The sequence below is a fragment of the Lampetra fluviatilis genome, chromosome 1 (assembly GCF_964198595.1).
Source record: "Lampetra fluviatilis chromosome 1, kcLamFluv1.1, whole genome shotgun sequence".
NCBI lineage: Eukaryota > Metazoa > Chordata > Hyperoartia > Petromyzontiformes > Petromyzontidae > Lampetra > Lampetra fluviatilis.
In genome coordinates, this window is record NC_136275.1 from 27,946,323 (window position 1) to 28,018,411 (window position 72,089).

Consider the following 72,089-nt stretch of genomic DNA (forward strand, 5'->3'; position numbering starts at 1 on the left):
ACTCACCCTCACTACTCACCACTCATCCTCACCAATCACACCCTCAACAATCACCACTCACCCTCACCACTCACGCTCAACACTCACCCTCACCACTCATGCTCACCACTAACCCTCACCACTCACCCTCACCACTCACTAATCACCTCTCACAACCGTCACTCACCCTCACCACTCACTCTTACCACTCACCCTCATCACTCACCCTCACCACTCACCCTCACAACAACCACTCACCCTCACTACTCACCCTCACCACTCATCCTCACCAATCACACCCTCACCAATCACCACTCACCCTCACTGCTCACCCTCACCGCTCATCACTCAACCTCACCCTCACCACTCACGCTCACCCTCACCACTTACCCCTCACTAATCACCACTCACAACTGCCACTCACCCTCCCCACTCACCCTCACCACTCACCCTCACCAATCACCACTCACCCTCACCACTCACCCTCACCACTCACTACTCACCCTCACCACTCTCCCTCACCACTCTCCCTCACCACTCACCCTCACCACTCACCAGTCATGCTCACCACTCACCCTCACTACTCACCACTCACCCTCAACACTCACCCTCACCACTCAACCTCACCACTCACCCTGACCACTCACCACTCATCCTCACCAATCACACCCTCACCAATCACCAATCAGCACTCACCCTCACTGCTCACCCTCACTGCTCACCCTCACCACTCACCCTCACCACTCACGCTCACCCTCACCACTCACCCCTCACTAATCACCACTCACAACCGCCACTCACCCTCACCACTCACCCTCACCACTCACCCTCACCACTCACCCTCACTACTCACCACTCATCCTCACCAATCACACCCTCAACAATCACCACTCACCCTCACCACTCACGCTCAACACTCACCCTCACCACTCATGCTCACCACTAACCCTCACCACTCACCCTCACTACTCACTAATCACCTCTCACAACCGTCACTCACCCTCACCACTCACTCTTACCACTCACCCTCACCACTCACCCTCACAACAACCACTCACCCTCACAACAACCACTCACCCTCACTACTCACCCTCACCACTCATCCTCACCACTCATCCTCACCAATCACACCCTCACCAATCACCACTCACCCTCACTGCTCACCCTCACTGCTCACCACTGAACCTCACCCTCTCCACTCACGCTCACCCTCACCCCTCACTAATCACCACTAACAACCGCCACTCACCCTCCCCACTCACCCTCACCACTCACCCTCACCAATCACCACTCACCCTCACCACTTACCAATCACCCTCACCACTCACTACTCACCCTCCCCACTCACCCTCACCACTCTTCCTCACCACTCTCCCTCACCACTCTCCCTCACCACTCTCCCCCACCACTCTCCCTCACCACTCTCCCTCACCACTCTCCCTCACCACTCTCCCTCACCACTCACCCACACCAGTCACGCTCACCACTCACCACTCACGCTCACCACTCACCCTCACTTCTCACCTTAACCACTCACCACTCACCCTCAACACTCACCCTCACCACCACCACTCACCCTATTCCCGTTTTAAAAACTTACTTACGTGTCGCCAAGTATGCTTGAGGGTGATTGGTGATTGGTGAGGGAGAGTGGTGAGGGTAAGTAGTGAGGAATAGTGGTGAGGGTGAGTTGTGAGGGTAAGTGGTTTGGGTGAGTGTGAGTGGTGAGTGGTCAGTGATAGTGAGTGGTGAGTGATAGTGAGTGGTGAGGGTGAGTGGTGATGATGAGTGAGGGAGAGTGGTGAGGGAGAGTGTTGAGGGTGTAAACATTTTTTGCTTATGATGACAGCAGTACATGCTGACGTTTTGTATGTTAAATGTAAATGCTAAATGTGTGAATGTGTGTGTCGGAAATGTTAAGCAAACGTGGCGACACGTAAGTATATTAAATGGGAATAGGGCGATCCTAAAGGAATCTACAACCTTCGATGATTCCTTTGCGCGATTCAAAGAATCGATTCCTGGCGCGTAGGAGGTTTCCATTTATAATTACAGAGTTGTATTTTCATTGGTATGTTATGTTTTAAAGTTTTCAGGAGTTTTTAATTATATTTTTGCCCCTGTCAACGCCGGATATTTCCCATTCATAGCAGTTTATATCAACTCTATAACCAACTTATATTAAACGGGAACAGGGCGATTCTAAATGAATCTACAACCTTCGATTCCTTTGCACGATTCAGAGAATCGATTCTTGGCGCGGTCGGTTTTACATTTTAAATTACACAGTTGTATTTTCATTGGTATGTTATGATTTTCCCCCGGGCAACGCTGGGTATATCGAGTTTATACCACAAAGTCGTCGCCTGAGACGTGTGGGGTGTCGAGGCCTAGTACCGTGCAGAGCCTCCGGCCTCGCCTAGATTGCCCACCCGGCCGAGGCTGGGTGCTGTGGCCGTTACCCCCCCCCCCCCCCGCGCTACAATAATACTGTCTAATCGCTATAATTGTATTATCTACCGACCCTATGATAGTAATTGCACACATTGGGGTGGGGGGGGGGGGGAGTGAAGAGGACATGAAACTTTGATGAATTTACCTCAGCGTCGCGTGTTAATGCGTGCGCATATTTTTAACGGGAATTAAAAATGGCGTCCACCGCGCAGCGACGGCGTTGCTGCCCGTTGCCAGGGGCCAACCGCCCGTTGCTAGGGGCCAACCGCCCATTGCCAGGGGCAACCGCCTTCGCGCATGCGCAACGGCGTGCTTCGTTACGTGCCGGTCGGCAATAGTAAATAAATAAATAAAGAGAAATCGCACTAAATCGATAATCGGTCCGATTTAAAGTTTAGAGACGAAAAATCAGAAATGCCTAAGTTTACCGCGGGGCCGGGGCGTGCCCACCTGCAAAATTTAATCTCGGCGAACTGTTGTATGTGTCGGGTTATGAAATTTTGATGAAAATAATACAAATTAATAATTTTCCGAAAAATGCGCAAATCGCATTAATTATGTTAATGTGTGAGTTAATATGCATAAATTATGATAATGTGAGTAATTATATGCATGAATTATTATAATCACGGAGATAATCGTAGTAAATTATGCGGATGCTTGCGATTATGTTAATGTGTGCAGTTATGATAATTAGGCTCAGCTTCGTTTATCCAGAGTTATCAATCAGGATAACACGATTATCATCGATTAAACGTTTACCGATTATCCTAGTGTGTGTTATGATATTTTAGGCCTCCATTTTCATATCTCATCACAGGATACAGTTATCAAGAATATGATAGTTTTGCATGGACTTGGAAGGAACACTCGATATGCTTCTGTGATAACAATTTTATTCTAACAAGCATGTGACATTCTATCATGCAGGTTAAACATGCGTCCATAATTCATGAGCAAGATTATGCAATTAACGAACATGGATAACTAAAAATACTTCTTCATTTGCGAGACTATGCATTTAACTAAAATGAATGAATAAACACTTATGCATTTGCGAGACTATGCATTTACTAAATTGAATAACTCAAAACTCTTATGCATTTGCGATATTGTGCATTTAACGAACTGAATGGCTAAAACCCTCCTAACAATCGTAACCTCTACCTTTCCACCAGGCATCTCATTAGTTCGTTTTTGTATCGATCACAATCGGCGACTGGCCGAGTTTGAAAACAAGCATGAAACACTTCATTTTGCGGTAATAAAAAGCACTTATTGTATCCCAGAGGCGAAAGTGTATGTCAATAGATTCATCGGCAAGTATAAAATCCTTTTAACGGAATGTTTGATATAATGGTGGGTGAGGGCGTGTGTGTGGGAGAGCGAATCTGGCTCTGTTTTAATTAATGCTTTGGCGAGACTCTATGACAAAGGAAACTGGTTTGACAAGATTTTCTCTGTGCTTCCTTGAGTCTGGATGTGGGGAGCGATACGACCTCTGTCCGTGCGGGTTGCAGCCGAGACTTTCTCCGCGGTGAGGTGAGCGGCGGCGCTTGGTTGTACTTGGTAGCTGACGGCGCGATGGAAGACTTTGACTCTCTTTCTCCATGGCGGGATGACGAGTCGGTTTTGGTTGATGCTGGTCGATCTGGGTGTCGCTCGGTGTCGCTCGGTGTCGCTCGGTGGCGCTCGGTGGCGCTCGGTGGCGCTCGGTGGCGCTCGGTGGCGCTCGGTGGCGCTCGGTGGCGCTCGGTGGCGATCTCCGCCTTTCCTGCGGGTTGTTCGCTGGTCGTCACTCTGACGAGGAGCGATGCTTCGTTCGTGGCAGGGTGGACGTTGGCGTCTTTGTTGGCTTCACTCGCAGCTCGGCGACTCAGGGTAGCGATTCTTCTCAGGTGGTGCAGACCTCGGCTTGTAGCTGCACGTCGCTACTCCGCGAACCTCGTCATTCTGGATGACGAAAACTTCTTGATGATCTCTGGTGGGGCCCGTGGCCCGGACGATCTGCTTTGGATGGATTTTCCTTTGGCTTATATCTGGAAATTCCACTCAGTTTCCCGAGTTGTTCAAAGTCTGTCATAAAACATTCCTGTGGGTGTGAACCATCTGCATCCGTGTGTGTGTCGTGTGCGTGTCTGTCCGTGTGTTTCGCGTGCGTGTTTGTCCGTGTGTTTATTAGCTTTGAAGACACAGCTGTGTGTCGTTCTGGAAGAAGGGGTGGAGGGGGGGCCTCGTGACGGCGCCACCTAAGTTATCCATTAATCAGCCCGATGATTCGCGTCGAGTTATATATATAAAAAAATATTCGAATCCATGTTTTTGTTACTGAATAATATTTGTCGCGAAAACCTACGCGTTAAGCGAGCTTAATTATTCCCCCCCTTGCTCGGGGATCATATCTTTTGTCTCACACAGCTTAAGTTGTTTTTGGTTTGGAAGTTGAAATGCGACTTATTTCCATTATGCCCAAGTTATGCCGAAACCGTGTTCACGATGTTTCATCGTGACCTGATCTCCCATGGAAATGTTATTTGCTCGCGTGTGCAATTTTTGCTGTCCGTGTTGCGAGGAGACAAAGACGGTTGTTTCCACGGTGGAAGCACCCGGCGCATGCGCTTATTTATTATCTTCGGAGGCATGTGTTCCAACCTTTATTGGGGCAATTTCCTGGCTTTGTGCCTGCGTGTGGAGATCCTCTCGGAAAGACAAAGACCGCCGTGTTGCTCGCTTCCCATGGGGTGTTGTGTTTGGTTAATTTTGAGAGGCTTCTCCGCCCTTAGCTCCTCTAGGATATCCACTTTAATTCCGTACTCATCATTTGACTTCTTGTGATTATTTAATCTGATATCCCGGCTAGGAATTTTGTTTTGGAGCGAAATATATGCCATAATTATTCTTTGATGCTTCGGCCCGGCCGCGTACAAATTATTTAAGGTAAATCATGTCCGTATTTAATTAACAATTGATGAATCGCGACTCTGGTGCAGACTGTAGTCTGGTTTTCAATTGGAGTGAGGATGGATACTGTTTGCTTACTTCATGGCTAAGTTGGTAACTTTGTGTATCTAACATGGTTCAAAGACCCGTCTGTGCTTTTTGTCGTCAATGCTGTTTCTTTGTTAAGAATATAATTATCTCTTCCTCCGTGGTGCCTGGTTTTGTAAGGCTTTTTAACGAAAGGGTGTCATTCTAACCCCCCCCCGCCTGCAATTCTCCCCTCTCTTGTTCCTCTTGTGTGAAATTCGGGGAGTTTTTATGACCTTGATTGCCCTCTTTCATGCCCTCTTTCCTTTGAAATGAGGTATGCGCGCATCTGTGGAAGTGTGGGGGCGTGTTCGTTCCACGTTGCCCCGTGTCTATTAAAAAACGATATTATATATGTTGGCAGAATAATTCTTTAAAAAAATAATATAAAAAAAATAAAAAGGGGGCATATACACAACAGAACCCCACGATCCGAGAGCTAAATCCCCCGGAAGCGAGCGTACGCAGACGGACGGACAGACAGACAGACAAAAAATGAATTATATAGGTTAGATTTAATACTAAATGCTCGTCAGCCACTGTGATAATACAGTATACATTTTTTTTATATTGCAAGATATTCTAATCAAATAATGGTAATATACCATCAATTAGGCAAATAACAAAAATGACCATGAAGATATTAAGCAACCATTCTTTCTTATATGTGAATGCAATGCAAACAATGTCTACAAAAAAAATTCAAAAAACTAACTTATAGTCCCTGGTGAAGGCAAAATATAGTTATTTTAAAAGAGAAGTAGTTACATATCACACTGGATAATCTTGATGTGAAGCTTTCGTGACTGCAGGAATCCATACTCCTTGATTCTTTCTGTAAAGTCACGTATTTAGAACTAAAATAATTAGTTAAAAAAAAGAGTATAAATACTGTATAAAAAAACAAATGTTTAGTCCCTGGTGGCGATGTTTACTACACATCGACGCCACCGCGGCGACGCTCACCTCGCCCACGCCCGCTTGGAGGATTTTCACCCGGCACCCGGCGCGCGTCCTCCAGGCAGCTCCTCTGCAAGAGCGGCAGCACACAGAGCACGCGCCCATCACGTCGGGATGTCATTATCACTATCACGCACGCACACCGCGCTGCATGCGTGGTGTGTATATAGAGCGGGTAGTGTAGCGGTAGCACGCTGCGCAACGAACCCGGCTACCCGGGTTCGATTCCCACTCACGGCAGACAATGGTGACGAATATTTGAACCGGTCCTGGGCCTCCCCTAGGTCGATTCAGCCTCAAATGGGTAGCTGGTGCGGTGTGTTGGCCGTGAGCGGGAATGGAACTGGGGTCAAGAGCCGCATGGCTCACGGGGTTATCTGTACATATAAAAGGGGAAGTTTGTGAATGTGTCTGTTCTAAATGTTTAGCATACTTCCCGACATGCACCAAACTTGAAATTTGGCATGTGGGTAACTTCCAGACTGTACACCATGCAACAAATATAAAAATAGACTTTTGTATTTGGGGGGGGGGGGCGCAATAATGGATATATTTTGCACGGCAAGTGAGCGGTGACGTCACAACTTTGTCATGTCACGCAGTGTGCCTGACGTCACGCATCCCCCCCCCCACCCTCCGCGTAGGCCGCGTGTTAATCCAAGACGAGAGTCCGAGTCTCGGCCAAGCCGGCGAGTGAAGCTCGTGGGGTAACAAATGAAACTGAACCGAGCGACGTCGCCGCCAAATCCACGGTGCCGGCTCCGAGCGGCACAGCCACTGGGAAACCGCCGCCGCAAGGCGACCAATCAGAGCGCGCGAGCGATCGGAGCGCGGCCAATCGGAGCGGGGCAGGCCTCGTCCCGCGCCCCGATTGGTCGCCTGCTGCTCAAGGGGGTTTCCAGCGCGATGTCGTTCACGGCGCAGAGGGGAGAGGGCGGGGGAGGTGTACGGGGCGGAGCGCGCGGGGGTTGTGGGGGGGGCTGGGTGGTTGTGGCGGTGGGGTGCACGGGGGTTGGGGGAGGGGGCGTTGTGGGGGGAGGGGCGTTGTGGGGGGAGGGGGCGTTGTGGGGGGAGGGGGTCGGGTGGGGGGAGAGGGGCGGGGGGGTTGTGGGGGGGGGCTGTGGGGTTATTGGTTGTGGGGGGCGGGGTGAAGTGAAGGGGGCGGGGGGGTGTAGGAGGAGCAGGGGGCGGGGCGTGCTAGTTGAGTGACAGATGCGGCTTCTGTTTCTTGTCAGAAGCTGCGCAGCGAGAGGAGGCAAGAGGCGAAGACCCCGAGAGCACAGAGACACCACCAGGTGAGGGGGGGACAGGGGGACAGGGGGACACGGGGACAGGGGGGAACACAGGGACAGGGGGGGCACGGGGACAGGGGGGGGGGGCACGGGGACAGAGGGGGGGACAGGGGGGGGAGGACACGGGTTCTGGTCTCGGGCTCTCTGAGCCCCGAGCAGAGCGGTAGTTGAATAGTGAGTGAGTTTAATAGTGAGTTAAATAGTGAGTGAGTTAAATAGTGAGTGAGTTAACTAGTCAGTGAGTTCACTAGTGAGTTAAATAGTGAGTGAGTTAAATAGTGAATGAGTTAAATAGTGAGTTAGTTAAACAGTTAGTTAAATAGTGACATAGTGATTGAGTTAAATAGTGAGTGAGTTAAATAGTGACGTGTTGCGTAGTAGAATTATGAGTAGTTGGCTGCTGCTGCCCGTCTCAGCAGACGAGCTGCTCCAGTGGCGTGGTGCACCCTGGGAAATGTCGTCGTGAGTTCTCAGTCGTCTTGTTCAGTAGTCAACATCGATGGCGAATGTCATCAGCACCACCGCGGGTGTTGCCATCGAAACGTCGTGGGTTTTTTGCTTTTATTGTTTTCAATCTATATATGTTTTAATTCTATTGTATTATTTGTATTTTCTATCTACGTGACTTTACCGAAAGAACCAAGAATATTAATTGCTGCAGTCACGAAGTCAAAATAGTTGAGAGTTTAGTTTGAGTCCCATCCCGACTTGGAATCCACCACCGCGAGGCGACCAATGGGAGGGGAGGAGCGAGACGACGGCGACCAATGAGAAGAGCGGGGCAGCAGCAGGGCTCGTCCCGCGTTGGGATGGCCCCGGGGGCGGCGCCGCCCAGGGGCGGTGACGTCACGGCACAGACACGCCCACAGGGGCTGGAGGCAGCCAATGGGAGACTGGCGTGGTGAGACACTGAGACACAGAGACACAGAGACAGAGAGAGACGTAGAGACACACAGAGACACAGAGACCCAGCAAGAAACAGACCCAGTGAGTGCCAAGTTAATTAGTAAATCGTGCTCAGTAATGAAAAAGTAATGAGTGTGCAGTTAACTCGTGAGTAGTTAAGTAGTGAGTAGTTAACTCGTGAGAAGCTAGTGAGTAGTTAAGTAAAGTCACGTAGAAGGGAAGTAATAAAATAATAAAAATAAAACATAATAAAATTATTCTCACGACGTTTCGGCCACAACGCAAGCAGCCGTCCTCAGGTGAAAACCAGGTCTGTCGAGGCGACAGAGTCTGAAGCTTCAGACTCTCACGACGTTTCGGCCACAACGCAAGCAGCCGTCCTCAGGTGAAAACCAGGTCCGTCGAGGCGACAGAGTCTGAAGTTTCAGACTCTGTCGCCTCGACGGAAGCTTCAGACTCTGTCGCCTCGACGGACCTGGTTTTCACCTGAGGACGGCTGCTTGCGTTGTGGCCGAAACGTCGTGAGAATAATTTAATTATGTTTTATTTTTATTATTTTATTACTTCCCTTCTACGTGACTTTACCGAAAGAACCAAGAAGATGAATCCCTGCAGTCACGAAAGCTTTAAATCAAAAGTAGTTAAGTAGTGAGTAGTTACATTTTGATTTAAAGCTTTCGTGACTGCAGGGATTCATATTCTTGGTTCTTTTGATAAAGTTACGTAGAAGGGAAATAATAAAATAATGATTAGTTTTTTTTGTTTTCTGTTTTTTTATTTCCCTTCTACGTGACTTTACCGAAAGAACCAAGAATATTAGTCAGTAGTTAACTCACGAGTAGTTAAGTAGTGAGTAGTTAAGTGAGTAGTAAATTAGTGAGTGCTTGAGTGGAGTAGTCTCGCGTCTCACGCGGTCACGTGACGCTCGGAATTCCCCCACCACAAGGCGACCAATCGGAGCGAAGGAGAAATGATGACAGCCAATCGCCGCGAGGCACGGGGCTCGTCCCACGCTCTGATTGGTGGCCTGGTGAAGGGGATTTCCAATGCGTTTGGCGCAGAAGCTGCACGGAGCTAGCCGGCAAAACGTGTCTCCTCCTGAGCCCCGTCTTTTTTTACGGTCAGTGGAAACAAGAAGATGCTCGGTGTAGTCGGCACTTTGCTTCATTCATCATTTCGTATTTTTTTTTTAAACTTTGATTTATGTAAACCCCCACCGCTCGCTCGCTCTCTCGTCTCTCTCCTTCCTGCTGCCTGTGCTGGACACACAAAGTGTCTCCGTGTCTCGCCTCGTCTCCGTCTGTTTCTCACTTCCTCCGTCCCCTCTCCTCCCTCCCTGCATCTCACCCACGCCACTCTCCCACCTCCCTGTGGGTCTCTCACCCTCGCTCTCATCACCCCCAGCTCCCACTTTGCCGTCTCAATCTCCCTCTCTGTCACTACCCTTCTCACCTTCCCTCTCCTCTCTCTGTTTTACTCTCTTCTCTGTTTCATGCCCCCCTCTCACTCTCTCACCTCCCCCCTCTCACCACCCCCCTCTCCCCGCCCCCCCTCTCACCCCCCCTCACCGCCCCCCTCTCACCGCCCGCCTCTCTCACCGCCCCCCTCTCACCGCCCTGTCCCCTCTCTCTCACGCACTGGACCCAGGTCATCGAGACAGGGAACGTCTTTTCCCACATAGTGACGATGGTGACGATGGTGATACATGCACAGCGCTAGCGGTGTCACGCTGTGTGCATCGTGCATCAGGGTGATGCGCTGTTTGGCGTGACCAGGGCCGCGTTTAGGTGAAGGCGGCCTACGGCTGATAAGAGGGAAGGGCGCAGGGACAGATGAAGTCATTAAACTTTATTTATTTATTTAGCCAAGTAGACTGTGCACATTCCACTCGTGGTGAATTCATTAAACACAGATCACTGCACTCATCTCTTCTAACATTTCCCCTCCTCACTTGAGCTGCTGTGGCAAAGTCACCAACGGAGTCCGATGGCCGCGCTACCCACGAGAGGTGTTCTGGGTGAGATCGCGTGAATTGACGCTCACCCAGAACACCTCTATGACGGGTCATGTTGGTCACGACAGGCTGTGTGGTAAACTGGCCACGCTCTCGTCACTCCGCTGTTACTTCGACGTGGAACGGAGGGCCTAGAGGAGGGTCTAGAGGGGGGTCTAGAGGGGGGTCTAGAGGGGGGTCTAGAGGAGGGTCGAGAGGGGGGTGCGAGCTGTCCGCGGTGTCGCTTGTGCCTCAGGAGACGATGGCAGCGGAAGTGGAGGCCCACAAGCTGCTGCTGCGACGATGCCTCGACGATATCAAGAAGCTCGACGGCGGCAGCAGGTGAGAGACGCAGCGAGGATTGCGCAATCATTCCTCTCCTGAGCACGAGGACGTGATCCCACACACAAGGGGGGGCTCAGTGACTCAGTGGGCGTCAGCGACGGGGTTCTCTCCGTGCGTCTGAGCTGTGCGAGGTGACGCGTGGAGAGCGGCAGTGCCCAACTCCACGTGTCACTGTGCACCACCACGCAGTGTGTCACGGTGCACCGCCACGCAGTGTGTCACTGTGCACCGCCACGCAGTGCGTCACTGCACCGCCACGCAGTGCGTCACTGTGCACCGCCACGCAGTGCGTCACTGCACCGCCACGCAGTGCGTCACTGTGCACGCCGCTGGGCTAGTGAAGCGGCGGCGTAGTGGTCGACGCCGCGCTGTGAACCCAGAGACCCGAGTTCGATTCCTGACCACGGCCAACGCTGCTGACGATTATCTGAACTGGTCATGGGCCTTCCTTAGGTCGATTTTATCTCAAAATGAGTATCTGGTGCGGTGTGTAAACCACCACCCCCACCACGACCCCTTCCACCCCCCCTCCACGACCCCCTCCACGACCCCTTCCACTACCCCTCTACCCCCACCATGGTGTGAGAGTTAACATCAGTTACCTTGGTGTAAAAGTTAACATCAGTTACCATGGTGTGAGAGTTGACAACAGTTACCATGGTGTGAGAGTTAACAACAGTTACCATGGTGTGAGACTTAACAACAGTTACCATGGTGTGAAAGTTACAACAGTTACCATGGTGTGAGAGTTAACAGTTACCATGGTGTGAGACTTAACAGTTACCATGGTGTGAGAGTTAACAACGGTTACCATGGTGTGAGAGTGAACAGCAGTCACCATGCGAGTGCCACGCTGCGTCCCTGCGCTGTGCAGGTACCAGGTGGCCACCTTCATCCCTCCCATGCAGAAGATCAATGATCTGAATGAGAAGCTCAGGAGGCTGCCCAAGAGCCTCAGTGAGGATGTGGCGGACGTGATGGTACAGCAGGGAGCAGCTGGTCAGTGATACAGCTCACTCACAGCTCACTCTCACAGCTCACTCACAGCTCACTCTCACAGCTCACTCTCACTCACAGCTCACTCTCACACACAACTCACTCTCACAGCTCACTCACAGCTCACTCTCACAGCTCACTCTCACTCACAGCTCACTCTCACACACAACTCACTCTCACTCACAGCTCACTCTCACTCACAGCTCACTCTCACAGCTCACTCTCACTCACAGTTCACTCTCACTCACAGCTCACTCTCACTCACAGCTCACTCACACACAGCTCACTCACAGCTTGTAAACGGCACACGCAGCTCACACAAACAGCACACACAGCTCACACGTAGAGCACGTTCACATCGACATCAGTCTCAGCTGAAAAGCAAGCAGACGGGTGGTCAGCTTACACAGACGCCACACTCACGCGCACAAACAGCACACGCATGTGCAGGCACACACAGTCACCTACAGGCACGTACACAGCGACGTGCCTCCACACGTGGTGCTCTCATGTCAGTGTGTCTGTGAGTGGGTGTGTCTGTGTGTCTACGAGTGGTGACTCTGTGTGTCCGTGTGTCTGTGAGTGGGTGTGTCTGTGTGTCCGTGTGTCTGTGAGTGGGTGTGTCTGTGTGTCCGTGTGTCTGTGAGTGGTGGCTCTGTGTGTCCGTGTGTCTGTGAGTGGGTGTGTCTGTGTGTCCGTGTGTCTGTGAGTGGGTGTGTCTGTGTGTCCGTGTGTCTGTGAGTGGGTGTGTCTGTGTGGATGTGTGTCTGTGAGTGGGTGTGTCTGTGTGTCCGTGTGTCTGTGAGTGGGTGTGTCTGTGTGTCCGTGTGTCTGTGAGTGGGTGTATCTGTGTGTCCGTGTGTCTGTGAGTGGGTGTTTCTGTGTGTCCGTGTGTCTGTGAGTGGGTGTGTCTGTGTGTCCGTGTGTCTGTGAGTGGGTGTGTCTGTGTGTCCGTGTGTCTGTGAGTGGGTGTGTCTGTGTGTCCGTGTGTCTGTGAGTGGGTGTGTCTGTGTGTCCGTGTGTCTGTGAGTGGGTGTGTCTGTGTGTCCGTGTGTCTGTGAGTGGGTGGCTCTGTGTGTCTGTGTGTCTGTGAGTGGTGCCTTTGTGTGTCCATGTGTCTACGAGTGGGTGTGTTTGTGTCCGTGTGTCTACGAGTGGGTGTGTCTGTGTCCCCACGTCTCCGTGTGTCTCTGTCTCCACACAGAGCTGCTGGCCCAGGCTCTCACATCTCTGTCTGACAAGGACTCCCCGGTGCCCGACGCAAACTTCAGACCCATCAACGCCACTATGTGGGTTCTCTGCGCATACACGGACTTCAGCCCAGCACTGGGTGAGTAGCACGGAGCGAGTAGAGAGTGGTGGTAGTGGTGGTAGAGTAGAGAGTGGTGATAGTGGTGGTAGAGTAGAGTAGAGAGTGGTGTTAGAGTAGAGAGAATGGTGGTTGTCATGGTGGTGCTGTGAGAGTTGAGTGGTGCTAGTGGTTGTGTTAGTGGTGGTGGTTACCACAGCGCTAGTGGTGCTGGTGCGAGTGGTGCTGGTGCTTGTCGTCGTGCTAGTGGTGGTGGTTTCTAGGGTGATTGTCGTGGTGGTGGTGCTGTGAGTGGTGGTAGCGGTGCTGGTGGTTGGTGTTGGTGGTGTTCGTGGTTGCGTGGTTGTTGATTTGGTTGTTGTTGTGGTTGTTGATGTGGTTGTGTCAGGCCGTGCGGTGAGTCAGTGCGGCACCATCAAACATCTCCTGGACATCCTAAAGCACCAGCCACTGTGGGAGCGCAGCAACACTGAGCCGGTACGGGGACACACGGGGAGACGCGGGGAGACACGGGGAGACACTGGGACACACAGGGAGACACGGGAAGACACGGGGAGACGTGGGGAGACATGGGGACACACGGGGAGACACGGGGAGACGTGGGGAGACACGGGGACACATGGGGAGATGCGGGGAGACACGGAGAGACGCGGGGAGACGCGGGTACACACACAGGGAGACACGGGGAGACATGGGGATCCACGGAAAGACACGGAAAGACACGGGGAGACGCGGGGAGACACACGGGGAGACACGGGGAGACGCAGGGAGATGCGGGGAAACACGGGGAGATACATGGGGTGAGTAGATGATGGCGAGTAGTAGATGATGGCGAGTAGTAGATGATGGTGGGTAGTAGATGATGGCGGGTAGTAGATGATGGCAGGTAGTAGATGATGGCGAGTAGTAGATGATGGTGAGTAGTAGATGATGGTGAGTAGTAGATGATGGCGAGTAGTAGATGATGGTGAGTAGTAGATGATGGTGAGTAGTAGATGATGGCGAGTAGTAGATGATGGCGAGTAGTAGATGATGGCGAGTAGTAGATGATGGTGAGTAGTAGATGATGGTGAGTAGTAGATGATGGTGGGTAGTAGATGAAGGTGAGTAGTAGATGATGGCGGGTAGTAGATGATGGTGAGTAGTAGATGATGGTGAGTAGTAGATGATGGTGGGTAGTAGATGATGGCAAGTAGTAGATGATGGTGAGTAGTAGATGATGGCGAGTAGTAGATGATGGCGGGTAGTAGATGATGGTGGGTAGTAGATGATGGCAAGTAGTAGATGATGGCGAGTAGTAGATGATGGCGGGTAGTAGATGATGGCGGGTAGTAGATGATGGTGGGTAGTAGATGATGGCGGGTAGTAGATGATGGTGAGTAGTAGATGATGGTGAGTAGTAGATGATGGCGGGTAGTAGATGATGGTGAGTAGTAGATGATGACGAGTAGTAGATGATGGCGGGTAGTAGATGATGGCGAGTAATAGATGATGGTGAGTAGTAGATGATGGCGAGTAGTAGATGATGACGGGTAGTAGATGATGGCGAGTAGTAGATGATGGCGAGTAGTAGATGATGGCGGGTAGTAGATGATGGCGGGTAGTAGATGATGGCGAGTAGTAGATGATGGTGAGTAGTAGATGATGGTGAGTAGTAGATGATGGTGAGTAGTAGATGATGGTGAGTAGTAGATGATGGCGAGTAGTAGATGATGGCGAGTAGTAGATTGTTGTATATATACGCCTTTTTCCAAAATTGATATTAAGAATAATTCTTCCAATATATTTGTAATAATAATCAATCTGGGTGTAGCAAGCGGCCCAAGAAAAATGTAACAACCACCCTCACCCCTCACAGCAGCTGCCTTCCACATACCACACCAGGCAAAGAAGTAGCCATTAAAGGTAATTTTTAAAAACCCCGGTGTAAAAAGGCGAGAGAGGGGTTTGCTAATGAGATTCTGGGGAAATCTCTACACACCTTCAAAGACCGCCTCAAAGCATGTACACACAACAGGCGCCACGAGAACCGAACAGACACGTTTTTCATTGTAGTTGAATTTAGTTAACGGAACTGAGCGACAAGAATAAGTCGACATCATGCCAACACACTCACCCAGATTAAGAACCAGACTGCAGTCTACATGAGTGGCTGTTATTATTACTTACCTTATTTTACTCTTATTCACCATATATATTGTTAGTTATGGCATCTTTCTATCTACGTGACTTCCAGCAGTCAAGAAAGCTTAAGTGAAAACTTAGTCAAATCTCCAACCTCAGGATATCAAAATATAACTCAAGAATAAACAGCACGGATCACTGGATACAGATGAGGAACAAAGGTTAATAAAACCCTAGGAATACATGTGGTAATAACGATGATAAATCACAAATCTTGGATAAACATGAACCATACTCTGGTTCTCTCGGTAAAGTCACGTAGGTATAAAATAAATGAAATCACGACGTTTCGGGCGCAACACAAGCATCCGTCATCAGGTGGGACAACCGCAGCAAGAAACAATTGCTGAAGTGGGCAAAAGAGCAGCTTGTAACAAGGGGTTATATAGATTAGGGAGGGGGAGGAGCCAGGGTTAGAGAGGGTGGGGGGGGTCAAACATGAGCCAAATAATAATTATGAGGGTCATCCAGAAGAATACAATGCGAAAGAGGTCAATCACACACGACCAAGATAATGCGTTCCATAGAGAGAGCCCTCCCAACCGCCTTTGTCTTGCAGAAGCACGTGGTAGCAATAAATCACAAATGCAGGGAGGGCGCCTCCACTTGAGATATCAAACACCATGAAAAGTCCAAACTATGATGGACATACTGTAAACACTGCTCGAAACATACCTTGAGTCACTTACAGAGTCAACACCACATAATAGTATAAACACTAAGATAAGGGGTGGAAATTAATGTTTGTAAAAACCCATAAGAGTGAACTGGAAACATGGTACAGGAGGTAACACTTCAAGAGACGGCGCCCCTCTTTGAGAGAGACAAAAAAATGTAACACCCCGACCGTGAAGGAAGAGGGTGGAGAACGCAACCGGACAGGGGGAACCCCTTCCTCCTTCCAGATTAATTATTGCAGAAGTTGACAACTGGGAAAACATCTAGGGACAATTTGAAGCATCTGTTTCCATTAATGGCAGAGTGGCTTGAGGAAGGAGACAGGAACCAGGCCTTGATTAAACAACTTATCACTCCAATAAAATTAGAACAAACACACACACATATACCCAAAATAGCGGGCCGGACGAGGGGTGACTGAACAGACAACTGTTTTTTGTTGTTTCTCTTAATACAACGGTAAAAGTTCGGAACTTAGCGACAAGAATAAGTCGACATCATAGACTGCCAACACACTCACTCAGATTAAGAACCAGACTGCAGTCCACATTAGTGGCTTTTATTATTACTTACCTTTTTTACTCTTATTCACCTCATATATCGTTTCTTATTGTATCTTTCTATCTATGTGACTTTACCAAAAGAACCAAGGAATATTAATTCCAGCAGTCAAGAAAGTTTATAGTGAAAACTTAGTTATATCTCCAACCTCAGGATATCAAAATATAACTCGAGGATAAACAGCACGGATCCCTGCATACAGACGGGGAACAAAGGTTAATACAACCCTAGGAATACATGTGGTAATAACGATGATAAATCAGAAATATTGGATAAATATGAACCAAATAATACTTGGGACGTATTAGACCAAGGGTCATCCAGATGAGATACAAGCGAAATAGGTCAATCACACACGACCAAGATAAAATGTATCCCATAGAGCCTCCCCACCGCCTTTGTCTTCCAGATGCACGTGGTAGCAATAAATCGCAAATGCAGGGAGGGCGCCTCCCCTTGAGATATCAAACACCATGAAGGAATTCCAAACCACGATGAAAGTACTGTAAACACTGCTCCAAACATACCTTTAGTCACTTACATAGTCAAAACTGCAAAAAGTGGTACGGTATCAAGCTATTAGAGGTAAAATAATATTTTTTACTTCCAACCGGTACAGGAGGTCACACTTCAAGAGACGGCGCCCCTCTTTGGGAGAGACAAAATAATGTAACACCCCAGTTGGGAGGGAAGAAGGGGGGGGGAGAATGCAACCGGACAAAAGGAACCCCTCCCTCCTTCCAGATTAATTATTACAGAAGTTGAAAAACTGGGAAATGCACTTGGGGGCAATTTGGAGCATCTGTTTCCATTGATGGCGGGGTGGCTTGAGGAGGGGGACAGGAACCAGGCAAGGGTAAGACTTAACAGATTGCTTAATAAATCAGAACATATGTAGTGAGTTCAAGGAGACGTAGACGACGTAGTCAGAGGCACACTTATTTATTCAACCAAAGGGCAGAACACAATACTTGAAGGGGTAACGGCCCCTTCACCCGTCTAACAGGGAGACACCCTTAGCACTAGCCCGGCTAGTCTGCTCCCAGGTCCTCCACTAGAGAGCTAGGGGAGGCTAGCTGATCCAGCTCTGGCCAAGCTAGGATCTCGGCACCCTTAGCCAACCAGACCGGCTCTTACAAGAGCATCGGTTCTGGGCTCTCAAGGCCGCGCCGCTGGCTTGCCCTGGTCGGTCCTTAGAAGGACAGCGAGCCAGGGGAGTCCCAGGGCCTATCCTGCTGGTCTGCACTCTTCGCTGGTTAAGCTGTAATACTCCACCCCGAGCCCACCGGCTCCCCTCCTTTTATAGCAACTCCCCCCCGACGGGTGGGGCCGTGGGGGATCACAGCGCCGTCACAGCCCCCCAGGGCTAACCGTTGCGGACGTGGATGTAGGCACCCTTACGCGTGCGGGCGCAAACACCCCTTGTGTGTTTGTTTGCCCTCCCGTAACACCCCTACACATACACACACACCGGACAAACAACTGCCCCCACAGCAAAGAGCGAAATCAAAGGAATCCCAGTCCTTTGTGAGAAGGCGGGCAGAGGGGAGAGAATTTCACATATAAGCAAGGACACAGATCATGCAACTAAGTTCTGCGAGCGGCAGGCTCCGGGATAGGGAGCTGCATCAGCAGAAGCCACGAGTCGTGAAGTTCGTCTTTTGTTTTTCGTAACTTTTTTTTCTTGTTTCTTTCACCATTGAGAGCATAACCAGCGCAACCGAGCAAGAGTGTCGGCACTGTTGACCAGTGGGGGGTAGTAGATGATGGTGAGTAGTAGATGATGGCGAGTAGTAGATGATGGTGAGTAGTAGATGATGATGGGTAATAGATGATGGTGAGTAGTAGATGATGGCAAGTAGATGATGGCGAGTAGTAGATGATGGCGGGTAGTAGATGATGGTGAGTAGTAGATGATGGCGGGTAGTAAATGATGGCGGGTAGTAGATGATAGTGAGTAGTAGATGATGGCGAGTAGTAGATGATGTTCACAACGCAGCGCCGTGTCGATTCGTCATCGTCGCGGTTGACATGAGAGCCGGCGCCCCGCGTTGTTTGCTGCTTGTCAGCGAGCCGCCTTCCTCGTGCCCCTCGGGTGCTCCTGTGGCTCGCTGGAGGTGGCGGTGGTGGCACTGGACGGGAGCTCCTCGGTACCGGGGGGGCGGCGGCGCTGTTCCGCGGAGTCGGCGTTCACCGTTTTAGCGGTGTGGCCATCGCTCCGGCGGAAGACGGAGTCAGCGCTCTCGGAGGCGTATGGCCGAGGCGCCGGTTTCATTGATCGCTTCTCGAGTCCTCGGAACTCGTCGTAGGACCTTCCTGGCGGCCTCCGCCGTCCGGGCTCGGCTCGCCGGCGCGGCGTTGTCCGCGCGCGTGAACCATGGCAGGGGAGACAGCTTTGCGGATTGTACGGTCAGAATATCCGTTCATCCTGAGGGCTTGGTGTACGTGCTCCAGCTCACTGGCTAGGTGATGCTGGTCGGAGATGCAACACGCCCTATGGTGTAGTGTTTTCATGAAGGAATTCTTCTGGGCTGGATGGTGGTGGGAGTCAGGCTTTAGATAGACATCCGTGTGGGTGGCTTTCCTGTAGACAGTGTCCCAGCGAGCCATCAGGTCTCTTCTCGATCAAAACATCCAGGAATGGTAGATTGCCATCATTTTCCACTTCCATGGTAAATTTGATAGATGGCTGTATGGAATTGATGTGGTTGAGAAATTGGTTCAGTGCTGGCAGGTCATGTGGCCAGATGATGAACGTGTCATCTACGTATCTCTTCCACAAGGAAGGACGTAGGGTGGATGTCTGGATGGCATGTTTCTCAAATTTCTCCATGAAATCATTCGCTACCACTGCCGATAAGGGAGAACCCATTGGGGTACCCTAATTTTGTTTGTAGAATGTACCAATCTAGGTGTAGTAAGTGATTCCTGATATGCAATACCCGGGTGTCTACAAACTGAGTTGTGGCTGCGGCAGCAGTTACATTGGGGAAACGAAACGACATATCTCGGACCGCGTTCGCGAACACAAGGCAGATCTTAAACACGGTAGGACCAATACTTCTGCCATTGCTGATAATTGTTTTAACGCAATGGGCTGACACGAAATTGACTTTTCCAAGACGAATTTACTCTGCAATCCCACCGGCTATTATCAGAGATTTGTTCATGAAGCCGTCCAGATAGATATATAAACACAGACACAACTTAAACCAAGAAGATTGGTACAAACTGAGCAATCATTGGAAGAACTTTATTAACCAGGTAAAGTATTAACTGACTGTGATGTTTCCATCCTACCTGCCCATGTCAGCTGTTATTTCCGACTCTATGTGTGTCTTTCACTCTCTCTCTGTGCATCTCTCTCCGATTTCTACTCCAGTGAGGGTCCACTTTCTGCCCTACTCCCCCCCCCCCCCTTCTCCCTCCCCCCCCCCCCTGCAGCCGATCTCTCCATTGCTGCCGCGGTGGTCCACTTTACTCCAGTGACCCGGGTGCTACTGCAGGGTCCACTTTCTGCCCTGCCTCCCCCCCCCCTTCTCTTTCCCCCCCTGCAACTGACCTCTCCAGTGCTGCCGCGGTGGTCCACTTTACTCCAGTGACCCGGGGCTGCCGCAGGGTCCACGTTCTACCCCACCTTCTTCCCCCCCTTCTCTCCCCCCTTGCTGCCGAGGCCTATATAACTCGTGCCACGACAGATTTCTCGCCTACTTCAGTAGTTTTTTATTGCTGTGGTTGTCCCACCTGATGACGATTGCTTGTGTTGAGATCGAAACGTCGTGATCTATTAATTTTCTACCTACGTGACTTTACCAAAAGAACCAAAGAGTATGGATTCCTGCAGTCACGAAAGCTTCAAATCAAGTTGTAAACACGTGTAAACAAACATGTAAACACAAATCTAACACAAACAAGCATGTGAACACGAATGTAAACACATAAATAAGCATTAAACATGAATGTAAGCACGTGTAAATAAACATGTAAACACGAATGTAAACACATAAATAAGAATGTGAACACGGACGTAAACAAGAATGTAAACACGAATGTAATCACGTAAAGAATTACGTGAACACAAACACGTATATAAACATGAAACACGAATGTAAACACGTAAATAAGCATGTGAACACACATGTAAACATATGTACCAAGCATGTAAACACATGTAAATAAGCATGTAAACACATGAGTGTGTCCCCGTGGCAGCGTGGAGCGCTGGTTGATGAAGGGACATGAAGGCGGTGACATCTCCGTGTCTCTCACCTCGTGTGTCTCTCCCCGTGTCTCTCCCCGTGTCTCTCCCCGTGTGTCTCTCCCCGTGCGTTTCTCCCCGTGTGTCTTTCCCCGTGCGTCTCTCTCCGTGTGTCTCCAGACCATACGCAGGCTGCTGGTCTTCACCGTCACTCTGCTGGCGAACCTCTCCCGCGTGCCAGAGAACCGCGCCTGCTTCCGCCAGAGCAACGCGGTGCCCGTGATGCAGGAACTGCTCAAGAAGGATGACGTGGAGTTCAGGATGACTGCCCTGCTGGTCATCGCCCACATACTGGAGGAGAGCGACTGCGACCCCCTGGGAGAGACGAGTAAGCAACTCTCACGGCACCCGCACGGACCGCTCCTCGCCTGCAGGACTCGGCACTCGCTCACCCACCGCTCACCTCCCTCACGTGGCTTTAGTCAGACGAGGGGTGTAGACGTCACCGTTTACGCATTAAAGAAGACGGTGACACGTGGCACACGGGAGTCTAAAGAAGAAGATCCCCCGCATAGCCCTCAACAGACTGTTTGGCCAAGTGCTGTTCACGATCAGCTGTGAATACTGGCGTGGCATACGAGGAGGTGGATGGGCGCGGCGCTGGGTATGGTGATTGGCTTATTTAAAAATAAAAACATTTTATGTTACCGGGTAGGGCCCCACTGAGCGATGTGGACGTTGTTTAGAAGCGACGTGGCCACCACAAATGACAGCTCAACCAAGCGGCTTATCACATGGACATTTATAGCAGCCCAATACTCTAACATCAGAATCAGAAAGGGTTTTATTTGCCATGAAAGTTTGCACAGACAAGGAATTTACTTTGGCAGTAAGGTGCATAGATTCAACAAATAGGAATCTTAAATCTTAAATAAGTGGTGTACAAGTGTAATGTGAAGATATATCCGGCTCACTGACGTATCACAACTCGTCATGATGATTGGCTCTGCCGGTCCTGGTTTATAGCCAATGGGGGGAAGCCTAGGGGCGTGGCCCTGACGTAATGGCAAGGTGACAGCTGTAAGGATTGGTTCTGCTGGCTTTGGCCACAGCCAATGGGGAGAGGAGTCAGGGGCGTGGTCCCGGGAGCTTACGAGGGGGCCTGGAATATACCATGGAGGCTAATGAGGATTGGCGGAAACGTACCACGTGACCCGGGTATTAAATAGGGGTGGAGACGAGCGACACGTGGTCAGAACGGGAACGAACAAAGGAAGGGGGCCACGCGGGAGCGGGGCTCCGGGTTGCCACGTGGCAGTGTGTCTCTCTCTCTATCTGTCCCTCTCACGCTGCCTGTCAGCAGCGTGAAGGAAAGCTGTAATACAAGTTGAATAAGAGACAGATTCCAGAAGTCGCCTCAACGAGTTTTATTACATTGGTGTCAGAAGTGTCTCTTGAGACCGTTTGGACGATCCTTTAAGATGTCCAAGCACCTCAAGAAGAAGAATACTAAAGGTACAAAGTCTAACTAATACTAAGGAGCTAAAGTATGTAAAAATTGAATAAAATATAATCTAAAATATACAATAGCTATAATATACAATATAAAATTACAAAAATGCAAATAGGATAACAGTGCAAATATGGCAGGGTGTCATTGTGCAGATATTGTGTTAAAGTCAGTTTGAGCGTTAAAGTCAGTTTGAGCCCCTGGCCTTGTTGAAGAGGCCAGCAGCGGATGGGAAGAAACTGTTTTTGTTGCGTGAGGTTTTGGTCCTGATGGACCGCAGCCTTCTGCCGGAGGGGAGTAGCTGGAACAGAGAGTGTCCAGGGTGGGAGGAGTCGGCCACAATCTTCCTCGCTCGCCTCAGGGTCCTCGAGGTGTGCAGGTCCTCGAGGGTAGGCAGATTGCAGCCAATCACCTTCTCAGCAGTGCGGATGATACGCTGCAGTCTGCTCTTGTCCTTGGCAGTGGTAGCAGCGTACCAGATGGTGATGGAGGAGCTGAGGATGGACTCAATGATGGCTATGTAGAAGTGTACCATCATTGTCTTTGGCAGGTCTAATTTCTTCAGCTGCCATAGGAAGTACATCCTCTGTTGTGCTCTCTTTATGTGGGAGCTGATGTTCAGTTCCCACTTGAGGTCCTGGGAGAGGATAGTGCCCAGGAAGCGGAAGGACTCCACAGTGTTGACTGGGGAGTCTCACAGGGTGATGGGAGTGAGTTGGGCTGTATTCTTCCTGAAGTCCACAACCATCTCCACTGTCTTAAGAGCATTAAGCTCTAAGTTGTTCTGGCCACACCAGGTCACCAGGTTGTCAACTTCCCACCTATAGTCAGACTCATCCCCACCAGAGATGAGCCCAATGAGGGTGGTGTCATCCGCAAACTTCAAGAGTTTGACGGACGGATGACTGGAGGTGCAGCTGTTGGTGTACAGGGAGAAGAGCAGAGGGGAAAGGACGCAGCCCTGAGGAGATCCGGTGCTGATGGACCGGGAGTCAGAGACTTGTGTTCCCAGCCTAACGCACTGCTTCCTGTCAGACAGGAAGTCTGTGATCCACCTGCAGGTGGAGTCGGGCACGTTCAGCTGGGAGAGCTTGTCCTGAAGCAGGGCAGGGATGATGGTGTTGAAAGCAGAGCTGAAGTCCACAAACAGGATCCTGGCGTAGGATGCTGGGGAGTCCAGGTGCTGTAGGGTGAAGTGGAGGGCCATGTTTACTGCGTCATCCACAGACCTGTTGGCTCTGTAGGCAAACTGCAGGGGGTCCAGGAGAGGGTCTGTGATAGCTTTGAAATGTTCTAGCACCAGACGCTCAAAAGACTTCATTACCACAGAGGTTAGGGCGACAGGTCTGTAATCATTAAGTCCTGTTGGCCTTGGCTTTTTGGGCACAGAGATGATGGTGGAGGACTTGAGACAGGCTGGTACATGGCATATCTCCAGAGAGGTGTTGAAGATGTTGGTGAACACCGGAGACAGCTGGTCAGCGCAGTGCTTGAGGGTCGCTGGAGAGACAGAGTCTGGCCCAGCTGCTTTGCGGGGGTTCTGCCTCTTGAAAAGTCTGTTAACCTCTCCCTCCTGAATTGAGAGAGTCATCTTTGTAGTGGGGGGGAGGGGGGAGGCCTCTTGGGTGGGAAGGGGTAGTTCAGGACAGTCCAATTGTCTTTCAAATCTACAGTAGAACTCGTTCAGGTCGTTCGCCAGGCGGGAGTCGTTAGTGGTGTGGGGGGCTCTGGGCTTGTAGTTGGTGATCTGCCTGAGCCCTCTCCAGACAGAAGCAGAGTCGTTAGCAGAGAACTGATGTTTTAGTCTCTCTGAGTACAGTCGTTTAGCCTCTCTCACCGCCTTGCTAAACCTGTTCTTCGACTCTCTGAATCTGTCTCTATCCCCACTCCTAAACGCTTCCTCCTTCTCCAACCTCAACCTTCTGAGCTTTCCTGAGAACCAGGGCTTGTTGTTGTTGTTGAAGTTCACCCTGGTGCGTGTTGGAATATAGCAGTCCTCACAGAAGCTGATGTACGACGTCACAGCCTCTGTGAGTTCATCCAGGCTATTGGTAGCAGTCGTGAACATATCCCAGTCAGTACAGTCCAAGCACGCCCGCAGATCCTCCATACCCTCACTGGTCCACTGTTTAGATGTCCTCACAGCAGGTTTACAGAGCTTTAGTTTCTGCCTGTATGCAGGAATCAGGTGGACCATGGCATGGTTAGAGTGTCCCAGTGCTGCTCGGGGGACGGCGTGGTAGGCTCCACTGACTATAGTGTAGCAGTGATCCAGAGTGGTACCTTCTCTGGTAGGGCATTTCATGAATTGTCTGTATTTGGGGAGTTCGTGGCTGAGATTACCTTTGTTAAAGTCGCCGAGTACGATAACCAGGGAATCCGGATTTGCTCGCTCCACACTCAGAATCTGGTCTTTGAGCATGCGTTGGGCCTCTTTAACCTGAGGACCCGGCGGCAAATAAACTCCGACCAAAATGAGCGACGTGAACTCGCAAGGCGAGTAAAAAGGTTTACAGTTTATAAAAAATGATTCCAGGTCCGGAGAACAATGTTGCAGAATCACTGTTACATCTACACACCAGCCACTGTTAGTGTAAAAACAAATACCACCGCCCCTCGTCTTGCCGGAGAGTGCTATATCCTGATCCGATCTTACGAGTTGGAAGCCTGCCAGTTGTAACGCAGTGTCCGGGATCAAATCACACAGCCATGTCTCCGTGAAGCACAAGACAGAAGATGAAAGAAAGTCTCTGTTTTTCACCATCAGTAGCTGAAGGTCGTCCATTTTGTTGCACAGTGAACGTACATTGGAGAGGAAAAAGCTTGGAAGCACTGTTCGGATCCCGCGTCTGCGTAGCCGCACTAGAGCCCCCGACCGTTTACCCCTTCGGTGGCGTTTCACTGCTTGAGCAAAGCCTAGCGCGGCTTTGACTAGAATGCCCACTAATTCTGCCGCTGGAAGCAGAAAAGTGGGAAATAAATCCACAGAAGTTGTTTCCCTGATGTTTACAAGTTCGTCTCTTGTTAGAGAACTCCGAAAAACTTGGCAGAACACTGAATTAACAGACAAAACAAGACAAAACAGGGTGCACCAACTGGCCGAGGCTGCCATCATCGGCGCCATCTTCACCAACATGGTCTTGTGGAAACCAGAATCGAGGTGTCTGTTGTATCGAGTATCCATTCATCGAGAGTTAATCACTGTGTCGATTCATTTTGGGATACATGGATCGACTAATCCCATTGGTTAGTATAGCTTCCCGCAGAACGTGTTTTAATAGCAGATGGTGGTTAATTTTACACAAGCTCTGATGAGTACGTAACTTACTGCGTATTTGTTTATGTTAGCAATAAAAGTAAATTTTATTGATAAAATGCTTTAATACATTTATCATGTGTACAGTATCATTATTAAGGCTATTACTGATACCCCAATGAAACTCTCACATATATTGTTCAAAGGTAAATAATAGCTGTCGGTAACGCATCTCCATTGGAACCATGTGATAGCGACCTCCTATAGCGCTGTTTCGTATAGTGCTCACTTTACCGAGAACGCATCCTGAGCGTAATAGGAGGTATGGCTGTAGTTTAAACACAATAAAGCATAGCTGGCACAACAGCTCTACACACATAACACCACGCGTACACACAGAGTCATAGCAATAGCTGTACAGACATAACACCATGCGTACACACAGTCATAGCAATAGCTGTACACACATAACACCACGCGTACACACAGAGTCATAGCAATAGCTGTACACACATAACACCATGCATACACACAGAGTCATAGCAATAGCTGTTAAACCACACGCTTATATCTCGTACCCCACACTCACAATGTCACATTTGTATAATCCACACGTGGGTGATTTTCGAATGGCAAATTTGGACCGCAACCCAACTCTTGTGATTACATCGCAGGATCTTTAACGGTGAAGTAGGCGGGGCATTTTATTCCGGTTATTACACCACAGTAATAACCAGGGCGGCCGCTGGATTTGAACCGTAAACCTCCGCACCAAGCGGCGAAGGTGCTACCGCTGGGCTGTGTCGGTGTGGGTGACACGGGACACGTGGTGGGCGGTGTGGGTGTGGGTGACACGTGGTGGGCTGTGTGGGTGACACGTGGTGGGCTGTGTGGGTGACACGGAACACGTGGTGGGCTGTGGGTGACACGTGGTGGGCTGTGTGGGTGTGGGTGACACGTGGTGGGCTGTGTGGGTGATACGTGGTGGGCTGTGTGGGTGACACGGGACACGTGGTGGGGTGAGTGGGTGACACGGGACACGTGGTGGGCTGAGTGGGTGACACGGGACACGTGGTGGGCTGAGGAGTGATGGTCACTGCGCGTCTCGTTTCAGACTCCACTAACGAGCTGCTCCAGATCATCAGTAGGCCCACCGTGTACGGCCGATACAAGCAGGTGGGTGAGATCATATCCCAGAGCGAGGAGCTGCTGGAGTCTCTGGCCATGCTGTCCGTGTGCTGGCCGGTGCGCAGGAAGGTGAGCGCTCGCACCGCACCAACGACAAGGCACCGAGTCGGCCCTGGGCGCTGTTCTGGGTGTCGCGCGCCGCGATTGTCGTTTCCCCGCCGGGACGTCGTCGCGGGTCGGTCGACGGCGCCGCCCGAGTCGTGAATCTGTGGCTTCCGAGCCGCTTCCCGCTTGCGCCGAGGTTCACCGTCGCTCCTCGCGGGATCCGTGCCGCTTCTCGTCAGATCTACGAGGCGGGCGCCGTGGCTCCGCTGGTGCAGAGCCTGAGGCAGGGCCGCTCCGTGGAGAAGCTCCATGCGGTGACGACGCTCAGCAGACTCAGCTGGGACCCCGGCACCTGCTCCCAGATGAGGCAGGGTGAGGAGGAGGAGCAGGAGGAGGGCGGCTCTCCATATACACACACACACTTTATATATATATACACTGCATATACTAACTATACCTGCCTATGTCAACTGTTATTTCATGCTAATCTCTCATATTAACATCGCCACTTCCATGCCCTTTAATTTATCACATTAACATCACCAGCCCCGGCCACTTCTTTATGACCCTTGGGCTACACCCATTTCAAACCTTTACAACAGTCTGCATCAGCAGCAGACAACGCTTTCACAACTGACGACGGGCGCTTGTGTTGCGCCCGAAACGTCGTGATTTATTATATTTTATCACTACGTGACTTTACCGAAAGAACTAAATAGTATACACACTACATATAATATATACACTATACATACTACATGTATCTACAATATATACACTACACATGCGCTATATATACACAACATATATACACTCTATAGCGTATATATATACACTACATGTGTAGTGACATAGGACGTCACTACTATGTCGGCCCGTATGAGGGCTGGGGGCCCCAAGGGGGTGCCTGGGGGGTCACGTGGTGGAGGGACCCAGACCTCCCGTGAGGTGGGGGAAGGGAGGCGTGGCCTGGGAAGGGAGGCGTGGCCTGGGCGGAGCCAGCCACGCCAGAGCAGATATAAGCATGGTGTGAACGGAGAGCGAGGCTGTTGTACTCCGAAGTGAAGACGATATCATCGGTCCTCTAGTCCCGGGTCGTCGTCCTGGACCAGGCAGCCCGTCGCCTGCCTGGACCAGGCAGCCCGTCGCCTGCCTGGTCCACTCTGTGTAGCATTCCAGAGTGTTAGTGAGTTGAGGAAGGTGGTCACCACCTCATGTACAGTGTTATATTACTTACCGTTTAATAAATAGTGTTGCCTCCGAGCTGTGTGTGTGTGTGTGCACCTAATACGAACCCACTACACATGCGCTACACACTGAGCATCGATTTACCCAGGATACATGTACACACACTGCACAATACACTGCTGTGTGTAGTGAGTGTTGATGTGTTTGTGCTGTATATACTTGTATGAGTGTTGGTGAGAGTGGCGAGTGCGTGTAGTGAGTGGTGAGTGTGTGTGATAAGTGAGTGGTGAGTGTGAGGAGTGTATGGTGAGTGAGTGGTGTGTGTATGGTGAGTGTGGAGTGAGTGGTGAGAGTGAGTGGTGAGTGAGTGAGTGAGTGGTGAGTGAGTGAGTGAGTGGTGAGTGAGTGATGAATGTGTGTAGTAAGTGAGTGGTGAGTGAGTGGTGAGTGTGACTCTGAGTGTTTGTGTGTCTCAGAGGGACAGTTGCACTGCCCCATATGGAGCACGAACCAGAACCAGCTGAGGGAGAGAGCGGCCGGCTCCTGGGGCAGCGTGAGGACCTCCACCTCCTCCTCTACACCCCCTCCTCCTCCTCTACACCTCCTCCTCTACACCTCCTCCTCTACACCACCTCCTCTACACCACCTCCTCTACACCTCCACCTCTACACCTCCTCCTCTACACCACCTCCTCTACACCACCTCCTCTACACCTCCTCTACACCTCCTCCTCCTCTACACCACCTCCTCTACACCTCCTCCTCTTTACTCCAGCAGTGTCCCCAGCACGACGCTTGTGCAGCGCGTGCGGTGATGCAACCCCCCCCCCCCCGTGCCCCCCCCCACCCCCCCTCTGTGCCTCAGGCCGTGCTCCGCGCCGTCAAGGGCTTCATCTCGTGCTGCTCCTCCTCCAGGTCCACGGAGGTGCAGGCTCGCCTCGCAGGTAACGGCAGCCCCTAGGTAACAGCAGCCCCTAGGTAACAGCAGCCTTGAGATAACAGCAGCCTGGTAATAGCAGTTCAAGGTAGACGTCGACCGAAATTCGGTTTCGGTTTCGGCGCCGAAAGTTGGCAAATGGCCTCTTTCGGCAAAGTTTCTGTTTCGGCCAAAGCCAAAAAGTTTACTTTCGGTTTAGTTTCGTTTTCGTCCGAAACTAGAAATTCAGTTTCGACTGGCCTCTAGTTCAGGGGACATGAGAAGAGACACAGGAGCAGCTGGGTGTTTGATGCACCGAGTTGCAGAATTCCCTGTCAAGTTGCTCGTCTTGCTCACGCCGAGTCTCCCGTGGTTGCCGACGTCTGTTGCCCCGCGTGCGCCGCTTGCCGTGTCCCCAGGCGTCCCCAAGTGGCAGGAGGGTGACGTGCAGGCCTGGCTGGAGGAGAGCAGCCTGGGCGCCTACTGCCCCAACTTCACGCAGATCGACGGCCGCATCCTCCACTCCCTCCTGGAGATCCGCCAGCAGGTGGCACGGGGACACCGGGGGACACCACGTGGTGTCACCACACAGCACCACGTGGGGTCACCACACAGCACCACGTGGTGTCACCACACAGCACCACGTGGTGTCACCACACAGCCCCACGTGGGGGCACCACACAAGGCACCACGTGGGGGCACCACACACAGCACCACGTGGGGCACCACACAGCACCACGTGGGGGCACCACACACAGCACCACGTGGTGTCACCACACACAGCACCACGTGTCAGGCTCATGGACACAGACGCCACAACTCAGTGGGGACCCCAACCCTGCGGCTCCTCACCTCCTCACCCAGCTCCTCACCCAGCTCCTCACCCAGCTCCTCACCCAGCTCCTCACCCAGCTCCTCCTCGATGTCTTTGTCTCACATCTTCTCTTCCTGTTCTCAGGCCCCGGAGTTCTTTGCCATGGTGGCACGGGAAGTGGGCGGCTTCCACCGCCTGGAGGACTTCCTCAAGTTCCTGGATGCTGTGGAGAAACTGGACTGATGAGGTTCACTGTCCACTCACCACCACTCTCACACTCACCACACTCACCATGCACTACCACACATTCACCACGCAGTGAACACCACCGCTCTCACACTCACCACACTCACCGTGCACTACCACACATTCACCACGCAGTGAACACCACCACGCTCACCACACTCACCATGCACTACTACACATTCACCATGCAGTGAACACCACTGCTCTCATACTCACCACACTGTGCACTCACCACCGCCACTCATCACCACTCTCACACGCTGCCTGTGCTCTGCTCTCACAGGGCGTTCCGCTGCACCTTTCTCTGCTGCTGCTGTTGCAGGTGGCAGAGTCGAGGACAGAGCAGCTGATTGGAGCTCAACCACACAAACACAGCACAACCTCACACGTGACGACAACCACACACGTGATGACAACCACACACATGGCAGCCACACAGGACAACTCAACCACACCACACACATGACAACCACACACATGACAACCACATGCTGTACGTCCAGACACACCGGGACTGCACCTAAATGCAGTCGAGCACCAGTGACTGCCATGCGCACTTGAATACCTCTAACTCCACACCTCTAACTCCACACTGATAACTCTACACCTCTAACTCTACACCTCTAACTCTACACCTCTAACTCTACACCTCTAACTCTACACCTCTAACTCTACACCTCTAACTCTACACCTCTAACTCTACACCTCTAACTCTACACATCTAACTGGACACTGATAACTCCATGCCACGGCTTTTCTACCACAACATCACCTGCATTCTCTGACAGCCACTCACGCCACACCGGGGACACAGGTGACACAGGTGATGCAGTGACCCACACCCTGCACAGCCTACTGGGCTCGTCTGACGGCCGTGGGTACTGGACCCTGAACAGGGCTTGGGCCCACAGCCACATTCACTCGCACACGCATACACTCACACACTCACTCACACACGCACACACTCACTCACACACGCACACACTCACACACGCACACACTCACTCACACACTCACACACGCATGGCCATTCACACTGCATGCCCGCAGACGATGACGGTGGCTTCTTTGAGGCCTACAGAGGCCAGCACCGGCGCTCACACTGGCACAGGCTCTGTGATGCTGCTGCTTGCAGGCAACACCGAATGCTCTCAGACGCCCGTAGCCTATGGCCACCTGTGGACGTGAAGAGGCCATCCACTGCCCCAATCAACTTCTTGTCTCTGGGTCGTCTCCGGGTTCCTTCTCTTTGTTGTCATGATTCTGTTTGACACGCAGCGGCAGCAGCAGCGGCAGCTGTGGTAGCGGTAGCAGCAGCGGTAGTAGTAGTAGTGGAAGCTTTCGTCACCAATATTATCCATATGAGGCTTTTGGGTTAGATTGCGTGAATATAAATGCATCGTTAAACCCCCCACCACCCAACATAGCCAACTAGTAAGGTTTGTCACGTAAACAAAACATGCGCGATTCCATCCGGCAGAGCGGCCCTAGCTGCTGTTCACGGCGGGGGTTCCCCACTGTATTTGTGCTGCAGATGCCTACGAGCGAGGCCGTAGATAGCAGTGGGGGAGCGGAGACGACGAACAATTCGGCGTGGAAGAGCCATCGGCTCCGAGGGCCACGAAGCCCTGGCGAGTCGTGATGAGCAGCGGCAGCAGCGGCAGCAGCAGCGGTACCATCGGGGCTGCAGACTCCAGAAGGCCGAGAGCCTCTCTGCTCCTCGTCACTGCCTGCCGTGGTGGCCTCGATTAGCACCATCGCAATCAAACAAAGTAGAACCTGGGCTCGTGCTCATTAACAGTAGAAGACGGCGTTAGGTTCAAGTTAAGCGTTAGGGTGAGGTCGTCCCGCCAGCTCTACCACTTGCCTGGGAGGAGCCATAACCAATAGAATCCCGCGGCCGGGTTCACTCGGAACTCTGACCTCGTGCCCAGTCCCTCGCTGGCTTCGTGCCGTCTCCCCTCTTCTCCTCGCGTGAGCCCCGTGTGTCACGCTCCATCCTCCCACTCCGCAAGAGCCTCCCAGGTGCTGTTGTAGACTTCGCGGTGAAGGGATCTTACCTATAAACGTAATTTTTATTCTGTCTATCTGTCTATGTACGCCTATCCTTGTAACGCTTTTTAATGGACTAACTGTTGGGTTTACGATTTAACTAAGTACACAGATACAACAAACTAATCCTCCGGACGAAAACTCGCTATTTGTTCTTGCCCTTGGTCCGATGTAAACTAATAAAATCACTCTTCGTAACAATTTACGCTGATCGCCGGCGCCAAAGCACGCATCTTGCCATGTCGTGGAAACGCTGACTCGTTGCCCCTAGCAATGTAAACAAGCTTGCCGAGCAGCGATGGGAGGGGGGATTCTCCTTCGCTTAAAAAATACCAAAAATAAAACAATCAAGTGAAGTTACTGCTGCTGCACAACCACACGCTGAGGTACATCCTGAACAGTGTGATGTCCTCTTCTCACCCCACCCCAATTAGATACTGCGATAGTCATACTACTGCAGACTCGGTCGATACTACTGTAGACTCAGTAGATACTACAATGTTCGGTAGATACTATGATAGTAGATACTACGAGTCACTAGATATATAGTCAGTAGATACTAGTGCAGACTCAGCACATAGGACAATTTTTTTTAAACATTTCAGATCAACTGTTTACCTCCCACTTTCGATATCTTGTTGATTCAGGCCTTCTGTAAGGCTCTTATAATTTTGTTGACGGACAAATGGACATGCCGTACTCCGGGCTTTTATAATAACTTATTTGTGTATGTATATGTTATGTTTTTTTAACAGAAGACAAGTTTTTAAAGAAAAATTTCCCCTGGGCAAAGGCGGGTAGTAAAGTTATACACGGCATTCAGTATTTTCTTCACAGTGATCATTAACCATTATAAGTCGACGTGATTGTCATGTATAACCCGCTGCTTGCTAATTGCTCCATTAAACATATACTGCAGCCCTTGCCCGAGTCTGTTGGCAGTGCCTCCTGCTGTGGGTGGTCTCCGTGACCACGTAGCCTTGCACAGACATTGCTGGGGAATGCGAAGGTGCAAGTGACTCGGGAGCTCTTTACAACTACGCACACCACACACACTAAGTACACACACGGTGTATGTACACTACACACACTAAATACACACAGTGTATGTACACTACACACACAGTGTATGTACACCACACACAATGTATGTACACCACACACTGCATGTGTGTACACCACACACACTGTGCATACACCACACACACTGTGCATATGTGTACACTACACACAAGTGTATGTATGTATACTACATACATTGTGTATGTACACTACATACATTGTGTATGTACACACACAGTGTATGTGAAGTACCGTTGAGGACGCTTGACACCAAGGTTGAGGCACACGTATGTTTATTCGTGTAAGCGGTCAGAACAGGACAGCACTAGAGGGGGTATCGGCCCCCTCACCCGGATAGCTGGGGATACTTCGCTAGCTATCCTGATCTGCCTCGTAGTCCTCCAGTTACTGGGCTAGGGGAGGCTGTCTGGGCCGACACTGGTTAGCCGGCCTACGGTACCCGGAGTCCCAGAGACTGACTCTGGGTCGCGGGACCACGCCACTGGCTCGGTCCTGCGCGGCCCTGACAAGGGCGGCGTCTCAGGTGAGTCCAGGGCTTCTAGCTAGACGGTCTTTAGTCTTCCTTCTCCATCCTAATACTGAGCCCCGATCTCTCCGGCTCATCCCCCTTTATACCCCTCAGAGGATCACAACTCCGGGCAACCCCCCAGGCTGCCCGGTGCGGACGTCGTTGCGGGCACCTCCCCGTTAGCACTCACGGAGCCCCGCCCCCTGTGCTTGTTTCCCGTGTGATCCCATGCATACAGCCCTACACATACAGCCCCTCCGTAACAGCCCTACATATGTACACCACACACAGTGTATGTACACCACACAATGTATGTACACTACATACACACTGTATGTACACTACATACACAGTGTATGTACACTACATTCACAGTGTATGTACACACACACACAGTGTATGTACACCACACACATACACTGTATGTACACCACACACATACACTATATGTACACCACACACACTGTATGTACACCACACACACAGTGTATGTAGTGTACACACACTGTATGTACACCACACAATGTATGTAGATTACACACACTGTATGTAGTGTACACTGTGTACACACAGTATGTACACCACACACACAGTGTATGTAGTGTACACAGTGTGTATACACACACACTGTATGTGTGGTGTAGCACAAGTCGGAGACGAGGTAGTTGCAGGTGGCACCGTTATTAACACTCTTTAGATTCAACAGGTTCGCCGAGTTCCTTCTCGATGTCGTACAGCCCAGCCTTGGCACAACCCTAAACGCGTTACGCTGATGGCGTCGACCGAGACAGCCAACAACTCTCCGGCTAAATTTCGATTTAAAGCTTTCATGACTGCAGGGATTCATCTTCTTGGTTCTTGCGGTAAAGTCACATAGAATGGAAATAATAAAAATAAAACAATAAAATAATTCTCACGACGTTTCGGCCACAACGCAAGCAGCCGTCCTCAGGTGGAGAACAGGTCTGTCGAGAAGACAGAGTCTGAATGACACACCCCAGGCTTGGAGCGACTATTTAAGCTGGGATGGAGGGGGGAAGAGGAGCGCCTTGACAAAAGAATTTGCATATCAAGCAGCAGAGGTTAGTGTAAATGCGATTGGTATTACCTTAGAGTCGCGGCATCTCTTCAGAAAGGTGAGAGACTCGATTAGCTGAGCCTTCTTATCCCGGAGTTTGTTGAAAGATCTTAAAGTTTTGTGGAATCCCACCCCGTAGTGGCAGTTAAATTTCGATTTAAAGCTTTCATGACTGCAGGGATTCATCTTCTTGGTTCTTGCGCTCCTCTTCCCCCCTCCATCTCAGCTTAAATAGTCACTCCAAGCCTGGGGTGTGTCATTCAGACGCTGTCTTCTCGACAGACCTGTTCTCCACCTGAGGATGGCTGCTTGCGTTGTGGCTGGAACGTCTACGTGACTTTAGCGAAAGAACCAAGAAGATGAACTCTCCGGCTGCGCAATTATCGAGTGAAGGCGGCGGCGACGACGATGACGAGACGAGTCCACTCCCAGAACCGGCAGCCCAGAGCTCTCTGCTGCTTTTATCCTCCCTGGCTCCTCCCTGGCTCCTCCCTGGCTCCTCCCTGGCTCCTCCCTGGCTCCTCCCTGGCTCCTCCCTGGCTCCTCCCTGGCTCCTCCCTGGCTCCTCCCTGGCTCCTCCCTGGCTCCTCCCTGGCTCCTCCCTGGCTCCTCCCTGGCTCCTCCCTGGCTCCTCCCTGGCTCCTCCCTGGCTCCTCCCTGGCTCCTCCCTGGCTCCTCCCTGGCTCCTCCCTGGCTCCTCCCTGGCTCCTCCCTGGCTCCTCCCTGGCTCCTCCCTGGCTCCTCCCTGGCTCCTCCCTGGCTCCTCCCTGGCTCCTCCCTGGCTCCTCCCTGGCTCCTCCCTGGCTCCTCCCTGGCTCCTCCCTGGCTCCTCCCTGGCTCCTCCCTGGCTCCTCCCTGGCTCCTCCCTGGCTCCTCCCTGGCTCCTCCCTGGCTCCTCCCTGGCTCCTCCCTGGCAGCGCCCTGGCAGCGCCCTGGCTCCGCCTCCCTTCTCGAACCCACGAGCGGGTTCCAGGGGTTTCCCGGTGAGGTCTTCCGTGGCCCTTGCCCCAGTTCCTCCGCCCTGCCGGCACACCCAGCGTGTACATCCTCGACGGCGTCAGTGCGCCAACTGTCCACCACAGTTGCCGCTGCTGGACAGCAGTCGGTGCGATGTCACTACATATGTACACTATACACACACGCTGTGTGTACACTACACTGTATTTACACTGTGTACACTATACACACTGTATTTACACACCCTGTGTACACTACATGCTGTGTACACTACACACACACGCTGTGTGTACACTACACACTGTGTACACTACACACTGTATTTACACACCCTGTGTACACTACACACTGTGTACACTACATGCTGTGTACACTACACACACACGCTGTGTGTACACTACACACTGTGTACACTACACACTGTATTTACACACCCTGTGTACACTACACACTGTGTACACTACACATTGTGTACACTACACATTGTGTACACTACACACACACACTGTGTACACTACACACACTGTGTACACTACACACACTGTATTCACACACTGTATGTACTCTATACACACTGTGTACACTACAAGGGCGGAGCCTCCAGGGGGCGGGGCGTGGACAAACACGCGGTGACGTCATTGTTGTCACCAAGGGCGGAGCCTCCAGGGGTGGAGCCTCCAGGGGACGGGGCGTCACCGCGTGTTTGTCCACGCCCCGCTCCCTGGAGGCTCCGCCCTTGGTGACGACAACAAGACGTCACCGCGTGTTTGTCCACGCCCCGCCCCCTGGAGGCTCCGCCCTTGGTGACGACAACAATGAGGTCACCGCGTGTTTGAGAGAGAGGCCGACCACGCCATCGTCGTCACCGAGCCCGGCACACGCGTGGGGAGACCGCCAGGAGAATGATTGTCGGGGTCCAGAGGAGTGAGATGCGGCCGGCCGTGGCCCCGCTGTCCCCCGCACGAGACTGCCGTGCCCGACTCGCTGCATGAGTCGCGGGAACTGAGCGCAGTGGTTTGCGGTGCTGCGTTGGCAGGGCACACACGTGACACGGGCACACACTCGGTAAGTTCGTCCACAGCACTGCCCAGAGAGGAACTTGTGACTGTCCCTCGAGAAACACTTGTCAGTGCATTTCCCTTGGTGCACGGCGCAGTATCCAACTATGATCCCATCTCTCTGGCACAGCAGCTTCGTCTTCTTGCTTCGCGACAGCCTCTCGCACTGCTCTAGGAGTGGTGCCAATACCAAACTGGGCCGGCGAGTTGACTCGATTCGTGCCGTCACTGCTGAAGCAGCGCAGGGGGCGAGCAGCCTGACGTCACGTGGCTAAAGTTCATCTGCAGGTCAATCATGCGACCAGTCTGTGCCAGGTGAGATGATTCTTGCTCCGTCATTAATTCAGTCTTGCCACGTGGGGAATGCGAGTTCCCTACATTGGGTGTCAGCGTCTCGGCGGATACGACGGTTCAAACAATGACAAGAAGCAGTGACAAAGATCCCCCGTGTAGTCCGAACAGACTGGTGGGGCAAGTGCTGTTCGCGAGGAGCACCTAAGAAAGCCGGCACAGCACACGAGGGGGAGGGTGGCCAGGACCACGCATCACCGCCTTTGTCTCCCCAGTGGTGGTGTTTCCACATCGCACTAGATACTCATTTGAGGCTGAGTCGACCTAGGGGAGGCCCAGGACCGGTTTAGATAATCGTTACTGGTGTTGGCCATGAGCTTGAATCGAACTCGGGTCTCCAAGGTCGTAGTGCGGTGCGCTGCAGTAAATGACAGCCTCTATATAAGGAACGAAACAGGTGGACTTCTCCACAAGTCTGGCTGTCGCCTGATGAAGCTAGTTGCAATTACTGGCGAAACGTCGTACTCAATTTGTTCAATGTTGGGGGCCGTCCATAAATGACGTCACGCACCTGGTGGGGGAGGGGGTTAGACATTTGTGACGATGTGTGACGAGGGGGGGGGGAGGGGTTTGAGAAATGTGAAGTGACATAAAAATGCGCAACTTTAAATAAACTTAATTAAATATGATTGTTATAACAACACTAATTTTGATTAATTTTCATGATTAACTATTTGATTATTTAAATTTACTACGGTCAGCTTTTATTTATTCCATGAAGGAGCATTTTGCTTCTCCATAGGAGAATGGAGAAGCATACATTTTGCAAGAAAAATTAATGATTGTTATTAAACATTTTGATTCTAATGATTCTACGAGGGCTTTTCATTCTGTGGAATGAATATGTGATTGTTAGAATTATAATCTCCATTTTACTTCGTTCTACTACAAAGTTTCAAGTATTTTTTGATAGTTATAATTACTTTTAATATTTTATAATTATAAGATAATTTCAATATGATATTCTGAACATCTGCAGTTTTAGTTAGACGTTGAATATTTTCAAGTGAATTTTATGCTAAATTTCAGCTCTCCAACGCCTTTTTAATACGTGTTTTCTCCTACAGACCTACATCAGTGCAGCGCCACATTACATACGCACTACAATGACAATAGCTTAAAGTGATTTGAAGAATGTTTTATTTTTAAAATGTAAATATGGTTTTGTGGGGGGAGGGGCAGAGCTTTGTGACGTCATTTGAGGGGGGTCTGACTTTTTGTGATGCCTTCTGACGAGGGGGGGAGGGGGGTCAAAAATCGCCCAAAATCGCGTGACGTCATTTATGGACGGCCCCTTGTGGCTTGGCTCTCCAACACAAACCGGTGTGCTGTACTAGTGACGAATTGGCACGTTCTGTTTACGTGACAACCCTTACTAGTTGGCTGTGTCGGGTGGTGGAGGTTTTTAACGACACAAAAAACCCTCTATTATGGATATTGGTCGCGAAAGCCCTCTCCTACTACTATAGGCCGTACCGTGAACTAGGGAAAAGTGGCTAGAAAATGATTTTCGTTCCCACACCTGGGAACTACTTTTTAAATGAATTTTTTCATAGACAAAACCATTTTCGACTTTATGTTAAAAGTTCTCCGCAAAATATCCTGCAGTTTTTTTTCAAAATCCATAAATGTATATAATTGTGAATTGGAAAAAACGAAAATCTTATGCTGCTGGTTTTGTTTGTAACTTTATTTATATACATTTTAGCAACACAAAATATCTCTCAAACTGACACTTATACATGTACCTAAACACTTGAGACAGGTTTTGGTGCATTATATACTCAAGTGTGAATGTAGACCATGAAATATGGCAAATTTGTAGAAAATATGCTTCAACTTCACGGATTGGCACTAAGCAAAATTAAACATAAACATTTTAAATTTAGCAAAACTGTGATGTTTTGTACATCAAAATATTCAGTAGGTACTGTGTAATCACAGAAAGATACAAATATAAGCACACTTTGGCCCAAGTTGGCTGAAATGACTCGAAATGCTACACTGTTCCCTTGTTTTGGAATGCTGCCAAAAAAAATTACAATTCTACCACAGATTCTTTACAGCTCAAAATCACCTTAAATTATAACACAGCGCATGTTTACTCATCGGTATCATCCCTATCACTATCAGAGCCATCATCCCATGTAGGTTTTTCTTCTGTTTCCTGTGAAACATTTGCACAATTTTGGCACCGACATAAATCAGTACAAGACAGTCTTGCAGACATACAGGAACATCTTCCAGTCTCATATTTGCTATGCTTGCAACTGCAGTGGACTGCCTGCAACACACTTTCAGGGGCAGGATTTCTAGTCATCCAGGTCACTGTTAACTCACCATCCTCGAGGTGCCATCCATTGCCAACGGGTGAAGGGGCACACATTATACCTTTTCAGAGAATGTCTCATTATGGCTGCTTGGTAGTTTGCCCTTTTGCAGTGTTGGTACAGGGCGTCACTTGTAAGGGGCATGGATAGTTCTGGAAAAGCTGACGATGCCAGCACTGCCTAAAGGATATGACACAGTTCCCAAGGAGTAAGACAGAATTTCCCGCAGGTAAATTTTTCTACTTTGACCTATGACGAGTAATCTGGAGAATAGTTTCTTGTCGGCACGTAGAATCACTTCCTTGCCTGCTGCAGATTTCTTCTTTGTCTTTGCTTGATCACTAAAGGTCTTCAGTTTTTGTGTTTTGATGGGAGCAACTATGTCAACTGATGGTGATAACAGTCTTTGGTCCATAAACTCTTTGACAGCATTTCCCCCCTTTTTCCGGAGCTGCGAGCAAATCCCACATGATTTCTTCAGCTGCTACTGTCCCAGAGCTAAGACACACAATGCCATCTTGGTGTGTGTCATAAGGATTCAGCATGGAATCTAGGGTGGAAATTATTCTGGTCACAGCCCTTTCATCAGCATGAATTTGTCTGCTGTCAAGGTCTTTTCGTTTCCTTATATCGGGAGATTTACCTGCCATTGCCTCACATTGGCTTGCTATGGCAGCCCTTTCATGTTGCGACAATATCCAGCGATATACTTCAGCCCGATTCTGTGTTAACCCTGTCCAACCACCCTTTGTCTTGGAATCTATGTTGCATGTTTGCTCAATGGCCTGGTCACAAGCAATCGAGGCAAATCCATGGACACTTTGACGTTGGACAGTCCACTGGCCTTTAACACTGAGCTCACTGTGGCAAGAAGGATGTGTGAGGGGCAATTTGATCATTTCCAGCCAGTAAGAAGATAAATACCTAGCATAATTTACACGACCGTACGCAAAAAACCATGCCATCATCAAGCGCACTGTTAACAGGTGAAGCTGCCAATCCGATTCTCGTGTTGCTCTCACAAATAGAAGGAGTATCTGTACCATGTCGATGTATGAACTCCAGAAGGCAAACGTTGGGTTTTCTGCATTTCTTATTTTAACAAAGTCTTCATATTTCGAACACATTTTGTCAAATATTTCATTTGCACACAAAACAACCATTGTTCTGTCCGGGAATGCACATTTGATCTCATTGATGACATCCAGACACTCATATCTCTCCTCTTGTGGCAGAGAATCTAAGAAGGTGAGAAGTCTCATGCGTTGCAGACTCTCATACAGAAGTTTGTGTGCCCTCATGCTGCGGTTGTAATGATGACCACTGATCACTCCATTGATGGATCCTGGGGCAACAACTTTGGACTCAATGACTATGTATTGCAGTCCTGCATCTCCAAACCTTTTTCCTAGAATGCTCAGGTAGGACATGCATGTGTGAAATTCACCTAATCTAATCGCTTTACGCTGAGTAAAGTCATCATCTTTCCAGCGGATTTGCTGAGCTTTGGCATATATAGCTTTTTCAAAAACTAACACTATATGGTCCAGTTCTAGCTGATTATAAATGTGGACACTTAGCTTCAGAATTGTGTTTACTGTTGACATCTCTGTCGGTGAAGCCTCATTGACTGGAAGATAATACAGTGCTGACTTTTGCAGAGTGCCATCACTTCGAAGTAATGTATGTAAACCTGTCCAGCTTGGTATTGTGCATCTTTCAGCATCTATGGACTTTACAAAAACATATGCCAGTTCAGTTTGTACAGCAGACACCGTGTTCAATTTGTATGTGTCCGCCTGTAATGGAACATTTTCCTTATGAAACAAGTTCTGTGGTCCTTGTCTATTAGACTGATGGTACTGTTCGACAGGGATGCTAGGGGGTACTTTCAATGAGGTTTTTCCCTTCTGTAGTGGTTGTCTGTTGTTGACACAGGTTCAACTACAGAACTTTGCAGCATAATCCCATTTGTGTGGTGGGTAGTTCCACGACCTGACAGTGTCTCCTCCCCAAAGTCAATATTGTCCCACACAAGTACTGTAGTAACCTTCTTTGAGAATCCCTTTGGTATTTTGTCTCTGCCCTCTACTAGTTGAAGTTGGGCAAGGCTAGTGTCCAGACTGACAACTGTGTCCCATGCTGCACAATGTCCTAGTCCTTTTAGAAGTGACACAATTTGTGATGAACCTGTTAAATGGCGAACCGTTAGACCAAGACACAATGATTTAGGGGTCTGCCTCCGACCCTTAGATGCAAGATACACAATGTCTTGACAGATACATATCATTTTAGGTTCAAATCATCTGGAATATCAACATAATGGGCCAGTGTTGGTTCCTCAGTTGCACCAATAATCCAGGAAATCAGATTGTACAGTTCAATTGGAACAACAGATTTTGCCTCGCTCACATTTAGGTCATCTGATGTGGGTAGCCACGGGCATTTCATACCGGGAGAGTCACACAGAAGCATCTTTAATATTAATGCCGCACTGTAAAGTGTCCTCGTGTCCTCTGCAGTATTGATGGAGGCCATTGAACTTGGTCTTTGTGGACCAGCTTTTGCACTAGCCCTGTTTTCAGTCATTTCGCTAGTTACCTCAGTTGACTCTGTTGTTTCTGTACTTGATGGATGAGGTAGCCTGTCTATCAGCTTATCTGCAGACAATGTCTCAACGAAAACCATCTCACTTATGTTGCGCTTCTTGAGGGAGTGAAACACCAGCTGGGGGAAATCACGGGCCAACCTCCTACTTTTGAAATGTGAAAATGTGAGGAAATTATTCATTAATATTTATTAATATAAAATATTGCTAACTCACTGTTCTTCTGAGGTCACAGTAACTGATGCACTAGACTTTGTCAAGAACCTGTGGTATCGCACCTCCAGAGACACACAGTCTTTGTCTCGAATATGCACAAGAATGCTAGTGTCTTCCTTCATCTCAGCAGCTTTCAGCAAATTGCCTGTAAATAAATAAATAAAACTAATTCAACTAATAAAAAACTGTGTTAAGAGTTAAACAATATTGAGTGTTCTGGCTGTAGCTGTATGCAAAACAATGCAAATCTGTCTGACTGTAAACATTACATACATTATGTAATTGTAATTGAAAGTTAGCCATGGTACCCAGCATAAGGGAATAAAAGTTCAAACGTGTGTTTGTGTGTGTTTTGTTTTTACCTACGTGCTGACGTTTCTGCCTGTGAAAGATGGTCCTTCTGGCGTTTGCCTCCCACAGTAATGTACTTGTCCGTTTTCTTACAAATTATGCACAAGGCAGAAAGCACAGGACCAGCACAAGCTACTGGCAGGCCGGTCCTGGACCTAAGTTTTTTTGCGGGACAATCAACTGCAGCGATACTAACGTTACTACCCGATGGCACAGACTGGCCTTGATCTTGAGCATCAGGACGCTGTGTGGCCCGTTTCTCGGCCGCATCCAAGCGCTTTTTGTCAATGAAACGCCTGTAGCAAGTGGAGTGAAACCCAGCGTCTTCGGGAACATTGTCAAACTCGATTTCTAGACAATGTTTGTATGTTTCTGCTATTCTCCGATTCTCACCTTGCAAAAAAAGCCACCGTTTGACGCAGTTTCTGAATGTATCCCACCGTGTCCGTGTAAAATCCTTTGTTTCTTCTTTCTTTATGGATGTGAGATGCATGTAGCATTGTTTAAAATACTTTTTACGGACTTTTGAAGGAGGTCTGGCCGTAATTTCCTCCTCTTCACTACTCGACATTGACAACAAGGGCGCAGACATCTTGGACTAATGTTTACCTCTCGTCCCAAAAAGCAGCCACCTTATTGGTCTAGCGGGAAGCACGTGACGCAAAGCCTCATCACTGATGATCAAAATATTATTACGCGAGGAAAGAAGTATTGCCGACTTTAAACAATAATAAAAAATAATCTGCAGGATTAGACATGGAGAACTTTTATTTTCACGGCCAACAGCAATAGATCTTTTTATTAGAATGAAAATAATTTAGTGCCCCATATATGGGAACGGGATTAAACGTAAAACGTCTTCACCTTACGGCCTACTAATCATAGGCCGCTGTACGTGAGCTGTATCGTTCAGTTTCGTTCCGACAAACGGGGCACTACTTTTTTTTTTGCTCAATATGTTCAACGTTAATAAAAGGTATCCAAGCAAAAAGTTCTCCACGCATTATCCTGCAGTTAATGAGAAAAGTGTAATTTATTGGCGCACTATATTGACTGCGTATTGAGACATATAAAACTGTTGAGCTAGATTTTCAACCAATCAGCATCGAAAATGTAAGTAGGTCAGAGCCAAAATCAAGCCAATATCACTACGCACATGTAAACATGGAGGAGGACGTAAGCAGCGCAGCTTCATCTGATAGTGGCGATCAAGCTCGATTAACACCCGTAAAGTGTATTCTTCATGTCGGAAAAGATGGTGGGAATCTGAAGCAGCGTATCATCCCAAGACTAGGTGAGTTCCACACAGCCATGTCCTTTATGGCAGTGATAGGAAAACGTTTCAAAGAAGCAGGACTACAGGATATGCTGATTGAATCAAATGTGGTAGCTGTTGGTTCAATAAATGGAGTCATTAGTGGGCATCACTACAACCGTAGCATTCGTGCACACAAACTCCTATTGGAGGCAATGCATTTCTTGCGGTTGAGGTCATTTCTTCAGTCCCTTCCTGAGCAACAGCACACACGTTACATATCAGCCATGGAAGATCAAGTACGAGAGTACAAGTCTGAGGCAGGATTTTCATCTAACTCAGTGTCTGATATATTATCAGATATGCTGTCCTGCTATGATAGTTATGTACATGAGATGAACTCTGTTAATCCCACCTTTGGACTTTGGAGCTCATACATTTGTAATACCGTTGAGGACTCTTGGACACCCGGGGTTGAGGCACACGTATTTATTCCGCAACAGTTGTCACAACCGCGGACATACAATACTGGAGGGGGTATCGGCCCCCTCACCCGGCTAGCTGGGAATACACTGCTAGCTATCTCTGACCTACCTCCTAGTCCTCCACTAACGGGCTAGGGGAGGCTGTCTGGCCCGACACTGGTAAGTCGGGCTACGGTACCCGGAGTCCCAGAGCACTAGCTCTGGTTCTCGGGACCACGCCGCTGGCTCGGTCCTGCGCGGCCCTGACAAGGGCGGTGTCCCAGGGGAGTCCAGGGCTCTAGCTAGACAATCTTCGGTCTTCACTGGTTTAGCTTTAACATTCTGCCCCGAGCCCTCTGACACATCCCCCTTTATACTCAACCCCCGCTGAGGGGTGGGGCCCCGGGCTGCCTGGTGCGGACGTCGTTGAGAGCACCCCCCCCGTGCACTCACATAGCCCCGCCCACTGTGTTTGTTTCCCATAAGCTGCCATGCATAACGGCTCTCTCTCTAACACCCCTACATCACCCCCCCCCCCCCCCCCCCGCATAGCTTGCAGCCGTCCCGGCTGCCAACATACAAAAAAAACGACAATAAAAGCGCATTTACCCCCTGACCGCGCGTGTGCCTCACTATTTTTCAACAATAACAAGAACAACACAACAAGAACGCAACAGCAAGAAGAGAAAACAACCCGACGCACCCCCCCCGATTAAATACGAATTCCGTAAAAACAGTCTATACACAATTTGCAGGGAACCCACCACACACACAACACGCAATGAACACAACCTATGTACACATCTTCCAGCCTCACAACAGTCTGCGCATTTTAGCGCGTGTCCGTGCAGCGGGCCCCTCACACGGGGTAACCCCGGGTGGTGGACCGTCAGGTGGCAACTGTCTCGGAGTGAGTCCTCATCCGACGCCGCGTGACCCTTGGCATCCCCAGGAGGGGTGATCGGGCGTGAGCCCGTCATTCCTGATGCACCTGGAGGTGGCACAGCCGGCAAGGCATTAGGTGAGCGCGACGGAGACGGACCCAGTGAGTCGGTCGACCCCCCACATGTTTGGCCACGCGTGTGTGAAGTGGGGATGTGTACCGCAACGAAGGGTTTTAATCTAGAGGGGTGGACGAACCACCGCCGCTTCCCCCATTTGATGCGCACGCACTGCGGTCGCAAAACCTCGACCACCTCCACAGGACCCCGCCACGGCCGCACCAGCTTAGAGGAGGTTGCGAGTGGCACCTGGGGACAGTGCAGCCATGCCTTGTCCCCCGGCTTCCACTGCAGCATGTGCGCCCGACCCAGTCTGAGCCGCTCATTCGCTTTCTGACGGAGGTCAGAGTTTTGCATGGCAGCATCCCGTGCCTCTGTCAATTTGGCCAAATTAAATTTTACATGGTCAGCCAATTTAGTTTTTCCCTGAGGCGCGGGGATCTGCAGCTGGGCACGAACAGGCGGGTCAGGTTCGCGGCCGTACATGAGGTAGAAGGGTGAAAATCCCGTAGCTGCGTGGGGGGCCATCCGGTACGCTGCCAATACCCCTTGAATTTGCAAGTCCCAATCGGTCTGTGAGTCCGACACCTGCTGTGACAACATTGACGCGATGGTCCGATGCAGACGCTCGACCATCCCGTCAGTCTGCGGGTGATACGGGGAGGTACGAATTTTCTTCGTGCCCAGGAGCTCACAGACTTCTTTGAGCAATTTACCGGAAAAATGTTTGCCCTGGTCGGTCAGCAGCCGCTCTGGAGCACCTTTGTCCAGGACATAACCCTGAACAAAGGCCTCCACGATGGCTGCTGCCGACTGGTTGGCAAGGGGCCAGGCCATAGGCCAGCGTGTAAAATACTCCACACCAGTTAACAAATATCTATTGCCCCTGGGTGTGGTGGGGAATGGGCCCAAAATATCCAGCGCGACGAGTTCGTTAACTCTGGACACTTTGATTGACTGCAAGGGTGGGTTAGACACACGTGCTGGCGGTTTTCGTTGCGCGCACCGAGGGCATGACCCCAGTAAATCCCCGACATCCTTCGTCATGCCTGGCCAAAAATAATCGAGTTGGAGTAAGGCGAGGGTCTTTTGGGTCCCCAGGTGTAGGAGGCGCTCATGTGCGGCCCACACCGCCTTGCCCCGCAACCCCGAAGGGACCACCAGCCGATGTCGATGGGATTTTCCGTCCCAGTGCATCAGCAGACCATGCACCAATTCCCATGCGTCGGCATCACCCCTGCCCTGCCCAGCACAGCCGACGCGACGACGCAACCCGAGGAGAGAGGTATCCTCCATCTGGAGGCGCCCCCATTCATTGACGGGCATCCCCAACAGGGAATCTTTTTCCTGTTGTGCGATTGAATTTGGAACCAATGTTTCGTCGTGGCCGGCAGCCGCCAGGGCCGGAACCGGTATGTCCCCTGCTGGCCTGCAACGTCCCGACCCCAGGAGGCATGCACATTCGGAGGTGGTTGGCATGCGCGACAGAGCGTCAGCATTTGTGTGGCGAACGCCCTTACGGTAGGTGGTTTCAAAATCAAAGTCCTGGAGGATCTCCAACCATCGGGACAATTGTCCCGATGGCTGTTGAACTCGCAGGGCGTACTGCAGTGCCGCATGATCTGTGCGGACGGTGAAATGCCGACCGTACAGATATGGGCGATACTGTTGGATGAAATAGACGATTGCCAACAGTTCCCGACGGGTGACACAATATCTTTGCTCCGCCGGAGACAACACCCGACTGCCGTACGCAACCACCCGTTCCACGCCGTCAACCACCTGGGAAAGCACGCCCCCAATACCTGTGTTGCTCGCATCGTTGTCGAGCAAAAAAGGCTTAGAAAAATCGGGGTAACTCAAGGGAGGAGCTTTTACCAGGGCGTCCCGAAGGGAGCAGAAAGCAGCCTCCTCCTCCTGACCCCAGTGGAACCGAACCCCTTTTGATGTTAAAGCGTGTAGGGGTTTCGCAATCGTCGCAAAATCTGCGACGAAACGTCGGTAATACGACGCGAAGCCAATAAAACTCCTGACCTCTCCCACCGAGGTGGGAGTCGGCCAGGAGCTGACGCACTGTGTTTTGGCGGGATTGGTAGCAATACCTGAGCGCCCCACGATGTGTCCCAAATAACGCACCGAATCGCGTAACAGATGACATTTTTGGGGTTTGAATTTCAAATTAGCAGCCCGCATCTTTAGGAAAACCGCCCGCAACCTCTGGAGATGTTCGTCAAAAGTTTTACTAAAGACGATAATGTCATCCAAATAAATCAGGCACGAATCCCATTGCAATCCAGCCAAAACCAATTCCATCAAACGCTGGAAAGTTGCCGGCGCTGAGTGGAGTCCCATCGGCAACCGGTTGAATTCGAACAGGCCGTGCGGTGTACGGAAAGCAGTTTTAGGCTTTGAATCATCGTCCAGAGGAAGCTGCCAGAATCCCGAAAGTAAATCCAATGTGGAGAAGAATCGCGCTCCCGCCAAGGCGTCCAGCGATTCGTCCATCCGTGGGAGCGGGTATGCGTCGGCAACCGAAATTTTGTTAAGGCGCCGAAAATCAACGCAAAACCGCAACGAGCCGTCCTGCTTTTTAACCAGGACGATCGGCGCTCCCCAAGGGCTGGTGGAAGGAGAAATGATGTCGGCGGCTAACATGTCATCAATAGCCGATTTGACATGGTCCTTTTCGGCGGGACTTAACCGAAACGGATTCTGGCGTATTGGCGCGCTGTCACCTGTATCAATATGGTGACGCAGCAGATGAGTGCAACCCAAATCGTATTTGTCCCGACTGAAAACGTCGGAAAATTCCCGCAGTAGCGTTTTAAGCTGTTGACGCTCTGAATTTGACAGGTCCGTCGATCCCGCACAAAGCGCCTCGAGCCACCCTTCATCGCTGTCCGAATGTGGTCGCGGCGCAGGGACAGCACTCACGTGATTCGCGACGGGTTCCTCACAGGGCACCGGCGTTGCGTGAGCAAGCACGGTCCCCTGCGGGACCACCACCGTCTGCGAGCCCACATTGAGGACCGCGATGAAGGGGTCTCCGTCCCCTCTTACTATGGTCTGGGCCGGAAGTAAATGAGGTCCACTAACCCCGGCCCTAGATGGCCCCAGCAGAACCCCTTGGGCCCCAATGCCCTTAGCGAAGGGCCGCCGAAGTTTCAAAGGAACCAACATTTGTGCCCCCGGAGGAACGCGCACCGTTCTATCTACAAACGCCGGCACCGTTGCGAACGCCGTCCGACTCGTACCGGGGGATGGCAGAAACGCCATGCGTCGGCCCGACGGGAGCTCAATGCATCCCTGGTCGATTAATATCCTAATCGGCATTTTGGCCAGGAAGTCTGTCCCCAGCAGGCACGGAACCGCCAGCGAGGAGGAAACTAAAATCGGCCCAGACAATTTAATATCCCCGATACAAATTAGGGCTCGAATCTGTCCGATGATGCCAAGTGAGCCCCCGTTAGCAGCAAAGAATGGCACATTAACAGGCATCAAAGGACGGCTCTGGGCAGAGAGAATATTGTAAATTAACTCCGAAATAATGGTCGCCGATGCTCCCGTATCGACCAGGATGCGCACCTCGACCCCGTCGATGTGCTCCACAACGGCCGACGACCCCGACGACGCGGCTACAACACGATGGGCCAACACGGACCACTGGCTGGGTTCAATTTGAGTACCCAGAGTGGTGCGTGTTGGTGCGATGGTGCGCGATATTGGCCCCCCAATCGGTGCGGTGTATGAGTGTGTGGCGGGTGTGTGCGTGGGCCAAACATGTGAGGTGCCGCGACTCGCCGGGTTATGATGATGGAGCTTGGGAAGAGGGCCGGCGTCCCGTCGAGGTGTCGTCCCGCGCTGCCGAGGAGAGCGGCACCCCGAGGCAACATGGCCCCGGATGCCGCAGTTGTAGCAGCGCGGGAGCGCTGGTGACGACGACGGATGATCGGGATGGCTCGAGCCGCCCCGGTCCGCCTGTACTCCCGCTCCCTGCCGCCGTTGTTGGTCGATGGCGCAGATCTCCTCCGCCGGGAGGGTGGCTGCGGCCACGGTACGCCCGCTCGCCGCCTTGCTGGCCTTGCGTCGTTGCGCGAGCAGGTTTGCGTGGAGGAGTCGTGCTGCTTGGAGGGAGCACATCTCCGCGTCGTCCTGTGCGACGATGACGATCTCCAAGTCGTCCGCCAGCAGGAGTATCTTCTCTGTAACCATGCCAGTGCCAGGAGGCTTGTGCGGTACGCCAGAGGCGACTCCTTTGCCCCCCGCTGGCGATCGTAGAAGAGTTGGCGACAGTCTGACGGCGGACCGTAAACTGCAGCCAGCACCTGCATCGCCGTCTGCAGCGTAGAGCGCCTCTCCTTCGGTGCCGATGTTAAAGTGGCGAGGGCGTCGCTGTCGAGGAGTGCTGGCAGCGCGCGGAGAGCCTCGGCGTCCGTCCACTTCGCCATCTCCTGGTGAGCGAGGAAGCGCCGCTGGAAGCCGCCCCAGTCGCCTTCCTCGCCCACAAATTCTTTGAGTGGAGGCAGTCGCTGATGTAGCGCAGCGGCTGCCGCAGAAGGTCGCCCTTCCTCGTCCCCCTCACCCGGCTCTGCTTCGGCGCGCACGACCGATGGCATCGCCGGTCGCACCCGTGGTGACGTCCCGTCCGTTGGCGATGACGCGGCAGGTACTCTATGCCCGCCGTTGGACGCGATGCTCAGGCCGGCCACGCCCTCAACTGCAGCTGCGGTGATGGCGGGATTTTCAAATTGGTGTTCTGCCGAAATGGCGGGAAGGCGCTGTGGTCGTCGGCTTTCGTCGCCCCGTGGCGGTCCAGCAGCCCCCAGCTGAGTGATGTGGTCCAGCATGCTGGCAGCGGCATGCAGCAGCTCCATCAGCTTGGCGTGCACCTGCCTCAGCCCCTCTGCCGACACCTCTCCACCCTCCTGTTGCTGCGGCGTAGCCGTATCTGGCCCCGACTGCTCCGTGCTCTCTTCACCCGTCCCGGGCTCTCCAACTGCAGTGGTGTCCTCCGCCCCCGGTATCCTGACCCGAGCTGACCGGCGCGTGTCCATGTTCATAGATTTTTACTTCTGACACCAGATGTAATACCGTTGAGGACTCTTGGACACCCGGGGTTGAGGCACACGTATTTATTCCGCAACAGTTGTCACAACCGCGGACATACAATACTGGAGGGGGTATCGGCCCCCTCACCCGGCTAGCTGGGAATACACTGCTAGCTATCTCTGACCTACCTCCTAGTCCTCCACTAACGGGCTAGGGGAGGCTGTCTGGCCCGACACTGGTAAGTCGGGCTACGGTACCCGGAGTCCCAGAGCACTAGCTCTGGTTCTCGGGACCACGCCGCTGGCTCGGTCCTGCGCGGCCCTGACAAGGGCGGCGTCCCAGGGGAGTCCAGGGCTCTAGCTAGACGATCTTCGGTCTTCACTGGTTTAGCTTTAACATTCTGCCCCGAGCCCTCTGACACATCCGCCTTTATACTCAACCCCCGCTGAGGGGTGGGGCCCCGGGCTGCCTGGTGCGGACGTCGTTGAGAGCACCCCCCCCCCCCGTGCACTCACGTAGCCCCGCCCACTGTGTTTGTTTCCCATAAGCTGCCATGCATAACGGCTCTCTCTCTAACACCCCTACACATTGAAATGGTTCAACTGTTACTGAGTTTCATTAGAGCAACCAGAGACTCTGACTGGAGCCTTCACTTAGCAACAGTGAGACGTATGCTGGCATGGTATTTTGCATATGACCGCCAAAATTATGCAAGGTACCTATCAGCATGTTGGGTCGAGATGATCAATCTTCCAAAGACTCATCCACACTGCTATGAAGAAGTTACTGCAAAAGGAAACTGGACAGTACAGCGTAAGGATGCTAACAGGTTCTCATCCATAGCTTGTGACCAAGCAATAGAACAAACCTGCAACCGTGATTCAAAGACCAAAAGCGGCATAGCTGGGATAACATTGAACAGAGGTGCCGTCCAGTGATGGATACTGTCTCATTCTGAACGTTCTGCAATCACAAGGCAGTGTGAAATGATGGCTGGAATGCAACATGAAGAGAGGGGTCATAAAGAGTTGGATGCAACAAGAATTGCAAAAGACAATGCTGCTGTTATATCTTTGGTTTCAGCGGTTGAGTCTATGATCAATCCCTTCCTGCCTCGTGAAGATCTTCTATGTATTAGCTCTGGTGTTGTTGCTACAAAGACTGTCAGAGATGACATACAAAGTGCTTGTGATAAAGGTGAAACAGCTCTGAAAATTTTCATCCAAGATCGAGTCCAGTCATCAAAAACAGACTTCTTCTCTCCAATAAAGTCCTTGAAGCTCACTACTTTTGGGGATCAAATGAAGAAATCATCCAAGACTAAAGATGGAAATCAAGTCATTCTAAAAAATGACAGGAGACTCTTTGCACGACTATTAGTAATAAGTCAATCCCGGTCTGTAAACTTGAAAGAGATTCTGACATATTCACTTGGCAATATCTCATCCCCGCAAGCAAGCACTGATGGTTCATTAGTCAAAACAAATAAGGCTGCTCTTCTAGCTTGTTTAGAATCAAAGAACAAGGACTGTCATGTGAACAAGACTGTTGGTGATAATGGTGCCCTACTGATAGATGGCATGGCATTGATCAGGAGTCTCAAGAATATACCAGACACATTCGGTGAGCTTGCTGATGATCTTCTTCAACTTATGATTAAGATGGGTAGAAAGTTCAGTTGTCCAAGGGTCGATTTTGTCATTGATCGCTACCCGGCAGTGAGCATCAAAATGCTGAACGATCAAGACATGCTGTTACTGGACAACAATTACTGCAAATATACAGCATCAAGCAGAAGACTCCAAGTCAGTGGACCAAGTTTCTAGCCAGTAGTGAAAATAAAGAAGCCTTGACAGACTTTCTCTTTGAGACATGGAGAACTGTGCCTTTACAAGCAGCTGGAAAAGACATAGCTATATTTGTGGCACACAGAAATGTATGTCATCAACTCACTCTTAAAGATGGCATTATGTCTGTCAAAGAGGTAGAATCTTTGACTTGTGACCATGAAGAAGCTGACACGAGGCTCCTACTTCATGCAAAACATGCCTGGAGTGAACTTTATAATAAGATAATCATCCAGAGTCCTGACACTGATGTTGCTATAATTTCACTTTCAATAATGGCTAAGCTTCCCTCAGCAAAGATGTACTTTCTGACAGGAACAAAAGACAGGCAAAGAATGTTAGATCTCCAGGCTATTGGTTCTGCTTTGGGTCCTTCACTAACAGAGGCACTGATAGGACTACACACATTCACTGGCTGTGACTCAACTAGTTCCTTTTATGGGAAAGGAAAAGAGAAACCACTAAATATAGTGTCTGGAAATGCAGAGTACATCAGTGCATTTGTTGCTCTTGGGAGGCAATTTGAAATGGACAGCACCACATTTGTGACCATAGAACGTTTTGTGTGTGAGCTGTATGGAGAAAAGGTATCAGATGTTAATTTGGCCAGATACAATAGGTTCTGTGTCCAGGCCTCTTCCGAACAGGCATTACCTCCAACAAAAGATGCACTTACAGAGCACTTCAAGCGTGCTAACTACCAAGCTGCAATCCACAGGAGAGCATTGGATCCTTTTATAAATGCTCCCAGTCCAGACGGCTTTGGATGGATTGTCAAGGATGGTGATCTCATCATATCATGGATGACTAAAGATCCAGCTCCTCAACAGATTTTGGGGTCACTCCACTGTGGGTGTAAGTCTGGTACTTGTACAGGTGGAAGGTGCTCATGCCACAAGGCTGGCCTGGCCTGCACTGACCTATGTAAATGTGTTCATTGTGATAATGTGAGATTAACTGAGGATATTGTTTCATGTGAATCTGATAGTGAGGACAGTGATCTTGATATTTAGTGATGTGTATATGATAATAAACTTAATATTGGACATATATATTTAATATAAATCAATCAAAATTAAATCTTGTTTACAATAATCATTTCTGTGAATATGTACATGTAGTGCAGTTACTGCTCGTGTATGCGAATTGACAATTCACCATTAAATGTGTTATTTTGAAAAGTGTTTTTTTAATATATTATATTTTGGATTAATTCTATTTGTTATTCAGATTTTACCTCAAATATTACCTTTGAATTGGAACAACATAATCATAAGTAATTGGGATGTTAATGCTACAGTAGAAGTTTTCTTGATACTCTTATGTTTACTGTGCATAGATAGCAACTTCAGGTATATCACACATTTCAAACTGGTTTATTTTGTACTTCAAGTGGTAATTCTGCATTTTTGGGTTTATATGATAAACAGGTTTGAAAGTGCAAAATTCCCTATGGTTTCCCTTTTTTTCTAAATGGGCACCTTTAGCATCATTTTATCAAAAACTGCAAGGTTGTGTGCGGAGAACTTTTTCCTAAGGAATCTCTATATATTTTTGATGTTAAATATGAAAAAAGTAGGTAGTGCCCCAAATGGTGGAACGAAACCCTATTTCTAGGCCTCTTTTAGGCTACCGACAGCGGCCTGTATCTGTACCAGATGGAAATTCCCCCGGTACAGCTATTTATACCAGCCTGTGATACTAGAACCCAAAATAACACATTTAATGGTGAATTGTCAATTCGCATACACGAGCAGTAACTGCACTACATGTACATATTCACAGGAATGATTATTGTAAACAAGATTTAATTTTGATTGATTTATATTGAATATATATGTCCTATATTAATTTTATTATCATATACACATCACTAAATATCAAGATCACTGTCCTCACTATCAGATTCACATGAAACAATATCCTCAGTTAATCTCACATTGTCACAATGAACACATTTACATAGGTCAGTGCAGGCCAGGCCAGCCTTGTGGCATGAGCACCTTCCACCTGTACAAGTACCAGACTTACACCCACAGTGGAGTGACCCCAAAATCTGTTGAGGAGCTGGATCTTAAGTCATCCATGATATGATAAGATCACCATCCTTGAAAATCCATCCAAAGCCGTCTGGACTGGGAGCATTTATAAAAGGATCCAATGCTCTCCTGTGGATTGCAGCTTGGTAGTTAGCACGCTTCAAATGTTCTGTAAGTGCATCTTTTGTTGGAGGTAATGCCTGTTCGGAAGAGGCCTGGACACAGAGCCTATTGTATCTGGCCAAATTAACATCTGATACCTTTTCTCCATACAGCTCACACACAAAACGTTCTATGGTCACAAATGTGGTGCTGTCCATTTCAAATTGCCTCCCAAGAGCAACAAATGCACTGATGTGCTCTGCATTTCCAGACACTATATTTAGTGGTTTCTCTTTTCCTTTCCCATAAAAGGAACTAGATGAGTCACAGCCAGTGCATGTGTGTAGTCCTATCAGTGCCTCTGTTAGTGAAGGACCCAAAGCAGAACCAATAGCCTGGAGAACTAACATTCTTTGCCTGTCTTTTGTTCCTGTCAGAAAGTACATCTTTGCTGAGGGAAGCTTAGCCATTATTGAAAGTGAAATGATAGCAACATCAGTGTCAGGACTCTGGCTGAGTATCTTGTTATAAAGTTCACTCCAGGCATGTTTTGCATGAAGTAAGAGCCTCGTGTCAGCTTCTTCATGGTCACAAGTCAAAGATTCTACCTCTTTGACAGACATAATGCCATCTTTTAGAGTGAGTTGATGACATACATTTCTGTGTGCCAAAAAGATAGCGATGTTTTTTCCAGCTGCTTGTAAAGGCACAGTTCTCCATGTCTCAAAGAGAAAGTCTGTCAAGGCTTCTTTATTTTCACCACTGGCTAGAAACTTGGTCCACTGACTTGGAGTCTTCTGCTTGATGCTGTATATTTGCAGTAATTGTTGTCCAGCAACAGCACGTCTTGATAGTTCAGCATTTTTGATGCTCACTGCCGGGTAGCGATCAATGACAAAATCGACCCTTGGACAACTGAACTTTCTACCCATCTTAATCATAAGTTGAAGAAGATCATCAGCAAGCTCACCGAATGTGTCTGGTATATTCTTGAGACTCCTGATCAATGCCATGCCATCTATCAGTAGGGCACCATTATCACCAATAGTCTTGTTCACATGACAGTCCTTGTTCTTTCATTCTAAACAAGCTAGAAGAGCAGCCTTATTTGTTTTGGCTAATGAACCATCAGTGCTTGCTAGCGGGGATGAGATATTGCCAAGTGTATATGTCAGAATCTCTTTCAAGTTTACAGACCGGGATTGACTTATCACTAACAGTCGTGCAAAGAGTCTCCTGTAATTTTTTAGAATGACTTGATTTCCATCTTTTGTCTTGTATGGTTTCTTCAGTTGATCCCCAAACGTAGTGAGCTTCAAGGACTTTATTGGAGAGAAGAAGTCTGTTTTTGATGACTGGACTCGATCTTGGATGAAAATTTTCACAGCTGTTTCACCTTTATCACAAGCACTTTGTATGTCATCTCTGACAGTCTTTGTAGCAACAACACCAGAGCTAATACATACAAGATCTTCACGAGGCAGGAAGGGATTGATCATAAACTCAACCGCTGAAACCAAAGATATAACAGCGGCATTGTCTTTTGCAATTCTTGTTGCATCCAACTCTTTATGACCCCTCTCTTCATGTTGCATTCCAGCCATCATTTCACACTGCCTTGTGATTGCAGAACGTTAAGGATGAGACAGTATCCATCGCTGGACGGCACCTCTGTTCAATGTTATCTCAGTTATGCCGCCTTTGGTCTTTGAATCACGGTTGCAGGTTTGTTCTATTGCTTGGTCACAAGCTATGGATAAGAACCTGTTAGCATCCTTACGCTGTACTGTCCAGTTTCCTTTTGCAGTAACTTCTTCATAGCAGTGTGGATGAGTCTTTGGAAGATTGATCATCTCGACCCAATATGCTGATAGGTACCTTGCATAATTTTGGCGGTCATATGCAAAATACCATGCCAGCATATGTCTCACTGTTGCTAAGTGAAGGCTCCAGTCAGAGTCTCTGGTTGCTCTGATGAAACTCAGTAACAGTTGAACCATTTCAATGTATGAGCTCCAAAGTCCAAAGGTGGGATTAACAGAGTTCATCTCATGTACATATCTATCATAGCAGGACAGCATATCTGATAATATATCAGACACTGAGTTAGATGAAAATCCTGCCTCAGACTTGTACTCTCGTACTAGATCTTCCATGGCTGATATGTAACGAGTGTGCTGTTGCTCAGGAAGGGACTGAAAAAATGACCTCAACCGCAAAATATGCATTGCCTCAAATAGGAGTTTGTGTGCACGAATGCTACGGTTGTAGTGATGTCCACTAATGACTCCATTTATTGAACCAACAGCTACCACATTTGATTCAATCAGCATATCCTGTAGTCCTGCTTCTTTGAAACGTTTGCCTATCACTGCCATAAAGGACATGGCTGTGTGGAACTCACCTAAATCGAGCTTGATCGCCACTATCAGATGAAGCTGCACTGCTTACGTCCTCCATGTTTACATGTGCGTAGTGATATTGGCTTGATTTTGGCTCAGACCTATTTACATTTTCGATGCTGATTGGTTGAAACACTTTTCTCATCAACTGCAGGATAATGTGTGGAGAACTTTTTGCTTGGATACCTTTTATTAACGTTGAACATATTGAGCAAAATAAAAAGTAGTGCCCCGTTTGTCGGAACGAAACTGAACGATACAGCTCACGTACAGCGGCCTATGAGGACGGCTGCTTGCGTTGTGGCCGAAACGTCGTGAGAATTATTTTATTATGTCTTATTTTTATTATTTTATTACTTCCCTTCTACGTGACTTTACCGAAAGAACCAAGAAGATGAATCCCTGCAGTCACGAAAGCTTTAAGTCGAAATCCAGCCCATGATGTTAAAACCCAGCCCGTGATGTTAGAACCCAGCCCGTGATGTTAGAACCCAGCCTGTGATGTTAGAACCCAGCCCGTGATACTAAAACCCAGCCTGTGATGTTAGAACCCAGCCTGTGATACTAGAACCCAGCCTGTGATACTAGAACCCAGTCCGTGATGTTAGAACCCAGCCCGTGATGTTAGAACCCATCCTGTGATGTTAGAACCCAGCCCGTGATACTAGAACCCAGCCTGTGATGTTAGAAACCAGCTTGTGATACTAGAACCCAGCCTGTGATGTTAGAACCCAGCCTGTGATACTAGAACCCATGCCGTGATGTTAGAACCCAGCCTGTGATATTAGAACCCAGCCTGTGATACTAGAACCCAGCCTGTGATGTTAGAACCCAGCTTGTGATACTAGAACCCAGCCTGTGATGTTAGAACCCAGCTTGTGATACTAGAACCCAGCTTGTGATACTAGAACCCATGCCGTGATGTTAGAACCCAGCCTGTGATGTTAGAACCCAGCCCGTGATACTAGAACCCAGCCTGTGATGTTAGAACCCAGCTTGTGATACTAGAACCCAGCCTGTGATGTTAGAACCCAGCCTGTGATACTAGAACCCATGCCGTGATGTTAGAACCCAGCTTGTGATACTAGAACCCAGCCTGTGATACTAGAACCCAGCCCGTGATACTAGAACCCAGCCTATGATACTAGAACCCAGCCTATGATGTTAGAACCCAGCCTGTGATACTAGAACCCAGCCAGTGATGTTAGAACCCAGCCTGTGATACTAGAACCCAGCCTGTGAGACTAGAACCCAGCCTGTGATGTTAGAACCCAGCCTGTGATACTAGAACCCAGGCTGTGATACTAGAACCCAGCCTGTGATACTAGAACCCAGCCTGTGAGACTAGAACCCAGCCTGTGATGTTAGAACCCAGCCTGTGATACTAGAACCCAGACTGTGATACTAGAACCCAGCCTGTGATACTAGAACCCAGCCTGTGATACTAGAAACCAGCCTGTGATGTTAGAACCCAGGCTGTGATACTAGAACCCAGCCCGTGATACTAGAACCAAGCCTGTGATATTATAACCCAGGTTGTGATACTAGAACCCAGCCCGTGATTCTAGAACCAAGCCTGTGATGTTAGAACCCAGCCCGTTGTTGTATCTATACCCCTTTTTTAAATTAATATTAAGAATAATTCTGCCAACATATTTTTTTTTAATAGACACGGGGCAACTTGGGAGCAAACAAAGACGAGCGAAAACCCGTTTCCCAACTTCCACCACAGATGCGTGCACACCCCGCTTCAAAGGCCAGAAAGCATGAAAGAGACAGCCATCAAATGTCATAAAACCTCCCCGAATTTCACAAGAGAAAAAAGGGGGGGGGGAATTGCAAGCGGGGGTTAGGATAACACCCACACTTCAAAAGGCCCTCACAATACAAAAAAAACAGGCGCCACGAGGAATATATAATTATATTCTTAACGGCTAAAAAAAATAGCATTGGCAACAACAAAGCACAGACGGGTTTTGGAGCCATATTAGTTATACAAGTTACCAACTTAGCCATGAAGGTTAAGCAAACATTATCTATCCTCGCTCCAATTGTAAACCAGACTACAGTCTGCACCAGGGGGCCGTGAATCCACATTTGTTAATTCCATACTGACATTATTTCCCTTTAATAATTTTCTACGCAGCCGGGCCGAAGCATCAAAAAATAATTATGGCAGTCAGGGTCGCTCCTAAGCCAAAAAAAAACTAATTCCCTAGCCCTGGGATATCAGATAAAATAATAACAGGCTAAGTCAAATTCAGATTTCAAAGAACACAGGATGAGATGTTACTATCCTTTGTGCAAGCACTTCCAAGAGTTCATGAACAGTGAGCCTGGTGAAATTTGGGGAGCGCATCGTCAGTAGTGAACCTTTGGTTCCTAGGGTGTTTCGGCCTTTCATACTATACACCCTCCCCAAAGGCGGCCAGCGACAGGGTGATCAATCCTATGCTTGCGTCCCATTCCCAATTAGTCATAGGAGTTGCCTTGTTGGGACTATGCATGGCAGGGGCGTCCTCCTCCCTGAGTCAAGCATTGTTGACTGCATACCTCCTGGCCCTCTCACTTTGGGGCCCAGCTGGGGTCTTTCCTCTTCATCCAGAGCCACTGACTGCTGCCTTCTGCCGCCTCCGATACAGCTCTGATTGCCGAACGCTGGCTCTGGCCCTTAATTCCCAGGTCTCTAAGCAGTCTGGTTGTAGATGTTGCCACAAAACCTCTGCAGTCCACCTCCACTGGTCAGACTTCTGTGTTCCAGCCATGATACCGTTAAGTCAAATAATAAGTACGAAATTAAAGTGGATCTCCTAGGAGAGTTAAGGGCGGAGAAGTCTACCATAATTAACTAACATACAACACTCCAGGGGAAGCGAGCAGCTCACAGCCGTCTTTGTCTTCCAGAGAGAAATGGCCACAGAGCAGGCACAAAGCCAGGAAATGGCCCTCATAAAAGTTCGTGGCGAGCAGGCGACAGCTCGAGAAAGGAAATCAACAGATGCCTCTCAGTATGCTCCAACGATGGAGCACAGCCGTCTTTGTCTCCCCGCAGCACGGACAGCAAGATTTGCGCACACGAGTAAATAACATCTCCCCATAAAGAAACCAAACCACGATGGAAATACCGTGAACACGGCTACTTAAAATCAAATCACAATAATACTAAGCAGCAAAAGAGAGCCTCATTTTAATTCCAGACCAGGCATACGGCTTGGAGCCGTATGAGACAAAGGGTAAACGCCAAGAGCGAGGGAAGGGATTATAGAGCTCGCTTAACGCGTAGGCTTTCGCGACTAATATTATTCATAATCAAAACCCAAAACGTGGATTATGATTTAACAACCTCGGTGTGAACGCGAATCGTCAGTCTGGTTTAGTTTGATGACTCTTATGTAACTCCGTTTCGCGAGGAAACCCCCACCCCTCCTTCCAGAATTATTACGGACAGCTGTGTCTTTGAAGAACCTTTCCTCCAATAAATCGCACACACAGACAGACACGCACACGACACGCCCGGACGCAGATGTGTCCACACACACAAACAAACAAAAAAGTTATATTGTTCCGGCCTTTGAACAACTCGGAATAAACCGAGTGGATTTTCCCGATATAAGCCGAGGCAAAATCCATTCAGAGCATCCCACCGGGGCTCAGGCCCCCATCTCTCCGGGGCTCAGGCCCCCCATCTCATCTCGACGCCACCGGGGCTCATCTCGTCGCCGACAACGAAGGAGCTCTTCCATCATCCAGAATGACGATGTTCGCGGGGTAGCGACGTGCATTGACAAGCTGAGGTCTGCACCACCTAAGAAGAATCGCTACACTGAGCCGCCGAGCTGCGAGTGAAGCTGACAGAGATTCCAGCTATCATTCTCGTGAGAGAACCTAAAACAACGAAGCCCCTGAAGTAAGGGCGGGAGAGGCATCAGCGAGTGCCCGTATGAAGCTGGCAGCTGCACGAACAAAGGAAAGCACGGAGAAGAGAGAGTGACGAGTGACAACAAGCAATCAACCTGTAGAAACAGCGGAGATTGCCAAGCGTCGACCAAGCGAGCAAAGCAGAGAGCACGAAGCAGTGGAGAAAGCCTGATCGAACGACCGTGAGGAAGAGGACAGCGCCAGCGCATGCGCCGTGTGTTCAATACGCACACACAGATCAACCAGCACCAACGAGAACCGACTCGTCATCCAGCAGTGGAGAGAGAGAGTCGGAGCCTTCCGAACGAGCGCCGACGTGCCGTCAGAGCTGCAGAGAACGCCACCGCGTCGTCAGCTACAGAGAAGGGGCACCGCGCCGTCAGAGTCACAGAATACAGGCCGCCAAGCGCAGCCAAGCGCCGCCGGGCACCACCCAGCGGGCAAGTCTCTTCACGAACAGCAGCGGACCGACGCCGCTCATCATCTCCCAGCGGAGAAAGTCGCGGCTGCAACCCGCACGGGCGAGAGGAGAATCTTCGAGTCGGTCGTATCACTTCCCCCACTCACAACCTCAAGGAAGCACACACACACGCACACATCTACTTCCCGCAGGGCATGCAAGAATTTATCTAAGAGACAATCCACCCCTCTCACAATGGGACCCACCCTAGACAATCATCAGAAGACTAATTATAAAGTTGGAACACCAGCTGGCCGTGGGGAATCGTGGCCCTCCGAGTAAATACGAATCCGTCGGTTATAAGAGTGTGAAGTTTTTTTTTCTTGCCTTTTTATTTTCGTTTCTCTTATCGCATAAACGACCATTAGATTCATCGATGCAAACTAAAACTCTCGAAATCCTCATTGCGAATCGACACCTTTACAGAGAGAGAATATCGTGTCAACCCTGTTTCTTTGTCATAGAGTCTCGCTGAAGAATTAATTAAAGCAGAGCCAGATACGCGCTCACACAAACACACGCGCTCAACCACCATTGTCTCAAACATTTAATTAACAGATATAATCTTGCCGACGAATCGATTGACGTATGCTTCGCCTTCGGGGTACAATAAGTGCTTTCATTGCCGTCATATGAATATCGTTGCATGATTATTTTAAAACTCGGCCAGTCGCCGGTTGTGCTCGATACATGGGGGAACTAATGAGATGTCTGGTGGGAAAGTAGAAAGTACGGTTGTTAGAAGAGTGTTAGCCCTTCAGTTTCGTTAATTGCATAATCTCGCCAATGAATCTATTGACATATACTCTGGCCTTTGCATATTAGAGTGTCATATGTCAGTTTAGAATATAAATTGTTTACACAGAAGTATCTCGAGTGTTTCTTTCCAAGTCCATGCAAAACTGTCTTATTCATAAGAACTGTATCCTGCGATGAGAAATTAATTTGGAGACCTAACATAACATAAACATTCTAGATTTGAAGCTTTCGTGACTGCAATGATTCATATTCTTAGTTTTTTTCGGTAAAGTCACGTAGGTAAAACATTAAAATTAATAAAAGTAAAATAAAATAAAAATCACGACGTTTCGGAGGCAACACAAGCTTCCGTCTTCAGGTGGAAATGTCACAGCCACGACAACTGTATCAAGTAAATGAGAGATTACAAGAGCTACCACTCCGTATATATAATGGTTGGAGAGGGGGAAGGGCCAAGTACGGCACACTTTTTATTAATATGGTAAGGTGAGGCTTAAGAGGCTGAGCCTTTGTTATGGAGAGGTACGGTTTGTGACTAAGCCTGGCCTACATAACAATAGTGTGAAATAAGTATAACCCGTAAAAACAAAGTTTTTCACTATAAATCCTTTATATGCGTGGCAGCGAACTTAATATAAAGGATTTAAAAATATATTCACCTGTGGAGGACGCGGGGATCGATTCCCGCGACCTTTGGCATGGGAAGCGAGGGCGCTACCAACTGCGCTACTCCGCCACGGTCTGTGGAGGGGTTACGCTCTGGGCTCTTATACTGTGACGTTCAGCCAAAGCGATGAATGAGTTCTATTTGAATATATGTAATATATTTTTTTTTTGCCTAAAAAGTGTAAAATTTTGGGAATTTTTTTTCAGGAACATTAATTGTCTGTCACAACGAGTCTGTGTGGAAAATGTCAGCTCGATTGGATCACGGGAAGTGGGTTAAAAAACGAGCGAAAGATTTGCACGGTCCTAAGCAAGCAAGCAAGCACGCAAGCAAGCAAGCACGCAAGCAAGCAAGCGAACTTAATATAAAGGATTTAAAAAGAAACAACTAAACATGGTAAAACAAGCCTGGCTGTCTATCAATAACCTGTAATAGTTGTCTGTCAAATAAGATGGTCCAAATAAGTGTAGTTAAATTTTTTTGCATGGTTAATCACATCTTTCCAATGATTACTCAGTTTGTAACCATCATCACGGTTGAAATTATGTCTGTGTTTGTATATTTGTATGGCTTCGTGTACAAACCTTTGATGGTAGCCAGGAGGTTTGCAGAGCACCTTGGTCTCGGAAAAGACAATTTCATGAGAGCCCACCGAGTTGTAGCAATGATCGGCAACGGCTGAAGAATCAGTTCTGCCGTGTTTCAGATCTGACTTGTGCTCGCGGACACGATCAGAAACATGACGTTTCGTTTCTCCAATGTAGCAATCACCACAACTGCAACTCAATTTGTAGACTCCAGGATACTGTAAGTCAGGAACGACATCCTTCACAGATGGAATCAGATCACGGATTTTATGCACTGTACTGAATCGGACTTGGATCTTATGTTTGTTTAGAATTTTGTAGATCTTTTTGGTCATGCCTGCTATGTATGGTAATGTGATAGTTTTGGTCGGAGTTTCATGTGGCTGTTTCTGTGTGGTGGGAGAAACAGCTTGGCGGATAGTGCGGTCAGAGTATCCGTTCATCCTGAGGGCCCGATGTACATGTCTTAATTCACCGGCCAGGTGGTGTTGGTCAGAAATGCCATGGGCTCTGTGGTATAGCGTTTTGATGAGAGAATTCTTTTGAGATGGGTGGTGGTGGGAATCCGGTTTCAAGTAGGAATCTGTGTGGGTGGCTTTCCTGTAGACAGAATGTCCCAAGGATCCGTCAGGCCTCCTCTCAAACAGAATATCCAAGAATGGTAGTTTACCATCTTTCTCCACTTCCACATCAATTCCAGACACCCATCCATCAGATTCACCATGGAAGTGGAGAAAGATGGTAAACTACCATTCTTGGATATTCTGTTTGAGAGGAGGCCTGATGGATCCTTGGGACATTCTGTCTACAGGAAAGCCACCCACACAGATTCCTACTTGAAACCGGATTCCCACCACCACCCATCTCAAAAGAATGTTATCATCAAAACGCTATACCACAGAGCCCATGGCATTTCTGACCAACACCACCTGGCCGGTGAATTAAGACATGTACATCGGGCCCTCAGGATGAACGGATACTCTGACCGCACTATCCACCAAGCTGTTTCTCCCACCACACAGAAACAGCCACATGAAACTCCGACCAAAACTATCACGTTACCATACATAGCAGGCATGACCAAAAAGATCTCCAAAATTCTAAACAAACATAAGATCCAAGTCCGATTCAGTACAGTGCATAAAATCCGTGATCTGATTCCATCTGTGAAGGATGTCGTTCCTGACTTACAGTATCCTGGAGTCTACAAATTGAGTTGCAGTTGTGGTGATTGCTACATTGGAGAAACGAAACGTCATGTCTCTGATCGTGTCCGCGAGCACAAGTCAGATCTGAAACACGGCAGAACTGATTCTTCGGCCGTTGCCGATCATTGCTACAACTTGGTGGGCTCTCATGAAATTGTCTTTTCCGAGACCAAGGTGCTCTGCAAACCTCCTGGCTACCATCAAAGGTTTGTACACGAAGCCATACAAATATACAAACAGACATAATTTCAACCGTGATGATGGTTACAAACTGAGTAATCATTGGAAAGATGTGATTAACCATGTAAAAAAGATTTAACTACACTTATTTGGACCATCTTATTTGACAGACAACTATTACAGGTTATTGATAGACAGCCAGGCTTGTTTTACCATGTTTAGTTGTTTCTTTTTTCACACTATTGTTATGTAGGCCAGGCTTAGTCACAAACCGTACCTCTCCATAACAAAGGCTCAGCCTCTTAAACCTCACCTTACCATATTAATAAAAAGTGTGCCGTACTTGGCCCTTCCCCCTCTCCAACCATTATATATACGGAGTGGTAGCTCTTATAATCTCTCATTTACTTGATACAGTTGTCGTGGCTGTGACGGTTCCACCTGAAGAGGGAAGCTTGTGTTGCCTCCGAAACGTCGTGATTTTTATTTTATTTTACTTTAATTAATTTTAATGTTTTACCTACGTGACTTTACCGAAAAAACCTAAGAATATAAAATAAACACACTAAGATAATCAGTAAATGTTTAATCAATGATAATCGTTTTATCCCGATTGATACAACTCTGGATAACGAAGCTAAGCCTAATTATCATAACTGCACACATAAACATAATCGCAAGCATCCGCATAAATTACTACGATTATCTCCGTGATTATCATAATGTATGCATATAATTACATTAATTAACATAATTTATGCGATTTGCGCATTTTTTTAAATTTCATAATTTTTTTTTTTTTTTTATAAAAAAATCATGATACGACATATACAACACCGTGATACTAGAACCAAGCCCGTGATGTTAGAACCCAGCCCGTGATACTAGAACCCAGCCCGTGATACTAGAACCCAGCCCGTGATACTAGAACCCAGACCGTGATACTAGAACCCAGCCCGTGATACTAGAACCGAGCCTGTGATGTTAGAACCCAGGCTGTGATACTAGAACCCAGCCCGTGATACTAGAACCGAGCCTGTGATACTAGAACCCAGCCCGTGATACTAGAACCCAGCCCGTGATACTAGAACCCAGCCCGTGATACTAGAACCGAGCCTGTGATGTTAGAACCCAGGCTGTGATACTAGAACCCAGCCCGTGATACTAGAACCCAGCCCGTGATACTAGAACCCAGCCCGTGATACTAGAACCCAGACCGTGATACTAGAACCCAGCCCGTGATACTAGAACCCAGCCCGTGATACTAGAACGGAGCCTGTGATGTAAGAACCCAGGCTGTGATACTAGAACCCAGCCCGTGATACTAGAACCGAGCCTGTGATATTAGAACCCAGCCTGTGATACTAGAACCCAGCCCGTGATACTAGAACCCAGCCCGTGATACTAGAACCCAGCCCGTGATACTAGAACCGAGCCTGTGATGTTAGAACCCAGGCTGTGATACTAGAACCCAGCCCGTGATACTAGAACCAAGCCCGTGATGTTAGAACCCAGCCCGTGATACTAGAACCCAGCCCGTGATACTAGAACCCAGCCCGTGATACTAGAACCCAGACCGTGATACTAGAACCCAGCCCGTGATACTAGAACCCAGCCCGTGATACTAGAACCCAGACCGTGATACTAGAACCCAGCCCGTGATACTAGAACCGAGCCTGTGATGTTAGAACCCAGGCTGTGATACTAGAACCCAGCCCGTGATACTAGAACCGAGCCTGTGATACTAGAACCCAGCCCGTGATACTAGAACCCAGCCCGTGATACTAGAACCGAGCCTGTGATGTTAGAACCCAGGCTGTGATACTAGAACCCAGCCCGTGATACTAGAACCCAGCCCGTGATACTAGAACCCAGCCCGTGATACTAGAACCCAGACCGTGATACTAGAACCCAGCCCGTGATACTAGAACCCAGCCCGTGATACTAGAACCGAGCCTGTGATGTTAGAACCCAGGCTGTGATACTAGAACCCAGCCCGTGATACTAGAACCGAGCCTGTGATATTAGAACCCAGCCTGTGATACTAGAACCCAGCCCGTGATACTAGAACCCAGCCCGTGATACTAGAACCCAGCCCGTGATACTAGAACCGAGCCTGTGATGTTAGAACCCAGGCTGTGATACTAGAACCCAGCCCGTGATACTAGAACCGAGCCTGTGATATTAGAACCCAGCCTGTGATACTAGAACCCAGCCCGTGATACTAGAACCCAGCCCGTGATACTAGAACCCAGCCTGTGATACTTGAACCCAGCCCGTGATACTAGAACCCATCCCGTGATACTAGAACCCAGCCCGTGATACTAGATCCCAGCCCGTGATACTAGAACCGAGCCTGTGATGTTAGAACCCAGGCTGTGATACTAGAACCCAGCCCGTGATACTAGAACCCAGCCCGTGATACTAGAACCGAGCCTGTGATGTTAGAACCCAGGCTGTGATAATAGAACCCAGCCCGTGATACTAGAACCCAGCCCGTGATACTAGAACCCAGCCCGTGATACTAGAACCCAGCCCGTGATACTAGAACCCATCCCGTGATACTAGAACCCAGCCTGTGATACTAGAACCCAGCCCGTGATACTAGAACCGAGCCTGAGATGTTAGATCCCAGGCTGTGATACTAGAACCCAGCCCGTGATACTAGAACCCAGGCTGTGATGTTAGAACCCAGCCCGTGCTGGGTGCGATTCCGTTGTGGTCGTGCACCAGAGTGGACACAGTTGGGGGAATCGCTGAGCGACACTTGGAGCGGGTGCAGGGGTGGTTTGTGTGGTTGCAAAGATGGTTTGTGTGGGTGCAGGGGTGGTTTTTGTGGGTGCGGGGGTGGTTTGTGTGGGTGCGGGGGTGGTTTGTGTGGGTGCGGGGGTGGTTTGTGTGGGTGTGGGTTGGGTTTGTGTGGGTGCAGGGGTGGTTTGTGTGGGTGCAGGGGTGGTTTGTGTGGGTGCGGGGGTGGTTTGTGTGGGTGTAGGGATGGTTTGTGTGGGTGCAGGGGTGGTTTGTGTGGGTGCAGGGATGGTTTGTGTGGGTGCGGGTGTGGTTTGTGTGGGTGCAGGGGTGGTTTGTGTGGGTGCGGGGGTGGTTTTTGTGGGTGCAGGGATGGTTTGTGTGGGTGCAGGGATGGTTTGTGTGGGTGCAGATATGGTTTGTGTGGGTGCAGGGATGGTTTGTGTGGGTGCAGGGATGGTTTGTGTGGGTGCAGGGATGGTTTGTGTGGGTGCAGGGGTGGTTTGTATGGGTGCGGGGGTGGTTTGTGTGGGTGCGGGGATGGTTTGTGTGGGTGCGGGGATGGTTTGTGTGGGTGCAGGGGTGGTTTGTGTGGGTGCAGGGATGGTTTGTGTGGGTGCAGGGATGGTTTGTGTGGATGCAGGGATGGTTTGTGTGGGTACAAGGATGGTTTGTGTGGGTGCAGGGGTGGTTTGTGTGGGTGCAGGGATGGTTTGTGTGGGTGCAGGGATGATTTGTGTGGGTGCAGGGATGGTTTGTGTGGGTGCAGGGGTGGTTTGTGTGGGTGCAGGGATGGTTTGCGTGGGTGCAGGGATGGTTTGCGTGGGTGCAGGGATGGTTTGTGTGGGTGCAGGGGTGGTTTGTGTGGGTGCAGGGATGGTTTGCCTGGGTGCAGGGATGGCTTGCGTGGGTGCAGGGATGGTTTGTGTGGGTGCGGGGGTGGTTTGCGTGGGTGCAAGGATGGTTTGCGTGGGTACAGGGATGGCTTGCGTGGGTATAGGGGTGGTTTGCGTGGGTGCAGGGATGGTTTGCGTGCGGGCCGCACATTCCTTTGCACGAGTGGTGCCACGACCACGGAGCCACTCCGCAAGCGCCGCGATCCCCCCCCCCTAACCCCGCCCTGAACGCACAAACGCCGCACACACACACACGCCGCACACACACACACGCCGCCCACACACACGTAGTGTCCCAGCGGGGGGTCGCCTGGCACCGTGGGTTTTCATCCAAAGGGCCCCTAGATGGGAAGTCCCACGGTTTCCCTGTGCCAGGAGATTGGGCGGCCTCCCCCCCCCCCCCCCCAGGACAATTTACATTGTGGCCCCAAAATTGGCTTAAAATTGTATGGTTGCACAGAAGCTCACCGGGCTAACCGCAATGAGACACTCACAGCACTGGGGAGGGGCCAGGGTGAAATATTACGCGAGCAGCACAGACCAGGAGGTGGGTGTGTATTCGGCATCCGGGCGGCCGCTCAGGGTAAACCGACCGAGTCAGGGGTAAGAAATGTGGGCACGGAGACAACGGTACAGGGGATAGCATAACGTGATGCCCGAGGTAACGACAGTGAAACGTTTGAAAATCAAAGGTAGGTGCACGATTGGCTGCGAAGCATGACGTCATGTAACCCTCAATTTTCGAAATCCCAGGGCATAAACAGGGGAACCCGGAACAGTTCAAGGGTCTTCTGATCTCCAGCCACTTGGTGGCAGGGACCGACTCCCTGCCTGCCTCCTCGAGCCATTCGCAGCGTCCGTGAGACGCGAGCGAGTGCAGCTACGAGACAGCGATAGGCGAGGTTCTCTCCTGTCTCCATCCCTCCGCGTCCATGCGACGCCGTGAGAACGGCTGCGAGGTACATAACAGGGCACGTAAATATTTGGGGAATTGGATACTGACAGGATAGGCTCTGCTCGCAGAATATTTCCTGTGGGCCGCTTTAGACTCGGGGCGAATGTCACGGAAGGGGCTGGACATTTGCTCTGCTCTGCCACGGCGAGACGTGGGGGTGGGATGATGGTTGGCGGCGCTCCCTCCCGCCATGAGCCCGCGGCTGCCGTGTGCGCGTCTCGATCAACAAAACTCATCCATATGCTTTGGGTCTTTCGGTAAAGTCACGTAGATGGGTTCCAAAAATAAAAATATTAACTACGACGTTTCGATCGCAACACAAGCGACCGTTATCAGGTGGAAAAAAGGGGGGGACATCGTAGTTAAAAAAAAAATGTTTTACTTTTTTTAACCCATTTACTTGACTTTACCGAAAGACCCAAAGAATATGAATTCCTACAGTGACGAAAGCTTTAAGTCAAGAGACTCATCAATTGACCGCAGACGTCACGGCAGAGGCATCATTAAAAATATATCATCAGTAAAGTTGAAGAGTCTCGTGAAAATGCGGCAGCTTCAAATGTGGTTGGACGACTTCGATTCCGCACCCGGCAAGACGCTGCGCGCGTGCCCGCAGCTCTGCGCCGCGTGCGTCTGGTGCCCTCGACTCCCACGTGCTCCTCTTGCCGTCCCTCGCTGCATTGCACGTGAGCAGCTCTCTCCATGCTTCTTTGGGCACCCACCTAAGCCACCCTCGACTAAGACTGCAGTGATCTCAAAGTTCCAAACGTCTACGGGTGAGGCCACTGTCTTCTAAGATCCAGGTCCGGTTCAATACAGTACACAAAATCTGTGATCTGATCCCATCCGTAAAGGATGTCATTCCTGACTTACAGTACCCCGGTGTTTACAAATTGAGTTGTACCTGCGGCGACTGCTACATCGGGGAAACGAGACGACATATTTCTGACCGAATTCGTGAGCACAAATCAGATTTGAAACACAGCAGAACGAATTCTCCGGCCATAGCTGATCATTGTTTCAACACAGCGGGTTCTCATGATATTGTTTTCTCCGATGAAGCCATCCAGATATACAAACATAGACACAACTTCAACTGAGAGGATGGTTTCAAATTAAGCAATCATTGGAAAAATGTCATCAACCAAGTCAAACATCAGCTGCCTTATAATTGTACAGCCATTTCCATTTCTTCCAGTTGTCTTCTATTCCCAGCTTGATTAGCCCCTTTTTTAACCAAGTTAAACCAAGTTCAACTTTAGCAGCCTCATAGTTTACTGCAGTATACTGCAAGGCAACCAGTTTGTTAGCTTAAATACGGCCTCCTGGTCTTGTGTATCACTTGTTTCAACCACTTGCCCATCGCCTGCACACGGAACTCTCTCCGTCCCCCTCACCCCCTGCAGCAAAACAAAAGGCGGGTTAACGTAGCCCCCCCCCACCGCCCATCCTGGCTCCTCCCCCCTCCTTCACCTGTATATAATCTCGTGTCTCTTAAGAGCTCTCTTCACTTGATACAGCAATTTTGCTGTGACGGTTCCACCTGAAGACGGAAGCTTGTGTTGCCTCCGAAACGTCGTCATTTAATTAATTTGACTTTTTTTTCCGACGTCACTTTACCGAAAAAAAACTAAGAGTATGGACCTCATTGTGTCGTCACCAGGGGCGGAGCCTCCAGGGGGCGGGGCGTGGACAAACACGCGGTGACCTCATTGTTGTCGTCACCAAGGGGCGGCGCACTGCCTCCTCGCACGGCTGACGACGTCAAGGACGGGGACTGCAGCGCCACCTACGCCCCGAGTAGCGCTACTCCTCCTCGTGGGTGAATGCAGCGCCTGAACAGATTGAGAGGAGAACGGAGGCAGTGGACGGAGAGGGGTCGAATCGTGACAAGAAACCTCACGGAGTTGCAGCCTTTGACGGAGTTGCTGATGCCCTCCCGGTGAGCAATTACAGGCTGCTGGAAGTTCCCCGTGTGTGCTGTCCTGACAAGAGCGAGTGTGTGTCGTGTACACGGTGTGTACATACAATGTGTGTGTAGTGTACACAGTATGTGTAGTGTACACATGTATAGTGTACACAGTATGCGTACACTATACAGTGTGTACATACAGTGTGTGTGTGGTGTACACAGTGTGTGTCATGTACACAGTATGTGTACACTACACATACAGTGTACACACTGTATGTGTAGTGTACACAATATGTGTACACTACAGTGTGTGTGTAGTGTACACATAGTGTGTAGTGTACATACTGTGTGTAGTGTACACAGTATGTACACGACACACACAGTGCGTGTGTCGTGTACACTAAACACACAGTGTGTGTTTAGTGTACACATATTGTGTACAGAGTCACTTGCACCGTCGCATTCCCCAGAAATGTCTGTGCAAGGCCACGTGGTCACGGAGACCACCCACAGCACGAGGCACTGCCAACAGACTCGGCCAAGGGCTGCAGTAGATGTTTAATGGAGCAATTAGTAACCAGCGGGTTTTACATGACAATCACGTCGACTTATAATGGTCAATGATCACCGTGAAGAAAATGCAGAATGCCTTTTTAATAACCCTATCCCTTAGCCGCCAAGTCTACAGCAGCACCTGGGAGGCTCTTGCGGAATGGGAGGATGGAGCGTGACGCACGGGGCTCGTGCAAGGAGGAGGAGAAGAAGAAGAGGGGAGACGGCACGAAGCCAGCAAGGGACTGGGCACGAGGTCAGAGTTCCTAGTGAATCCGGCCGCGTGATTCTATTGGTTATGGCTCCTCCCAGGCGAGCGGTAGAGCTGGCGGGACGACCTCACCCCAACGCTTAACTAGAACCTAACGCCGTCTTCTACTGTTCATGAGCACGAGCCCAGGTTCTACTTTGTGTTTGATTGCGATGGTGCTAATCGAGGCCACCACGGCAGG

General features: G+C 49.7%; 1 protein-coding gene across 1 annotated transcript; it reads left to right on the forward strand.

Annotated features, from left to right (window-relative positions):
- Nucleotides 1-7,631: 7,631 nt before the first annotated feature.
- On the forward strand, nt 7,632-33,004 carry LOC144934445 (uncharacterized). The gene is made up of 13 exons (XM_078860202.1): nt 7,632-7,715; nt 10,868-10,953; nt 11,831-11,955; nt 13,157-13,282; nt 13,650-13,738; nt 21,063-21,270; nt 26,763-26,905; nt 27,121-27,253; nt 28,546-28,622; nt 28,934-29,012; nt 29,404-29,531; nt 29,943-30,045; nt 30,367-33,004. The coding sequence occupies exons 2-12, from the start codon at nt 10,874-10,876 to the stop codon at nt 30,039-30,041; spliced, it is 1,287 nt and encodes a 428-aa protein (XP_078716328.1). The 5' UTR covers nt 7,632-7,715; nt 10,868-10,873; the 3' UTR covers nt 30,042-30,045; nt 30,367-33,004.
- The last annotated feature ends 39,085 nt before the right edge of the window (nt 33,005-72,089 follow it).

Bases quoted from the DNA above. Each gene is read 5' to 3' on its own strand.
- LOC144934445 (XM_078860202.1), top strand. From the start codon at position 10,874: ATGGCAGCGGAAGTGGAGGCCCACAAGCTGCTGCTGCGACGATGCCTC. The intron at 13,739-21,062 runs GTACGGGGACAC...GTGTGTCTCCAG, and splicing joins AGCGCAGCAACACTGAGCCG to ACCATACGCAGGCTGCTGGT. The intron at 28,623-28,933 runs GTGAGGACCTCC...TCTGTGCCTCAG, and splicing joins CGGCCGGCTCCTGGGGCAGC to GCCGTGCTCCGCGCCGTCAA.